Raw genomic sequence first — 72089 nt, forward strand, 5'->3', positions numbered from 1 at the left:
TACAATATACCTAGGCTGCTCAGCATCAGTGTTAAACCACATGGCTCACTTGTTGTCTCCCCAGCTGATCACATGATTGGCAATGTTACAACTCCAGGGTGCTGTCCAGCATCTTAAATCCAAATTTAAAAATCTAGAAATGATTTCTCCCGGATGTTTATGACTTAACAACATTGTAAAACTTGGAAGTCCTACATCAGAACATCCTAAGTCAGGGTCGGCTGCATCTTATGACTCGCTTTCCCTATTTTAAGGAGCGAGTGGCTCATAAAGTCTCATTTGAAGGAGCACAGGATGAAGGCAGGTCGCTGACGGTGAGCCCTGCCGGCCTGTGCCAGGTCTCAATCAGCCCAGCTGTAAAGTGGGGGGCGGGGAGTCCTTCTGAAACTTCTAGTCTCTATCTCAGGGGTTAAAGACTGTTTAAAGGAAGGAGAAATGGATCAAGAAGAGGAAGGAGGGGGAAGAGGAGCTGGAGGACCCCACCCCCCCTTCCTGGCTAATTGAAATTCACTGAATGTTCATACATATTAAGGCTCAGATCTGGCCGTGTTAGGGTCGCAGGTGCAGAGCCTGCTGAAGGGGAAAGTCCACACATTCCAAGCCTCCGCTTTGGAGCTAATAAGAATGCTAATGGAGATGATTAAAGGCCGATTGATTACCAGGGATGAACTCAGGGGTGTCATGGGTTAGTACACCTTAGAGCTGAGGACCATGTATCCTGGAGACAAGAGCCAAACTGTGCAATCCCCAGGTCCTCTTGATGGAGTGCTGAGCCTTGGAGCCCTGCAGGTGCAGTTAGCATCAAAGCAATTCCCAACATCTGGCAGCTGAGAAAGCACCAGCTACATTATCTGGAGACGAAGGACCAGCCCGTAAAACAGCAGGGAAGATTTTTCCTACATTCTCCTGATGTACAGTCTAAATTCTGATCCTGGCTTTCCTTGGATGCTTCATGCAGAAAATGCACAATGACCTTGGACTCTGTCGGGGAACCCTCTTGATCTACTTCAAGGGCAACAGTTTCCTTCTTTTTTTCTTCCCACTTACCTGCTTTATTCCCTTCTTCCCTTTGGACACAAACACAAAAAGCCAAGGAACTAGCATATTTAGAAACCAAGACAAGAAGTTGAATGGACAGGCCCTGCCCTTTGAGCCCTCTGATGGTCACCGTCATGACTAATGTTCAGCATCATTCAACAGGATCTAAAATCAGCTAGGGGACCATCTCTGGGCATGCGCAGGAGAGCGTTAACTGAAATGGGAAGACCCATGCTGGCTGTGGGTGGCACTATTCCATTAGATGGGATCCTGGCCTGAATAGAAAGGAGAAAGGGGGCTAAGCACCAGCCTTCACCTCTGGCTGCTTCCTGCCTGTGGGTGCCACGTGACCAGGCTCTCCGGGCTCCTCCTGACACGGTTTCTCCACCACGGTGGACTATGCCCTCCAAATGTGAGCCATAATAAGCCCTTCTTGAGTGGCTTTTGTCAGATGTGTTGTCACAGCGACTATAAGGTAACATGCAATTACTATCCTTAAGGGGAAAACAAGTTGGATGAGACAAGTATTTCAGACATAGCCCAGGAGGTGGGGACTAAGGAGCTATGGTAAGAGCCAAGGGAAGAGAGTTGTCTCAGCCGAAACAGGATCCCAGCATCCCACGGTGTGGTGGTCTGATTATGCTGGGATTTGATTTCTCAGTGCGCCAATGTTAGCAGGTAAGGCATACTGGGAGGAGTCTTGGGTCCTAGGACAATGTGTTACACCAAGAATGAGGTGGCTACCTGTGGGAGCTGAACCCTCCTTTCTGTTATCCACGTGCCCCCTCCTTCCTCTCTGCTTTCTTTTATGAGTCAAGGCTCCACACGGTTCTCTCCAGAAGCTAAGCAAATACCAGTGCCATGATTCCCAGCCTTTAGACTGCACCAGAATAAATCTCTATTCTTTGTTTATTAGCAAGACTTGGGTGTTCTGTTAGGGCAGCAAAGGAAAAAGAAAGAGAAAAACAAGACCAAGACACATGGCAGCACACACCTCAATTAATGCTGTTTCAGGAATAAATTCTCTAGGACTGCCCCACCCTCACCCACCTGTTTACATCATTTTTAAAATCCAAGCCTGAGTCTCACACACCTTGTGTGCTGGCTCTGTTGCCCACTATTGCACGCCTTCCCATCTCTAGCCAAGTACAGGACCAAAATTGTCACTTTGCTAGGAGGTCCCGAAGCTTGTGCTGCTCAGCAGCTCATTTCCTATAGGGCACTTCATGATTTCCTGCCAACCTATCCTAACCCTGGGCAATGGTCCTCTCTAGTGAGAGGCCTGGATCATCACTGCATAGACCAACTCAGGAGCAACGCCATTGGGAAAAACCTCACTCACGTGAGCAGGCACACACACACACACACACACACACACACACACACACACACACACACACACACAACACACCACACATACCACACACACGCTTATACCACATACACACACGTACCATACACTCTCTCTCTCTCTCTCTCTCTCTCTCTCTCTCACACACACACACACACACACACACACACACACGGCCCTCTACCTGAGACAGTTCACAACACTGTCATTGCCCAGTTAAAAAGGTGCAAAAGAATTGATCTGGAACTTCAGTCTGTTTTGTGCTCTGCTCTGCAGGGTCATCTGTCTCATCCTCTAAGCACCTGGCAGTGCTTTGCATCAGGGAGCTCAGTGCTTGTTTGAGGCAGCATGCAATTATTCTGGTGTCCCCAGACACCACTAATTGGATTTTGTGATGGGTACTTTTACCTAATATGAAAATAGCTTCAGTTTCCTGATAGCTTCACAGTGGCTCTTGGGATGCGATTGTGGGGGAAGACATTGTATGGGGAGGAAGGAAGGAAGGCATGCTGCAATGAGGAGAAACCAGAGGGAGCCAGTTCCCAGGGCACCTCTAAAGCCTGGTAGAGGCTGGTGGGCCTGCACCTCTGACACAAAGCCAGAGAAGGCTGTCACACAGGGAAGAGGGAGCCAGGGACACAGGAGCAGTCCAGGAGACTGAGGACTTCTGCAACATGGGATGTAACAAAGGTGGGACACGTGACCCGGAGGGCACCTGAGAAATGAGCGTCTCTGGCTACTTGCTATACAGGTGAGGGCACCAGCCTAGAAAGGTTAGGGTTCAACACAGCCCCTGGAGTCCATAGGAGCACAGCTTGACCTCTGAGTTCCACTGGTGCCCCTGCTGCCACATGCTGAGGTACCACTGTGATGTGGTCTAGCCCCAGTAAAATGCCAACTGGAGTTGAATCTGCAGATCTCCCAATGGAAGAGAAAACTCATGGGTTGCTGCCACCTCCCCCCTCTCTCTTCCTCTTCCTCTCTCCCTCTTTCTCTCTCTCTTTTACAGAAATAACTAATAAAAAAAAATTTTAAGTGGCTTAAATGGCAGAATGCAAGCCGTACTTCAAAAGAGAGCAAAGAGGATTAGAAGGACCCCAAATCTCCATCTCCCTAAGGATTGTTATGAGCCCTAATTTGTCACCACACCTCTTTTCCATGTTCCACACAAAGAACAGAAGGGAAGTCAGTGGGACTGAGTGAGCCTGAGGGTGGAACCAAACCAGGAGGCGTTTCAACCAGTGAGCAACTGGTATTCCATCCAACAGAGCCAATAGGTGCAGTTGGACTCACGATGCTCCCCCAGGGCCTCCCAGGCAAGAGAGCAGGTGGGAGTCGAAGGTGAGGGATGGAGACTGGGGAAGGCTGAGGAATTGTATGTTCCCACAGGCTGCTACCTGGATGTCTCTCTCCTTCAGGGCTGCATTATCGTGTGATGGCCACAGTAGTGTGTGTGTCTGCATCTTCTGCAGCCTTCTCTCTACTTCTCCTGCTCTCAGAGTTATAGGCAGCCCCCAGAAAGATCTAGTGTTAGTTCTAACCTGAACTCCACCCCTGCCAGCTGTGTGACCTTGAGCAATGTTCCAAACTCTTTAAATATCATATTTTTTATCTGGGAAAGTCATACCTTCTCTCTCTCTCTCTCTCTCTCTCTCTCTCTCTCTCTCTCTCTCTCTCTCTCTCTCTCTCTCTCTCTCTCTGTTTAGTTCTTTGGGAGGATAAAGTGAGATACTGAAACAGATGTGACCTTGGACCATGAGAGTCGCTATGTGAGGACTTTACTTCCTGAGTCTTTCTTGGATGGATCTGCAAGGATTAGAATTGCCATTGGGGGCCCCTTGCCCAACCTTTGACACAAGAAAAGATGAGCAGAAGGGAATACATTCTCCATGAGCTCACAAGACAGACAAGACACCACGCAGAAGTATTTTAACCATCACAAGACAGACACCATGTGGGGATAGTCTGAGGGTCACATAATTCTCTGGGCAATTTGTAATTGGAGGACATGGATTCTGTCTTTAATTGTTAGTACAAGGGGGGAGACAACAGGTAGTTACAGGGAGACACTTCACAAGAGGAAAGGGAGGTAGATCCAGTTCTGTGCGCAGACTCTGTGTAAGCTGGGGGTGGGGACACTCAGCAATTAAGCATAGTTCAGTCACTTCTGTACATGTGGGTACTGGGCTGAGATTTAGCAAATATGATGACATATTTGTTATGGAAATCACCTAATGAGCAACAAGATTATTATCTAACTCAAAACAGTACTATCATAAATATTACAAATCCGGTTCGGCCACCTTTGCTCAGTGAAACAAATAGTAAGGGTAATTGAACTTGTGTTGTATCCGCAGCTGCCGCCCGCCTATTCTTCAAGGTGTTCCTGTCGCTTCAGGCATTTGTTTCAGGTGACATGAGCTGGAGATGAAAGCTCTTTATCTGGTCATCTGTCTGTCAATCCAATTGCCCTGATGAAATTCTCCCCAGGAAGGAAATGAATCTGCATGTCCAATGTCGTACGTGGTCACGTAGGTGAGGGAGCTCCTGCCTTTCAAGGGGACTCCAGGCTTTCGTCCCTTGGCAAAATCACCTCATTCTCTACTTTTCACTCACAGACAGAAATAGATTTTTCACTTTGGGGACTTTTATCTATAGTTTGAGACAAGAGCATTTTCTATGGAGACTGGCCAGAGTGAATGAGATGGTTTTCTTTATCATCATTAAAACGTTGCGACTCTACTTCAAATAATTTATTACAGAAGAAACTGCTCTTCTCTCTTTCAATTACTGGCAGATCACACTCTCTCTTCTTAGTCTTTCAATCCAGCCACTATTTGAAATGATCAATATTTTATTTTCAAACAAAAGCACTTAGGCAGTTTCACTTTTCACCAGCATGGAATTGGATGGCATTGGGGGGAAAATAGCTTCTGAAACCTCAGCCTTTTGTTAAGATGGCTGAGTAGGGACTGGGCTCTGTGTATGCTTTTCTTTCCTCTTTCTAAGCACAGAGGAAAGCTTTTCTCCCAGGGTCCCTTGCAAAAAAAAAAAGCTGGGGCCATATGAATGAATTCAACCAGTGGGATTTTCATGGAGGTGAATAAGCCATGTGACAGCCTGATCCTCTAAGAAGGTGACTTGGGAGGCAACTGTTCTGATGTAGTGTGGCATAGAAAACCCTGTGGAATGGAGTGCTAATAACTCACAAACAGTTCTGCAGCAGCACCTCACTGCCAGCTAGCGTTTGTTGAGCTTCCTCCATGTTATAGATAATGCTGTGTCTGAGGACGCACTCTGCCTGCCCTCATCCCCAAGTACTCTGACCTTTTCAGCATATCAGAGAGACACTTGCACACCCATGTTTGCAATAGCATCATTCACAGGTTCAAAGTGATGGACCTAGACAGTCATCAACAGGCGAGTCGGTAAAAAAAATGTGGTGCATAAACCCAATGACATTTTATTTGGCCATAAAGAAAATTTTAAAATAGGTCATTTGTAGAGAAATGAATAAAACTGGAGATGATCAGCTAAGCAAAAATAAGCCGGACCCAGGAAGACTAACATCACGTTTTCATTATTATGTGGAATCTAGATTCATTCTCTCTCTCTCTCTCTCTCTCTCTCTCTCTCTCTCTCTCTCTCTCTCTCTCTCTCTCTCTCTCTCTCTCTTTCTCTCTCTCTGTCTCTCTCTCTCTCTCTGTGTGTGTGTGTGTGTGTGTGTGTGAGAGAGAGAGAGAGAGAGAGAGAGAGAGAGAGAGAGAGAGAGAGAGAGAGAGAGAGACAGAGTCTGTCATGAAAGTAGAGGAGATACTCCGTAGAGGATGAAAGGGATCACATTTAAATAAAGCAAGACTCACATCATGGTGTGATGAAGAGCCTTCTTCCTGTGTTTTCCAGCCACAGCCTCAAGCTGGGGATAGAGAAATGAACAAGGAACAATCCTTCCCTCAAAGGCAATCATGGATAGCTTGGCTTTTTGCTTTTAGGGGCTTTCAATTTTAATACACTTTACTTTTTAAGAGTATTTGTAGATTTACACAAAAGTCCATTGAAAAGTAGAAATGGTTCCCATTTCTTCCCTTTTGCTCACCCTGTCACTAACACTTGCTAAGTATTTTAGATTAGCATGGTACATTCTTTAAGATGATACTACTGTGGTTTTCTCCATTTATATAACTTATTTTTAGTCACTGCTCTAAATGTCTTTGTTTCTGGGTTTATTTGTTTGTTTGTTTTGGGGTTTTTTTTGTTGTTGTTGTTTTAAACTACTTTATGACAATTAGCTTCCTGATTTTTTACCTTTTCTCTGGAACTGGCCATGATTTCAAAAAACACAAAGAGAAATAAAATGTCATGGATAGAGGTCAGGTGGTAATGGGAAGAAAGGAAGAAATCCCATATTTTGGCAGAGGCCATACAAGCTACAAAGAGGAAATAAAGCAATGCTCTTATCCTGTAGTCATGCCAACAAGCCATAACAATGACTAGTAAGGCAAGGTATTCTGAAAGATACAATAGTGGCACTTACATCCCAGGAGCAACCACCACTCACTCACTCAGTCAGAGGGAGTTATGGCTGGAACTGTAAACTATCCAACTGCCTATGGCTGGTGAGGTTGGAATCTAGAGGAGAGCCTATGACTGACAGCTGTCTAATGCTTCTGAGTGGCTACTCTCATAGCCACAGATTAGCGCAGCTCTTCACCTCATCAAAGAAGTTCCTTTTTGCAGCAGACAGAAATCCCTACAGAAAGCCACAACTGGTCAAAATACAAAGGTCTACTGACTGCAGGTGTCTGCTTCCAATGAATGCATTTATAACAGAACCCCAATACGTAAGACTCCCAGAACATCGCAGAAGAGGGAGCATAAAGACTGTTGGAATCAGAGGACCAAAACATCTCCTTCAGAATACTCTCTTCTTTAAAAGAAAGGGTGGATATGAAGCTGAGGCGTGTGAGTCAGGAAGGAATTGGGGGCCATTTGGGGGCAAATATGATCAAAATCCATTTTATAAAATTCTCTAAGAATTAATAAAAATATGATACCTTTTTCTTAAAAATGAAAAAAAGGGGACATGAAGCTGGAAAGGGGGTTAGACAGATGGGCGTGGCATCTGAGAGGAGTTAAGGGAAAGAGTAGAGATTAGTATGATCAAAATACATTGTCTGCAGGTATGAAGTTCTCCAAGAGTGGATAAAAACATCAGATTAAAGAAAATATAGGTCAAGCCTCAGATGTCTACATTCTCAGAGAAAATGCACATATAAACACAAGAATGGCTAGAGTAAGGTTGGCCATGATGGGTGGGCAGGGACAAACACTCATATATGAGTAGGCAGCCTCATGCACGCTTAGATAACCCTCACTGTAGCTGACCACAGCACCGCATGATTCTTTCCCTGCAGTGGCCTTATTGAGGGGTTTCTGGTAGGGGGTGGGGCACAAGCTCTTGTGGGCTCCTTCGGGGGTGACTGAAAAGATTCTGAGACGTGAGACCTTGAAGGACAGAGAAGGAAAAAAGGCTCCAAGGAAAACCATAGCTCACACTTCAGCGTCAACCTTGGCCTCCCTTTGAATTCCTGGCCCCCCCTCCCCCCCGTCTCAGCCATTATCACTTAAGGAATAAAAGGTAGGATCATCACCATCTCCCACTTCAGCAGGAGGTATGAAGTGCAGAGAGAACAGATGCGGAAGAGAGGGTCTCCCTGGGTTCAGGCACAAAAGATGGCTTTAAGTTTGCTAGCAAGAATGGAACTGAAATAGGTTAGGACTCCCTTCCATCCAACATCTGGGAGTGCCAGCCTCTGGTCCATCAGCCCAACCCTTGAGCTTGGGGAGGTAAAGAAGGTAAGTGGTCCCACCAGACATGTTTCTGAAGCCATAGCTAACTCCTCCATAGAGTGTTAACCTCTATTGTAACAGCTGTTCTTGGGAAGGGGAGCTGCTGGTCACAGAGAGGCGTAGTCTTCCATGATCCTCAGGAGAATGCTTCCTCTTCTCAGTAGAAAACAAGACTATGCAGCCTATGAGGAAAAGCTGTATCTGAGCTGCACACAGCCGCAATGGGACGCTGGAACTTTCCTACAGCGGTGACTACAGAGCATAGACAGGGTCAGATGCGCCAGCAATCCTGTGGCTTATGCTCCAAGATGCACCGTCCCTTTTGATTGTCCCCTCAGCGGGGACTGAGGTCAGTAGTATTAGGAACTGGAGGCCACAGTTGGTATCAGGGTCCACTTTTGTATCATACTTTTTATAAATGAAGAGAAATGTAAAATGACCGTATTATCACTACAATAAATTAAGAGTTCTCTGGGAGTGGTAATCATGGAAAAAGCTTTGGAGAAGGAGTCAAATATGGGGAGTAGGGGTCAGATGGCTCTCAACTCAAACCCCAAACCCAAAATGAGGGAACAGACAAGACATATTTCAAATAGGAGTGCCATGTCTATTTAAAGAGTAGAGTTCAAACCATTGAGATGTAACAAGAATAAATTAATAAAAAAAAATTAAAAAAGAGTAGAATTCAAATTGGGAAATACAAGAGGAAATATTCGTCAGACACTACTATCCATTGCTAAACATTCTGTAAGTATTATAGAGTATTCTATAAGTATTATAGCCCACAAAATGGGCTATTAGTAAGCATTTGGACTCAACATTGGAAGGAGAGATATAAACTTCTCCACGGCTGGTGAGATGGCTCCGCTGGTAAAGGAATTGGTGTAGGAGCCTGGAGACCTGAGTTTGATCCCAGAACCCCACATAAAGCTTCAGGGAGACAACAGACTCCACAAAGCTGCTCTCCCACTTTTACATGAACTTTGTATCAATCATGCACATGTACACACACACACACACACACACACACACACACACACGCACACTTCTGGGATCACAAGTAGAATTACCTAAGGCTCCTTGGTCTCAGGTAATGCAGAGCAGATATGTGAAAATGGAAATTGAAGGCCTGTGAAACTAACTTGGATTTCACAGTAAAAATTGGTATCTTTCTGCTATATAGTTTTTAAGAAAAATAAATACTAGCCTTTACTTCTGGTAGTTGAGACCAAGTAAAAAGATGGGAGCAGATTATAGGCTCTTGTCTGCTTCACGACAGAAACGCACAGATCTCACTTGCTGAGCATGCGCGAGCTGTGAGCAGGATGAGGATAGTGTCTCGAGGTTAAGGGCCACTCTAGAATGGTGGGGCTAAAGGGCAGGGCCAAGGTTCTAGCTCAGCAGGCAAAGTGTTTGCTACAGTAGCATGGGGTCCTGACCGCAATCTCCAGACCCCCACAAAAATACAGATGTGGCTGGATATGCTTCTAACTCCAGCATGGAGGGAAGCAGAGAGAGGGACCTCTAGGGCTTGCTGGCCAGCCAGCCTAGCCTACTTCATAATTCCAGGCCCGTCCCAAAGAGCAAGGTTGACAGAGTCTAAGGAATGACTGCAGAAATGACTTCTGGCTTCCATAAGCATGCTCATGGACATTCATGTGCACTCATACATGCACATGTAATACATACACATGTAACACTACACACACACACACACACACACACACACACACACACACACACTATGCTAAAGGCTGGAGGAGAGGGTAGTATCAAAAGAAGAACACAGCCTGGACTGACCACCCTTGAATTTCAGCTCACTAAGGGCGTGATGTGGTGTACGCATCCAGGAGAAGTGGGAGTAAAGGCTCCAGTTTAAGGAAGGGATCAGGGCAGAGCTCCAGAGCTATGCTGTGGAAAAGATAAGCCCGAATGGCCAAGAGCAGAGAGCAGAAGAGAAATGAACTCTTTCTCCATGACTGGCCAAGCATGGAAGCAGGGAGGCAGTGACGCTCGGGGAAAGGAAGTAGCATCCTCAGGCAGAGCATCAGAGCTTAGGATGATTTAAGCATTTCAGAGAGAAGACTGAGACCAATTTGCCAGATGCTGCATTACTGTGAGACCAGAGGGGACAAGGAAGGAGAGGGGCCTTTGGAGCCCTTTCATACAACCTGGAGAAGAGCAATGAGGAAGTGGATGAAGGCGAGCAGTTGAGGAGGCTTGAAGCAATGAAGGATGTGCCTTTTCCTGGAGAACATGTGCCCAGAAAGATAGGGTTGCCAAAAGATGTTGTTCAGATGTGAAAGGAACAAGTGACAACATCAGTCCTTAAGGACAAAACAGAACAGCTGGCTCTAAAGGGGCTGCTGGGAGAACTGTGCTTCCCAACAATCTAGGAATTGCTAAAGTAGTCACCATGGACACCTGAAAAGAAAAGGAGGAGGGGAGGACTGAATTACTGAGTTTTCAACAAGTTATCTATTTTGAATTTCACAAGCAATGCAGTTATTAGCCATTTTGGGGAAAAGTAATAAAAAATAGTAGGAGGTGGTGAGAAATACTGATTAAGGCCAAAAACCAGGGATAAAGGGAGGCTGAGATCTCCCAGAAAAGGTTTGAAATATCACAGCATCTCTCATGTAGTGCTGGATCAAGGTGATCTCTGTTGTATACACATGCACACACATGTGAGCACACATGTGTGCATGTCTGTGCACACAAACAAATGTGCATAAGTTATAGAAATAGGCTCTCTTCCTTGTAGAAGGCTTAGGTCATGTGGTCTGACTTCACTCATCACTTCATGAGTTCAACCAAGAGGAAAACAACCAGAGGCAAAGAAAAAGGCTCCTCCTCTTCCTCTTGTGTTTGACCTCGTCCATTTTTCAGGATCTTTATGTCTTATGAAGTACAGTTATGAATGTATTAAGAGCTGGCTTCATTTTTCACTGAGATGGAATGCTGGTTTCAACATCAGTCTAAAGAGAACATGATTAGCAAGGCCAGTCAGCTCCCAGGAGCGACAAAGCTGTATATATTTAAAACAATGGTAATGACTTTGGAAGGATGCTTGGTTTGGGCTAGCCATGCCACTGCTCAGGCTCTTGGTTTTGCAAACCATATCAGCATCAGGAAAGCCATAAAGTCTTTGAGAACACTTTCAGGAATTCCCAGAGGATACCCAAGAGCAAGCTTTTTCCCGTGGGACTAGATTAGGCTGCTGTTAATTGCTTGTTAACTTAGAGAGGAAGGTTAGAGATAAGAGTTTTCATCAGATCATCAGCATCCTTAAGACTTACACTGTACTCTCTTGGTTTCTGTATGCCCACAGATGTATGCACATATCCTGTGGGCATGAAGATGGCAAAGTCACATTCCTGAGACACAGGGTAAATGATTCCATTGCCATCTTAAAGACAAAGCCACATCGCACAGCAGCCCTGGTCCCTGGTTCTGCATAACTGGAGAATGAGCTTGGCTGCTTCATGCATTTCTATTTTATGTATCAAGAGTGTTTTGAATTCTAGAGTCAAGTCTTCCAAAGAAAGCAACAAAAAGACAAGTGACTAAAAACACAACCTCTGTGTCCTACCAGGCAGGGAGCACAGAGCTGAGAAGAGGGACTTTATGAGAGATGGCATCTAACTCACTGGCTTCCTGTTCCATACCATCATGGAACTTGTGAGGTGAGCTGCCAACCTCAGGCAGACTGCACTCTATGAGGATAGGGTGGTGGGCTGAGGCCATGTTTCCTTCCACTCCACCATAAAGACCAAGATCCCACAGGAGATACAAGGCATGTGGTCAGGCACATATTTCACATATTCTGCCACCCATGAGAGGCAGGCTTGCAGATGTCACTTCTGGAACAGAATTTTTAGATCTCCAAAGACACTCTGCAGGCTTGTAGAAACAGCCTAGTCTGTTTAACAAGGTAAGCCTGTCCTGACCACTTCAACATGTTTGTTCATTCTTTGCAGAATTCCCTCTCACCCACCAGATCTGTTTTGACTTCATGGCTCCTGCAGAAGTTGCTGGCACCAGAGACCCATATCTGTCAATCACCATCAGCTGTGACATCTTTATCTTGAGGATGAAACCTTATTTAGGCACAATTAGGTTCCTATGCTTGGGCTTGTGGAGCTGGGTTAGGACAATCTGCTCTTTGGAAGACTCCACCAACTGGAAAGGAACCAAGATCCCTTCTTGACCCAGACAGTGGGATTAGGATATGGGATGGTTTGCACATTCCCAGAGTCTTCCTGGCATAAAACAATTGAAGACAGAGTTCACCCTTAAGACAGACTCTGACATCCAAACAGGATCTTAAGCTCAAAAGGCACTGGGCCACCATGAAAGTGGGTGGGGACAGAGAATGATTTATCTCCTTCCCAGTCAAGGCTATGAAATCTTCACAATACTTCTCTATCCTCGGTAGTCCTGAGACACCAAGGATTCTGGATTCTGGAATCCAAGAGGAGCTGAGCCAGGAGTCCTGGGCTTGGAGCTTCAGCTATCCTGATAAACCTTGTCAATTTTGCATTTCTCAGAAGATTCATGGCAAAACTACCTTGTTGCCAGACCAGATACTGTGGGATCAGCCAGACTAGGATATCTTAGATCTGGCTATAGAAAGTGTATACTGTATAAACCCAGTCCGGGTATGCTGGTACATACCAGCAATCCCAACACTAAGGAGACAGGAGCAAGAGGATTGGGAGGTCAAGACAACACTGTGATGCAGTGTAGATTCTGTTTAAGGAAAGGAAACAGGAAGAGACAGGTGTGGATGGGGTAAGCAGGAAGGAAAGAGGATATCTTAGAAACACAGAGAAACAATCTGGAAGGTTTATGTCTCCCTCAAGGGCTTTGAGATTGGAGCTTGTCCTATCTGGTGTCAGCCGACAAGGTTCTAGCCAAGGGCTGTGGAGGCCGAATAGAATAACATTGGTCAAGAGATGAAAGTCAGGACAGGATTGAGAGGATAAGGAGGGCTGGAGCAGCCCATGGCAGCAAGAGCAAAGTCCTGAGCTTGAGTAAACTAAGACCAGGAACCAGGAAACATCTCCAGGGCACACATTCAGAGCATCACCAAAAAGGACCTCTTGATTCTGATGGTGATGCTCTGTAGGCACAGGACCAAGATGATAACTTAGCAGTCAAGGTAACACACAATGGTAAAAAATAAGGGGTTCATTCAAACACTAAATGGCCTTGATGTACTCTGAGGTATCAGAAGTAAAATAGTCATGTAGCAACAAGCTTATGGCAAACTAAGGAAAAAACAAAACAGGTCTGCAATGCACAATTACTGTAGCATTTAACAGCCCTAGGGGGAGGGAAGACAATTGTGCCGTTCCCTTTTGACTATCGAACTTAACTCGGTGAATTCCAAGTCCAGAAGTTTTATGCCTGGAGAAGGAAAAGGCTGAGACCCTAGTAGGAGCCAAAGGAGATGGGGGCTGGAAGGTTGTCTCTGTGGAAGAGACTTCAGACAGTTTAGGCAACTAGTCCGGCCATCTTTCAGGGAAGACTGGGGTGAAGGGGAATGTTGGGTCAGCAGGGGGCAGAACTGCACCTCATCCATGACTCCTTAGCTCTGCATACCTCTTGCCCACTATTTAAACCTAAACTTCATGTCAGGACCCTGGAAAAGAACTTGGTGAAGGGGGATGGGGTTGGTCACTGGGCACAGATGCTGGTGAATCAGGACCAAGCTGAGAGATATCTACAAAGCGGCTCTGAATCCTGCTCCTGAATCCTGGGCAGCAGGGGCAAGGGGAGTGAGTCTGTTGACATTGCTTAGGGTTCTCTGGTCAGGAGTAACACAAACAAGCACTCGCTTAGACAAAAGAAACACCCAGAAGGTCAACCAGGTACAGGGTTCCCATACTCACAGTATAGCTAGGGGTCTAGAAAGGGGACTGACAGGTACATCTGCTCTGTCTGGAGATGGTGATGGCAGCAATTCTGTCCACTCCAACAGTAAGTCATAGGGGCAAGTCTGACAGTGGCTTGAGCCCACATATCCCTCTCTGGGTTGGTAGTCTCACCAACTCATTAAGGTGTGGACAGTATTTCCCCCAAAGCAAATCAGGAGTATAGAGCCAAAAGAAGGGGACGAATTCTTTGGCTGCCAAAAATCCTTACCCATGTCTCAAGTGTCTGAATTGGGGCTAACTCAGAGGAGGGACAGACTCACTTCTTTGGTCAAGGGTGGGTCAGATAATATGTACTTCAGTTTTGTGGTCCTGTCATCTGTGATGATGTTGATTTTATCATCACTGGGACCAAATGCCCCTGAAAGAAATAACTCAAGGAATATGATGTATCTGGTTTCACAGTTTTGGAGGTGTCAGTCCTTTATGCCATGAAGGGATGTGACAGAGAAAAGTTTACATCACAATGGCCAGAGAGCAGAGATGGAACATACAGGATGAGGCTAGGGTAAGAGATAGACTAAGGATGTGTTTCCAGTGGCCTGCTTTCTCCAATTAGGCCCATCTTCTACCTTTATCACCTTACACGAACACTACTGTGCTCCTGTAAGCCGTTCAAGGACTTAATCTATGTATCAAGTCAGAAACTTCATGATCTGACCATGTCCTGGGACACCTATCTTCTCTATCCTCATGATCTGACCATGTCCTGGGACACCTACCCTCTCTATTACTTTTCTTTTACTGTGGCCAAAGATCTGACAAGAACGACGTAAGAGAGGACACGCTCGTGGTGGCTTATGGTTTGAGAGAACAGAGTGTACAAGACATGGTGGCAAGAGTGTGAGGCCACTGGCCACATGCATCCTCGGTCACCAAGCAGGGAGAGAGTGCCCGCGCTCACCTTGATTCTTCCTTTGCTATTGCTCAGCCTGGGATAGTGATGCCCACATCCAGGATGGGCCTTCCCCTTTCAGTTAAATTTCTCTAGAAACACAGACATATCTGATGATGAGTTTCCATGGTGATTCTAAATCGAGTCAGGTTTACAATGAAGATTGGCCATTGAGCCTTCACAGACACACCCAAGGTGTCCTTTAGTGATATTCTAGGCATTTTACACGAACAAGTTAGTCATCTGTGGTAAGTCTATACTCAAACATGTCTCCTTAAACAATAAATCCAACCTCTGACCATCAAAAGGTTTGTGTGCATCCTATAATGAAAAAATCAGTCCCATTCAACACCTTGAGTCCTCATGGTCACAGTTCATGACTGTTCAAAAGTCCAGGTTTAAGGCCCCTCTGAGACTCAAAGTTCTTAGCTGAGAGAACCTACAAATCAAAAGCAAGTTACATATTTCAAATAAGCAATGCTACAAAATAAGTAGTATTTTCCAAAAGATGGGAATGGGGGGCCATTGCAATAGATAGTTTAAATTATCAGCTTGATATAATCTGAATTACCTGGAGCAACTCTCTGTATCTGGTTGGCCTGTGAGTATTGTCTTGGGGTTAGCTCTCTTGGTTACATTAATTGAGGTAAGAAGACTTGCCCACTATGGATGTCACTATTTTCTAGGTAGAAAATCCTGAGGTACCCAAAAGTGGTAAAATAAACAAACAAAACAAAACAAAAAATACCAGAGCACAAGCATGCATGAACTGATTTGTTCCTTTCTGATGGTTTCCTATGGATGCAATATGACAGGTTGTCTCTGGCTCCTGTCACTCTGACTTCCCTACAATTACAGACTGTATCCTGGAACTGTGAGCTAAACTAACCTTTTTTTCTGCCATAAAATTGTTTGTGTTGAGGGTATTTTGTAGCGACAACAGAAGTGAAACTAACACAAATAGAAAGGAGAGAGACAAGAAAAACAAGACTGTGGAGCAGGTCACCTCTATAGCATCAGACCAGTCCCTGGGATGCCCCTTAAGCCATCTTTGCTCCTGTCCAAGGGGAAAGTATTTGGCTTCTTTTTAACAGCATTAATTTCTTTGACAATAATGCTTTCCTCCATCACCTTAAAAACACTCCTTTTTGTTAAAATCGTGTATCCTTGAAGTGTTCCTGATCTGCTGTTCGCTCCTGATTCTCATTCTTAACCTTGCCAAAAACATTGACGACGCCTGTCTTAAAATTCCCACCACCAGATAAATTAACCCATTCATCCTGCCGTCAATCTCAGGACACAGATAAAATGTAGACAAATTATGTGCACGATGCAACATGCGTGGCCTCTAGCCCAACTCTCAGCGGAGCGTTTGTTCCCATGTGAACCTTCAGGAGCTTGGCGTTCACTGTCTACATTCCTGAGAGCAACCTTATCTCCCGAGCTCCCGCCAAAACTATCGATTGAGCTCCACTCACAGCATGCCATGTTTTCTCTACCAAGGTTCTCCAGCCTTTTCCAAACTCCTCCTGTGTACCAGCTCAAAAGAGTTAAGAGCCACGTGGTCAGGTAGCAATGGCTCCAACTCCCTAATACCAATTTTCTACATTAGTTGAGAGAAACAACTTAGTGAGGGTGGCTTAGTTGGGGGGGAGCTCGTTCTTTTCACAGTTTCAGAGATATTGGTTCATTGTGACAGAGAGGGGGTTAACAGAACAATTCACTCTGCAGTGGGTAGAAATCAGAGAAAGGGATTATAAGTGTCAGCCAGGCCAAAAGAGTGACCAGCTTTCTTCAACTGGCCCCTATCTCTATTTCACCATGTCAACAATGTTTCATACTAGGACTCCATCAGTGAACTCATGTATTCATGAGGTCAGAACAGGTATGACTAGTCATGCCCGGAAACACCCTCCCAGACACACCCAGAGGTGTGCTTTGCCAGTATCCTGAGGATTCCTTAGTGTAACCAAGTTGACAATCAACATTAATCCCCATATTGAGATAGCTGTTCCAGTCTGTGATCATGGTGCAAGAATAGACACAGGTAACACATAAGTGAATTGGTATGTCAGGGTCCCAACACAACTTTTTGAATTAAACAGGCAGGGGGCTGGATTGATCCTTACAGACCTTTTAGCATAGACATTATATAGAAAGGCAGACTGAAGTAGAGACACAGAGTGGGAGACAGCTCTGTCTATGAGACTGTAACTTATTTAAGGACAGCTTTGTACATGGGATAGGCTCTGCTTCCTTCTCTCTGGGAAGAGACAATTTTGTTCTGGTTTGAAGCTGAGGTGTCCTTTGTATTGTGGGGCTTGTATATGGGGGTTTATATTGCCAAATGATAGGCTTCATGGGGGGGGGGAGAGTTCATGGATGCTGGGGCTATGATCTAATCAATATCAATCTTTGATGGATCCATAATATGGTAACGTAAGAGAGATGGCCTAGTTGGAGGACGTGTGTCACTAGACAGATCACCTGGCTCCTTCCCGTTTTACTGTGTCCTGCCCACCAGAAGCTGAGTGGCCATGTTCTATGGCCACGGTCTTCTGCATCGCCCTAGCCAAGAAACAATGGAGCCATCTGACGATGGCCTGAAACTTCTGAAATCATGAGTCAAAATAAACCTTTCCTCCTCGTAAGGAATCTTTCAGTCGGGCGTTTTGTGACAGCAACGGGAAGTCTGAGTGACATACCTCCTCAAGGCACAGACTCTCACTTTTGGTTCAGGACCTTAAAGTTCTATTTTCTTCTTCACTTAACTTGTCCCTTAGTGTTCATTTCCACAGGGCCTTCATTTGTTTCATGTCTTTCATAAGCTTCGCATTGGCAAAGGTAGAAGGCATCCTCCTTAGCAGAATTCCAAGAGTACATTGGCTTTTTTTCTCTTAATTACACTATCACCATGGGTTTCCCCATGTGGTACACCTGTATTTATTGAGCAAGTTATTTTAAAAATTATATAACAACTCAACTGTAGCCACACTTGCCAAGCTGCCATTTGGCTCACTGCTCCCCACCCTCGGAGCAGAGCCTCCCTCTGAGCTGTTTTCGAGCCATTAGAATCAGGAAAGCAGGGGCTGGGGACTAGAGAGCAGTGGGGCTGCCGTGGCAAGGCAGGAGCCCAGGCCTCTTTTGTAACCACATCTTTGGAGTGAGGCAGTTTGCTGTGAGATGGTGTTCCAGGCCTGCAGTGGGAACATATGGTGTGTCTCTGCTCACTCTACATTAAATCTTGACATTTTGCAGCTGTCAAGATAAAGCTGTTTATATGAGTAACATTGTAGTTTGTTTATAGGGAAATAATGTGCAGCAAGTTATGATTAATCAAGGTGTCTAAAATCTGCTGGAAGCTTCGACATGGATTTGTTTTCACTGCCATGACTTTGTCTCCTAAACCTGGGATTTAGTTGCCCTGGCACACATCCTTTATACCTGGCTTGCTTCTTAGTCCTGCCCTCTCTGAGTGACAGACAGCGAAGCCAAACCCTGGCATGGCCGGGAAAGCCAGGGTGTGGAATGAGATAGGGAGATACAAAAGACTTCACTCTGCTGAGTCCCAGAAGCTCATCCACAGGCCACCATATCCTTCATCCTGCTTTTTTCCCTCTGTGTTTAGAACCCAAATCTCCAACAGACGATCATCATCTTGAAGAACTGTCCCTGCAGGGAGGACATGCAATGACTTTAGTTTTGTTTTCTGAGGAGGAGAGGGGTCATGTCAAGAGGTCACAGGGCCTCAAAACCATATAGGCTTGACAGGGTATCAGGTTCTAGCAGCCAGATAAGCACCTCTTATTTCTGTGGTGCTGAGTGGAGGAAAGTTGGTTAGAATGCAAAGCCTGCAAAGGGAAGGACCCTTACTGTGATCTTGCTCAGCCTTTCCCCCAGAGCAGGAATCTTTCAACACTGATGGTGTGGGTCAGAATGGCATGAGTGGGTTCCCTGGCTTCATGTTTGGGAGTTTGATCCCCAGCGTGGTACTATTGAGTGGTTAGAACATCTAGGAGCCAAGGTGCCTTAGGGCACTATAAGGCCAACCACTTCCCCTCACTCTGGATTTGTGTCCTTCCGAAGTGATCTCTCTCTCTCTCTCTCTCTCTCTCTCTCTCTCTCTCTCTCTCTCTCTCTCTCTCTCTCTCTCTCTCTCTCATGCATATTCTTGTCAGTGTGGTGCCGTCTGTCATAATGTGAAGCAGCAAAGCTGGGCCCTATGGGGGCTACTACTTTACTGTTTGGACTTTCAGCCCTCCAAACTTTGAACTCATTAAACCTGTTTTCTTCATAAATATGCTGCCTCAACCATTTCATTACAGTAGTGAAAAGTGGACTAATACAGTTGTTCACATTTGGCCCAAATCACTGTGCAGCCCTTTTGACATGGAGAAGCAAAGTAAGACTATGAGAAGGAACAAAATGTGAGAGAAAGATCTGCCTACATGGGGAGCTGGAGAGATTGTTCGGTGATTAGGAGAGTATATTGCTCTTGGAGAGGACCAGAGTTCAATACCCAACACCAAAATCAGGCTGCTTGCAACTGCCTAAAGCTCTAACCCCAGGCAGACCTGGTATTGTAGGCACCTGCACACATGTATACACACACACACACACACACACACACACACAATTTTAAAAAATGAATCTTAAAAAAATGTTCTGTGCATGTGGGTTGTAGGTGTGCCTCAATGTTAAAGCACTTGGCCGGCACACACAGGTCCTAGGCTTGAGTTCCAATACTGCAAAATGAAAGCAAGCAAGAAAATGTACTCTCTAATCCTAGGATATGACTGTCCTAACTTTGTCCTCTGGCACAACATGGAGCTAAGTGATTGTTTTCCCCCCATGAAAATCCTTCAGTTCTTGGTAGGCAGCCACCATATCCTGTGTAGGCCAAGCTACATAGCTTTCGTGGACACCTCTTTCAGTGCCTAGCTTCCCTCCGTGCTGGCCATGTCCTTCCTGGGTCCATGCTGGGTTGAAGTCCCCGTGGACCTTTCTTCTCCTCTTATTCCTTTCTGAGGCTCACCACATGAGTGGTAAAAGTCTTATGAGAATAATACTCATCATTCGGAGCACTGGCCTTCTGTTCAACTTCTTAACATTCTCAGAGGACCTTCCCTTTGTTCCAGCACAATTATCTATCCTCTCCAAACAGCAACCTGAAGTCAGAGCATCGCTTAAGTTTCAGGCACTGTTCTGGGCCTCTGTGCTAAACGCTGAAGCGCTGCTCCAAAATGAATATGTGCATGCATGTGTGCAATCCAGGGCACACACGTGGGTATGTATCTTTATAAGGCTTGCAGTGACCTACCTCATCTCTCTTTCTGTTGGCCAAGTAGTGAGATGCACAGTCAGTCCCACCAAGGAGGCCCCTGACAGTCCAGACCACTATGACCTAGAACACACACACACACACACACACACACACACACACACACACACACATACACACACACACACACACTTTCCTCCCCCCACCTCCAACTCCTCTAGCATCAGCACAGCATTAAAAGGAAGCTGCCTTTTTGGCCATAGAGACACTTAGTAGTGGCAGGCTGAAAAGGGAGGAAGCTACTGCAGTATGGTACTATGCTGCTCCTCCTAGGCTTGCAGGGGGCATCTAGGAGAAAGTGGGGTAGAGAAAGATGCAGAGAATCCGCTGCCTGAGCAGACAAGGTGCCTCCAGAACTATGGGAAGGGCTATCTAGTTATCACTCAATTCCTTCAGCAAGTCTCCCTCCCTCCCCACAGTGTCTGCTCCTTGAATTTGTTTCTAGACATTTCCACTTACAAAAAAGAGCAGATGGCCAGGACTGGAGGCCTGAGACCTCTAAGTCTGCATGAAGGGGGAAGAAATGAAGCTGCTGGAGGAGTCTGGGTGGGGCTAGTTTTTAGGGCAGAAGGGAAACATGGAGACAGTTCAGAGGGGTGAGTTTATGACCTGGCTGGGACCCTGAGCTGGCTTAGAGTGGAATTTGCTGAGGTTGGCGCCAGCAGGTCCTTCGTTCTGAGAGATGAGCAGATGTTGCTGGGTTGCTCAGAGATTTTTCCTCCAGTCCTGTAGCATAGCAAAGCCGGACAACTTTTGAGCCTTCTCTGCACTGATGGGAGAAGCCACGAAAGACCAAAGAGAGATCCAAGGGTACCTGCAAAAGATGCAGGGTGCAGGGGGTGGGGATGGAGAGAGACAGACAGACAGACAGACAGACAGACAGACACAGAGAGACAGAGAGAGAGCCATGATCTTCTAGAGTCCAAAAGACAAGTAAATAAAGAACAGAAGTCCACAGAGATGCCCGCATCCTCCCCCAATGAAGCCCTTCTGCACAGCCAGGCAAGACAGTCTCCTGTTAGAAATTAACATCACAGGACAGTTAATCAAAGCTGAGCTGCCCCCTCCACTCCCAGTGAGTGAGTGGTGTTTGGAACAGAGCTGACAGCCTCACAGATGAGGGAGTGGAGGGGACTCCTCCCCTCCCGCAACAGTCCACCTGCAAACAGGAAGGAGCACAGGGGAAGCGTAAAGCCAATTTCATCCTATAAAAAAATGATAGGAGGTAAAAAACCGTTTACTGCATATTAGGATCCATGGTTGAACCATTTGTATGTTTCGCTAGGATGCTCATGTCATTAAATGAAGACTGAAAAATCCATCATGGGCAGAAAGCCTGACAGTGGCTAGGTCAGAGAAGGGAGGTGGGGGCAAGAGGCTGGGGAAGGGGAGAAGCAGAAGAGTTGGTGCTTTGGGGACCCACCGCCCCACACTCTTCCCAGGTCACTCAGTTTCCTATCAAAGGATCGAGTCAACCCCTGTCACCTGTGTTGTCCTCTTAGGAAAAAGATAAAACTCTAGAGGTTTCCCTATCTTAGTTCTTCTTTTCTTTCCCTCCAACCCCCAGGATGAACAGATCTGCTACTCCCCAACTTAGCCACTGACTTTCAATAAAGGATTTCTGTCCTGGGACCAGCAGGTGACAATTGTCCACCAATAATCAGGTCCTTTCTTCTTTGCCTTTGGAGCCTCCACCCAGCCTGTCTTCTAGTTGAAGCATGGTTTCAAGACGCAAAGTGACGTCAGGGCAGGTAGTGGCAGGAGCGGCAGGTGGGAGGGAAACGGGCAAATGTCACTTGAGTGGACGCTGTTAATCAGAGCCTTGTTAATGAATGCCACCACCACCGAAATGCCAGTTTAACTTTAATTGTCCACTTGTCTCTTTCCCCTGCCTCTGAGGAGAGGGAAGGCCTCACTGGTATCTGGCCCTTTCTGTTTGACTGTACAGGGGTGGGAGACTTTCCTGGCCTCCATCTTGTACTGCTGACACCCCACCCGCCTGTTAGCCTTCAGCCGCAGAGGTCTGAGAACAAGTTCTAAAATATGGCCAGAGACTCTTGTTGCTGGTCAAGAAAACTGAGGCCCAGCCTGAAACTCTGTTTCCCTGAGTCCCAATCTCAGCTCCATACCTGCCATTGCTTTTGAAAGCACAAGGGAGCCACCAGATTGCTACCAGCTTTATGCCCCTTAGACATTTTCTTAGTAAAGAAGCTAACTCACATGCAGGTGGCAGGGGGACCCACAAGACTCTTCAGTCTGAAATCAGCCACTTAGATATTAGCCTCACATATTAGACTGAAGCAGCCAAAGATGGGCTCTGGGTAACTGCTGTAAAGCACTTTCTAATCATAGATTTCTGCCCTGTTGCTCCTTTTTTCTCTTTTCATATCGCATGGCCCCTTAATCCCACCAAATGCAGGAATAAGAAAGTGTAAACAAACCCTGAGCACAAATACAGTGTAAGCAACTTCCAGGGTCTAAAAGATGCAGAGCAGGAGCATCGTTAGATGTTAAAAGGGCTGGACGGAGTGACAAGATGGCTTTCTGGATCCAAAACCACAAGCAGCAATGAGGTCCATCAAGGACAAGATGAACAGAACTGTCGATGGAGGTCTTTGATCAGCCCGGAAATGCTGTGTGGCTGCCAAGTGGACTAGCACGATGGGGATTCTGTTACAAGTTCATCCGAGGACAAACACGACTCTGCACCACACAGGATCCAGCCTTTCAGGTGAAGAAAGCAGATGCCAGAGATGAATCATGCTCCCTGTTGGGAAGCAAAGATGCTATGTGTCAACTCCCCGTGCCATGTCCATGGAGGGTGAGTGAAGCAAGGGTGGTCCAGTCTTAATAATCAGGCAATCCCACTGGCCTGCTCTCAGGGACCTATCAGAAGCTTATGTCATCACCTGCCAACCCCAGGTGCCCCAGGTGCACGCTGTACATAAAAAGGGTACCCAGCAACCCCAGATCTCATTCTCACTGCCCTCTCTCTCTTGTCTCTTTCCTCATCCTCTCTCATGTCTTTCTTCATTCCTTCTTTGTCTCCATCTCTGTCTTCCTTGCCTCCCTGTCCGTCTTCCTGTCTGTCTGTCTGCCCCTGTCTCCCCCTCATGTCCCCACTCCAAGACTGCCTTTCGCCCTCCATTCCTCCAACAATCCTCTTACATTAGATCTGTTGTATAGTGTAATTTCTCAGCGGTACATCTTGGCAAGACCCAACAAAGGCACCCCACCCCTTGCTGCACTGTATCCTATCACACAGCTTCTCCCAACGGCAGCTGGCCTGGGAGGCAGTCCAGGGAAGGGGCATAGTTCCTAACACCAGCTGCTGGCTCTTCGCGTTGGTTTTGCTGCTTCCTACATGTGTGATGACCTTCAACAGGCTCCAGAGCCTTCTTGTTTTCCCTTCTGTAGAGTGGAGACAGTAACAGCATCCATCATATAAGGCTGCCTGGGGAGTAAATAGATTCATGCTTGTAAATTTACACCAGGGCCTGGTCAATGCTACAGCGAAAGAAATAGTTCTAATCTAAACCGTCAAAAGGAAGAAATGATCTCCAAGCAGGCATTTCTCAGTAGGTGAACCCAGGTGGGACTGAAGGATCATCAACCTCACATACCAGGGACATACTGTCTTCATGTCCCGTGGTTCCTTCACCTATCTGCAAGTATCTCCATGTATCTGCCACCTAGGAATGTCGCCTATGAAATAAATTCTTATGGAGTATATCTTATTTTCTAATTCAATTTTAAGATAAAATTAGGGTTGTGTTCCTTAGGGGATAAACGTTAGCCTTTCCTCCCCCAATACAGGAAACTCCCTAGAGAAAGCCTATTAAAATCCTTTATTTAAAGGGACATAAATGTTTTTTTTCTGACAAAGTATTAATAACAATAAATAAATTGCCAAATAAGATGGAAAATTAATAGGACTGCCTGGTATTTGAGTGACAGTTAAATAGCTCATGAGAAAAAGCAGTGACAGGTGACATGTCACCAATGACATGGCCTCGGTTGCACAGGATCCAAGGGGCTCCTGCTGGAAGCAAAGTAAGGCAGAAAGGATCAGAGTGGGACAATCTGTCCAGTGCAGAATATGAATCTGTCCAGTTCTGTGTCTAGGGCCCAGAGCTCAAGGTCAAAGCCTCTCCTGCCTGGTACCAGTGAGCCAGAGGCTGCTCCAGTAGGGAGAGCACTGCCACTAAGTGAACCTTCTCACTGATGCCACCACGAGGCTAGCATCTATGCCCTAAGGAGCACGACCCTAATTTCACCTTAAAATTGAATGAAAAAATAAAACAGATACCATAAGGATTTATTTCATTGGCAGCATTCCTAGGTAGCAGATACATGTGGGGATCTACACCGGCTACATGGCCAGGCTACTTCCTAGGATGATATGCAGGGATTCAAAAAATGGTATCTGATCCAAGAAACTGAAATAGACCAAGGGACTGGGGCTCAGGGTAAGGCCTAACTCCTCCCGTGAAAGGACGGGAGGTAGGAAAACATCTTGGCACAGGAAATGGAAGGAAAGATCACAGAATGGTCCATCTTACTTTCTACAGGGGGCTACATCTATCCCAGTGCGCAGCAGGATAGTGTCCCATCCCCTGACACTCCTGAGAACAGGTGAGAGCTAATCATCTATTCCTCAGGCTGAACTCCAGGCAGCTTTTGAGTAGGACTGGAACCAAATGGGAGAGATTTGTTGATTGAAAACGTGGTCATTACCCTATTGCCAGATTCCTATAGTGGGCGATATCCATCCTTCAGTGGCTGCATGCCTGACTCCACAATTTGAAATGTGCACAAAGCCAGCCAGAGGTGAGAGTTCTTGGTACTACCAGAAGGAAGCAAGAGGGCAATCTCAACTTCCAGGGCCTGCTTTGGACATGGAGGGCTTGACTTCCTGAGCACACAAGCCAGTGCATTGGAAAACAAAGTCTTCTATAGCACTGGAATATGAGACATCATAAGTTTATCCCTTGATCCATAGATCACACCTCTAGGAATTGTATTAAATGTCCTCTAGCACAAAAACTGACCGTGGACCTGGTAGGAAATGATGAGGTGCTAATTCTTGCAGCCCTTCACTGTTAACAATGCACCCTCAGCCCCATACCTAACAGGATGATTTTTTTCTTTCTCAAAGATCAGAGATGAATCCTAGGACCTCATGCATGCTGGCCAAGCCCCTCCATCTGAACGACATCCCCCAGTAGTGGCCTTCCCTATCACGTGTTGCTTTTGTGCTTCAATCTTATGGTAGTTGTGTATAATAAATGTGTACGTTAGAATGCTTTACGGGAAGACATTCTGGTGGCCTCACACCATTGGAGTAGTTGCCATCTCCCCAAGTAAACTTAGGAGGAAGTTGTAATGGGAGTCTTTGCTGTCTTTCTCCCTCACTCACTCCATCTTTGCTGAAGGACTGGGAGGAAATGTTCTGCCACTTCTTTGCCAGTCCCCCCCCCCCCCCCCCCGGCACCTCCCTCTCATTGAGAGAGTAGGATGCTCAAGGGTTGGGTGAGGTGGCTTCTGGTCCAGGGAGCTGCTGGTTTTGCTGTCATTGTTTTGTCATTGTTGATGTTGTTTTGGTTTGTTTTGTGTTTCGTTTTTGTTTTGTTTTTGTTTGGTTTGGCTTGGTTTTTGACTCAGAACTGTTAAGGTGCCACACTCCTGGCTTCTCTTTGAGTTTAATCTTCTTTTAGTTCAGCTTCGCCAGACACAAAGCTAATTTTAAAAATCTCTATTTGACTTCATGCCTTTTTTTGAAAATATTCAGAATTTATAGAGGCAGAGATATAATTAAATCATTTTTTCTAGTCCCTCATAAAAGGGAACATCGGTAGTATTAAGGGTAGGCTGGCAGAGAACACTTCTGATTAGAAGGAAGAGGTCATAACGGTTTACCATAAGTATCGTTAACATGACAGTATCTATCTATCATCCATTGAGCATTTACTGAAATCAGGCATGGTACTAAGGATTAAATGACATTTTCCTTCTTATTCCTACTATAACATTCTAGATGAAGGAACTGATGTTGAGGAATACGATGACTTCCCAGCCCATACTCTGAAACAGCACCTAAAGGTACGAAACTTTACTGATGGGCCTCCTGCTTCATAAGGGGCAGCCACATCCTATCTAGGGCTGGCTATAATGGACAGCCACTACAGGTAGGGCTCAGCTGGAGAGGATCAAGAGCAAGGCAAACACGGACCAGAACAGGTTATTCAGACACAAAAATAACCACCATTATTGTGACTTGTAGTAGTCTAGGAAGCAGGGAAGTTCTGGGCGCTGGTTTCCCAGGCACTTAAACAGAGGCAGAATTAGGGGTAAAAGTTTGTAGACATCACTGAGGGATCCCACAAGCTTGGAACACAGGCTCATCTTGATGGCTTCATCCATTCCTCACAGTAATAAGTTTACTAAAATAACCCTTTCCCCCATGCTTGGCTATGGACATTAGAACTACAACGAAGCTCTGAGTTCATTCCATGCCTCCATCTTAGAGAGGAGTGGGTGTGTCTAGAGAGGGCATGGTGTTGCCCAAAGACAAAATAGGGATGGACTTGACTCATCAGGAGCCGAATTGTTCAGAGTCCCATCTCAGGGCTCCATCCACAAATTCTCACGAGGCTTGGTTTTCTCCTCTATTTCTGGTTCTACCAGGACTTATGGACCCTATTCTCTGGATTAAATACCAGGAAAAATGGAGCTAATGTCCACTCTCAGTTGTGGAATGACAAGGTGGTTCGTGGAATTGGAGCCATGTTGGAAGATGACAGTGGAGCACACTTAGCTCAGCATGGTGGGGTGATAAACCTAGCTCTGAAACCTTGTAGGTTATAAACAGATGACAGCAACTGTGACAGAGGAATGGATGATTGATTTTCAATGTCAAGAGTGAGTCTTATTTTACACACTTCATAATAGCCAATATTCTGTATCTCGAGAGTCATCTATCCTAGCAGCTCAAGGTATGCCTGTACCCTATCTCCCTGTCTCTGCCCTGCCACACAGCTCTCAGACTGCCAAGTAGCCTTGAAGAATCCAGTAATCATTCCAAGGTCAAAGTGTAAGACACAGTAAAAACCCAGAACACTGTGTCCCAGCTCTCTAGGACTTCATAGCTAAGACCCTCTGATGTTACCTCATCATCTTGTGTAAATTTCTGCCACCAGAATAGAAAATACCCCTCAATCGGGAATGTCATGGCACCGGTATAAGGAAGGGTGTGAATCTCAGCCCTGTGCAGACCAGCTAATGAGGAAAGAGGTGCCAGGAGAAACAGAGGGGCAAGTGTTCCCGGGCAGGCGGCTCTGAGTTCACAGAGGCTCTCTACATTGACAAAGGGCTCCAACTCTTCTTTTTCCCAGCATCCAAACTTCCCTGCTGTTCTTTTAATAGAAGCATTATTCCTGCCTCACCCCCCCCCTCCAAAAAAAAAACCCTCACAAATATGTTGTGTGAAATATCAGAACTAATTAGACCAAATGGTGTTCATATCTGTCACTGGCTTTTCTGGGGGAGAGCAGCCTGTGTCATGGAGGGAATTTTATTAACTAATTAAGGGCGTGTTTAGGGGGAATGCCTAGGAGAAAGAGGGATGGGAGGACTAAACAGTATGGTCCAAGGGGCCAATGGAGGAAAATTAAGGAGAAAGATGAAACACGACGGGACTGGACAGACAAGGAGGTGATGTGGGAGGAGGAGACTATTGCTGAGCTAAGTCCCTGGGCACTGAGTTTCATGGTCCTGATGGTCAAAGTGTGACAATGTTTGCTCTTAATGTAAATGTACTTACCACACCAATTTAAGAAAAGAGGAAGAAGGAAGTAGTGTGTCCATCATTGGTACTTAGTGACTGTGGATGCTACTGTCAATTCATCGAAAGCAAAGAGCAAGTCACGTCTTGTTAATGTTCTCCAACTCTCAGCACAGTGTGTGGTACTGGTAATCACCCCTAAGCTTCTGCTGGAATGTGGTGTGGGAACAAGAAAAAACTATTGATTTAGGCTGGAGACATTTTGATTTTTTTTTTTCTTCTTTGAAGAACATCTAAACAGAAGTAACAGAAAACAACCCAAGGATCCTGCAGGCCCTGGAGACCATTAGCTACCTTACTAGATTCAAAGTACTATCATGTAAAAAGGGTGGTGGTGATGCTTTGAATGAGAAGGCTTTTACGTTTGAATGCTTGGCCCCTACTTGTTGGAACTGTTTGGGAAGGATTGGAAGGTGTGGCTTGCTGGGTGGAGTATGTCACTGGGGGATGGGCTTTGAGATTTCAAAAGCCCACACAATTCCTTGTTAACTCTCTCTGCCTTATATTTGTGGGTTAAAATGTTAGCTCTCAGCTGCTGCTCCAGTACCATGTCTGCCTATCTGCTGCCTGTCTGCCTGCTGCCTGCCTGCTTGCCAATCTGCCTGCTTGCCAATCTGCCTGCTGCCTGCCTGCCTGCCTACTTGCCTGCTACCATGCTTCCCATGATGATGGTCATGGACTCACCCTCTGAAACTGTAAGCTCCAAACAAAATATTTCTTCTGTAAGTTGTTTTGGTCATGGTGTCTTATCACAACAATAGAAAGGTAGCCAAGACAGAGTGGTAGGTTAATTCCCAGAATCCAAAATGGGATAATTAGGCAGAGTTTGATCCTTAATAATGAAGACTTTTTTCAATGATGATGACTAGGGGATAAAACAGGCTATCTGTTGCCATAAGAGGTAGTGAGGCAGTATTTTCCCTAAGTGTCAGAGCCAAGGGCAGCAATACTCTCCAGACCCCATGAACATTCAGATATCCCAAGTCTATAGATTTAGAACACAATGGGTTATATTTCCATTGTGTACACTGAAGACAGGATTTCAGAGCTTCCCTGCTCTGCAACTTGGCAAGGCACTGGAAAAGCCTATGAGATCACTCACTCCATGTAGAAGTGGTTACATATGGGGTAGAAGGAACAAGAGTCTTTCATGAACAACTGGGTACTGCCTGACTCAAATACAAAGTGAGGGAGGTAGAGGAGCATGGAATCACCAAGAGCTTCCATGGGCCTCACTTCCTTGACAATGTCCTTTATAAGGTAAAGGCCGTACTGGTAGAAAATGCAGAGCCTCACAGAGCCTAACAACTGGGGAGGGGGATACAATGTGGAATGAATGAATGAATGAATGAATGAATGAATGAATGAATGAGAAAAGAACACTAAATTTTTTTCAAAAAAAAAAAAAGAATGCTTAGCCACACCCTTGGCTGGTCACCAACCCTACATTTGACAGAAGGCTAATATCCAGTATATATATATTTTTTTAAAACTCAAGAAATTAAACACCAACAAACCAAACAATCCATTTTAAAAATGGGGTACAGAGCTAAACAGAATTCTCAACACAGGAATCTCTAATGACAGAGAAGCATTTTTAAAATGCTCAACGTCCTTAGTCATCAGGTAAATGCAAATCAAAATGACTCTGAGATTCCTTCTTACTCCAGTCAGAATGGCTAAGATCAAAATCTCAAGTGACAGTACATAATGGCAAGGATGTGGAGAAAGGGAAATACTCCTCCATTGCTGATGGGAGTTGTACAACCACATTAGAAACCAATCTGGCACTTTCTCAGAAAATTAGAAATAGTACAACCTCAAGACCCAGCTATACCACATCTGAGCATATACCCAAAAGATGTCCCACCCTACCACAAGGACATTTGCTCAACTATATTCATAGCAGCTTTATTCATAATACCCAGAAAGTGGAAACAACCTAGATGTCCCTCAACTGAAGAATAGATAAAGAAATATGGTACATTTTCACAATGGAATACTACTCAGTTATTAAAAGCAAGGAATTCATGAAATTTTAAAGTAAAGGGATGGAACTAGAAAAGATCATCCTGAGTGAGGTAACCCAGACCCAGAAAGACATACATGGTATGTACTCACATATACCTGGATATTAGCTATATATTACAGGATAACCATACTACAATACTACAATACACTGGCCAAAAGAAGCTAAGTAACAAGAAGTACCCAAGGGAGGCCTCCTTGAATCTCACTCAAATGGGGAAATGGAATAGACAGTGGAAGTGGAAGTAGAGAGGGAACACCAATTCACCTACAAAACCACCAGAAATTTACCCTGCCTACAAGATGTGCAGAGATAAAGATAGAGTAGAGACTGAGGAAATGTCTAACCAATGCCTGGCCCAACCTGAGACCCACCCCATGGGAGAGAGCCAACCCCTGACTCCATTATGTGTACAGACAGGAGGCTAACTTTTCTGTCCTCTGAGAGGTTTCTCCAAGCAGCTGATCAAATCAGATGCTGAGACCCACAACCAAGCATTAAGTGGAGCTCAAGGAGTCCTGTGGAAGAGTCAGAGGGGTAAGGATAGAAGGATCCAGAGGGGGTAAGAATGCTGCAAGAAGACCAACAGAGTCAACTAACCTAGACCTATGGGGGCTTACAGAGATGGAAGAACCAACAAAAGAACATGCGTGGACTGGACCTAGGCCCCCTATATGTATGTAACTAAGGGGCAGTTTGAACTTCATGTGGGTCCCCTAGTAAGTTGAGCAGGTGCTGTCTATGACATGGACTCTGTTGCCTGCTTTTGATCATTTCACCCTAACAGGGTTGCCTTGCCTGGCCTCAGTGGATGAGGATGAGCTCAGTCCTGATGCAACTTGATGTCCTTGGGTTAGCTGTTTGTTGGGGGTGGGGGGCGTTCCACTTTTCTGAGACAAGGGGAGCAAGCAGAAGAGAGGAGCAAGAGGATGAGAGGGAGGGATCGGGAGGAGAGAGGGAGGGGCTAAGTTTGGGATGTAAGGTAAATATATAAATTATAAATAAATTTTGAAAAAGAATTTTGTGAAATAGAAGTCTTGGGAATAAGTCAATAAATGTCTACTATAACTATGAGAGAGAGACAGAAAGAGAGAGAGAGACAGAGAGATCAGTGAGTAAAGATTGGAAGATTGTCAAAGCAAAATTGTCCCTGGAAATGGGGGGCATCTGCGTGCTACTCATGTAACTTCTGTCCTTGCTATAGAGGTCATAAGCATCCTTCTAGAGGCTGCTGGAAAGGAAGAGGCGGGCTCTTCCTGGGGTTCTACTCTGGCTCCTCCATAGGACCCAATGCTGCCCACTGCTGACATGTTCTGGGCTCCTTGCCAGCTTTAGGCTTTCTCCTCAGACCCTTACAGGACATGCTTTGCAACTTATCTAATAGATGGGAGAGCCGAGACAGGCAGCTTGGACTGGCTCAAAGTCATAGCATGAGTGTGCGTAGGCCTGGGGCCAAACCCTCCGCTCCCCCTGCTGTCCTGAGCATCTCCAGCCTGCCCGCTCCCCATCCCACCTCTTAGCATTCATTTCTTTGGTCTAACAAGGCTGCCCCTGCTCTTTGGCTCTGCTTACTTTAATATACACATAGATTACAGCTACATTAAAGGAGCCCGAAAATACCAAAGCAGAACTAAAGCAATTATTATAATGCAGCCTTAACAGCAGCTGTAATGAGACAGAATTAAAAATGTGCCAGCGTAATCACAATTCACTGTTCCCAACGACCTTCCAGAACTGCCTTCATTCCAGAAACATCCAGTCCTGAACTGTCAGATGGAAAGGAAAAATTCAATTGTGCCGCCCTGTGGGACTGAGTCCCTGGCTACCAGATCTGGCTCCTCCACTCAAGGCATCTGGCCCGAAGCTGCTGCCGTTATGGAGTGTTAGCCATTTGCTTGTGGGGGGCAGAGGGAAGGCACATGGATGGGGGCCAGTGTTCTTTCCAGGGCACCAGGGCTGGCTTACTTCTCTTCCATCCCTTTGTTTCTGAGGCTGCCTGTGCCACACTGGAGAGAGTTCAAGTCGGCTGAGCATCACACCAGGCTTGCTTGTGGCATGTGCTGCGACGTGTCACTCATTGTCTTAACTCACGCCTCATGCTCCTGCAGTCATCCCACAGTAACCCTGAGAGGCCTGCCCTTCTTCCCCTCTGCTTCATAACAAGGAAACAGAAACTTAGAGATACTGTGTGGCCATTCAGAGCCAGGGCCCAAAGCCTTGTCCAATGATGCCAGGATATTCATTCTCAAGACTTTATGGAGCCTGTTTCCCAGCAGAAGACAGAGAGAAAGGTATCTCAATTCATCTTACATTACTAGTTTTTATGCAAGAGCTCGAGTTCTGGAGGACAAGCAAAGTTGAGGTTGAAGAAACGAAAGAAAACAGGAAGCTCAGACTGAAAGCTTCCTGAAGGCTCATTGCCCACTTGCCGTGAGTCATTAAGCATATAAATGAACAACAGTGTCTGTTTCTATGACTCCTACAGAGAGCCCCCCCACCCCCACCCTCTGCAATGAGAAAGCAAAGTGCCAGGTGACAAAGGAGCCAGGTGGTGCAGGATGACAATGTGTGGGCTTCTCTCCTCAGTTTGCTCCTGAAACCACTCAAATTCAGTGACTCAGCCATTCCTGCACCAGCCTCAGATTGAGCTTATAGCAGTGCTTCAACGTCCCTCCAAGTGAGCAGGTTTCCGCCTGTACAGTGGGACGGAAGTGAGTACAGGCTAAAGGAGTGAGGGGGAGGAACCAGTGCCTTTGCCCCTACTCTAGCTGGGCAGGCTATAGCTCCAGGCATCCAGTTCTCCTTTTGTTACTCCCGCCCCCGCCCCGCCCCCGCCCCGCCCCCGCCCCGCCCCCCAGGCAGTGTTCTATAGTGCTAATGCTAGGGACTATACCCTGTGTATTCTAGTGCAAAAGCCTATTACTCTGGGTATGTTGCACAGGCGTTGGGAGTCCACGGTGTCTCTCGGCAGTCTCTCGGCAGCTGCCCTGGGCTTCGGAGTGATATTTGCCCAAGTCTGTTCCCAACCCCACTTACAAACAACTGGGAACCAGAGCTCCTCACCTGAGGCGACCGGCAAGAGTCCATTGTAGCTTGATAACTGCACAACAGTTCATTGCTCTTTCCAGAACCGAACGCCCAAAGCTTATCACAAGACTCGGCTAGTCTCTAAAGCAAAATGGCTGGGCCCGCAGTGCCTTTGGAATCTAGTCACGTATGTCAGCTTCTCTGGCTGCCTTTGTTTAGGAGGATGAGGATCTTAGTGAGAAATATTTTCCAGCTCCACCCAGTGGACTGTCACCCGCTCTTTGTGACAGTCATTATTTACTTTCCATCCCTGTTTTTATGGAGAAAAGACATTTTAAATGTAGTCATTTGACTTAAAAGAGACTAATATGGGATGCTCAGGTTCCTAAGGTAGAGGAGGATCCTAAGGGGGAGAATCTCGGAGAGTTCAGAATAGCAGAGTCCCTACACCTGGGCTTGGAGGCGACACCTGCTTCTCCTGGTTTCTCTTGTGTCACAGGACAGAGAATGACTACGTTTTAGTACATCTCTCCTCAGCTTCCAGGCCAAGGTGTGTTTCCTTAGAAGGCATAACATGAGATGGGGGTCTCCCTCTGTAGCTTACTTAGTTTATTCCAGAACTTTCTATGTACCGCAGGCTAGCTATAGTGTATAGCAATCTTCCTGCCTCAACTTCCAGAGTTCTGGGAGGGAATCTGATAGAACTGTCAATGCAGGGAGCAGACCAATAAGCATGGCAGCTGAGGGGCCTCTCCCGAGCTCTGAGCAGCCTCTACTTGTCCCCAAAGCAACCCTGGGTTTTGGCTTTCAGACCCCTGTGTACAGGCAGCTCCAGGCAGCCCCAGCCAGCAGCTCCCCTCCCACCTCCAGGCGCTAATGAGATACAGAGATGGGTCTGCGGTCCTCATGGAGTCGTTTGCAAGTTTTGTTGCTGTTGCTTTTGAAAATATCTTTGTCTAGTCCTCTGCCAACGGCTTGTTAGCACGTGGCCTGGGTGAGTGAGTGGTTTTCAGCTCTGAAGATGGTATGATGCCCCACCTCAGCCTCCAGCGGGGAAATCTCCAGACATTTGTCCACAGTGTCCCAAAGGCAGATGCTCTGGAGCCTCTCCAACAGTCCCTGACACTTAAGCATCAGACCCCTTCCAGGCCCCAAGTCCGGGGAGCCAGGTGTTAAATCCCATATCCCACAGAAGCAGTCTTTCCCCCATCTGTCTTGCAAAGGTGTGAATGGGTTGACAGAAGATGAAGAAGGAGGAAAAAGAGAGAAATTAGCATCATTGGCAGCCCCTCCCACTAATACAACACCACACACACACACACACACACACACACACACACAGCCAACATCAACCGTAGCCAACACACTAACACCTCCTACTATGGAGTTTCTAGAAAGAATCAGATTTGGGCTCTGTTCTCAGCCGTGTCCAAGACCAGCTGAGCCAAGGTGAGGACCTTCATTCTCTGAGCATGAACATCCTTTTGTTGTCACTGCCCATCACCCACAGTTTTCTAGAAGAGCAATGTAACCATTCTGAATACCTCTCTCTAACACCCAGCCCACAGCAGGGCTGTTTATTCATGGGAGGCTCAGTGGAATTATGTTTTAGCATAGACCCTTTTAGGCATAGCAGAGATGGTGACCCAGATGCTTCTGAGCTCTGGGCAGCATTTGGCGCCTCTCTCCCTTTGTTAATAAAGTCCCCAAATTCATATTTCTGTTTCTTAACAAGCTACAACATACTAGCTGCATGCTGTGAGCCAAAAGCAGGGCGCTCTCTAACCAGATTCTGCTTCTCCGTCACTTCAGCCAGACCCTCCCACTTGTGGGCACAGCCAATGCTCTCGGCCTCTCGCTGGGCATTCACCTTGGCTGCCCCATGTCAGTACTGACCACACATGCTCCTTTCTTTCTTCACTTATGCAATAAGTATGTGCTTCATTCTCAGTTAGGGGAGAGCTCAGGCTTTGGGGAGCTTCTGCCTGAAATCCATTTTTTCCGATATATATTTTGGCATTGGTTTTATTTGGGCGAGTGTTTGCACAGTACGCCTTCCTTCATTCTTTCTTACCTCAAATGCATCTATCTTGTAAAGGTGTGAATGGACTTGCCAAAGCAGGGGAGAGGAAGAAAAGAAATTAGCTGTACCTTCTTACAGACACATCATAGCCACGACATGAACACATGTATACATCCCGCACACATGCACACAACACATACGTACATACACACACACACACACACACACACACACACACACACACACACACGTATTCTTTAGCCAGCCAACATAGAACATGGCCGACAACTTAAGGCCAAAAGAGAAACTACACTTCAGATGACTCTTAAAAATTGCATATCACATCTTATAGTTCCGATCATTTTTTTTTAAAACACAAGTTTTGTAGATGTCTATCACTAATAATCCTAGTGTGTTTTGATTTTATTTGAACTTATTGTGTGGTTTACAACTATTTGGGTAGAAATCTTTTAGCAAGCCTCTCACGCTTCTGCAGATTTTTCTGCGCATGCCCAGAAAACAAGGTTCCGACTGCTCGTGACCTGGGTCATTTCTCAGAGTTGCGTTCGTACCAAGAAATCTTACAGAATTAGGCCATCTCTCCCTCTGGGACCCTCCTGCAAGCTTGCTGCTTGCTATTAAAAAAAACAAAAAGCAGATTCCCCAGTCTCAACTTTCCTCAGCAGCACAAGCCCAGCACACTTACCACATCAATATAGGCATCTCCTGGGACTTGGGGCCCAAAGGGAATCCAAAACTCACGCATGATGATCATGCTGGTGGCCCAGTGTGAGTGCCAGAATCCTTTGTCTCCAACCGATATAAAACTCTAAAGGCATCCGAACCCAGTAAGAAGCTAACTGAGCAGCTCCTGGTTAATCCCAGATCCGTCACAGGCCTGGCATAACCGCAGTGATTCTTTGCCCGTGTTTCCCCCTTGCCTGCTTCTCTCAGAGAAGGTCAGCTTTATTTCACTGGGGATGTCTGTCGTTTCCAAAGGAATGCATTCAACTTCTCTGTTCTTGGTGGTTACCTCCACAGTCACCACGTTCGACTTTACATAGTTTGACGTTAAACATAATTTCCATCCTTTCATTCCCCACCCCGTCTTCCACTGCACTTGTTGGGATCCAGCGTTTGGGTTCCTCTTCAATTTGGTGTCCTTGCGTTGCTAAAGTCGCTGCTTACTTAGACTTCTCAGAGGTTTACCTCTTCACTGCTATTTAGTCAGCATCGCTGCTGGCACTCAATTTCTTGAAAAAAAATGGTCTCCCTGGTCTTAGGGGCTAACAGTAGGTGGTTTTGTTCACTAGACTTTAGCACAACAATGCAGTAGACTACGTGCAGCCACTTCAAGGCCTACACTCTATGAGGCTTACTAATAAAATGGAAACACGCTGTCAATATCATTTTGGGGGTGTAAAGACGGGTTAGAAACATATCGTGCATAATTCTTTTGGACAGAAAACAGACAAATACCACTATATCTCTACAGTGTTTGGAAGCCAAGTTTCCTGTCTTGTGTCTTGTGTCTCAGGGTCTCACAGCTCTGCTGACACGCCAAGTAACTGAGGCCCTATTAAATGCAAGGGCCACATCAGAAAAGCCAGTAAACGCCCTTCTTTCCCTGAACCCCTCTGGGCTTGTAACATCTGAAGGAACAGAACAGCCCCTGAGCACAGACACACACTGACAGTCTGAGCATTCCAAGGCTACCCACTAATCCTGGCCACTCAGGGATGCTCTTGAGCATTGGCTTTCTGACAGTGAGTTTACAACTGTCCGTAGGTCCTCATCACAATGCCTGTTTGGCTTTTGTTGCCATGGTAGCTGTCAAGGAAAGATGTTCCAAGGGCAGTTCATACCTGAAGTCCCTTTTCAGTTACCACTTCTAAGGGTAAAAACTTCATGCTACCCAGTGCCCAAGTGCAGAGCCAGGCTGCTGTGTCTAGCAAGGCTGTGGCATCAGCCACATACCTGTAAAACCCCAAGCATTCCGAACTCTTCCTTGCTAACATATATAGGTTTCCCTCCCATCCTCACATTTAATTCTGGACCTTCAGCTTCCTCCCTTGACTCCAGAACTAATTGGAGTGTCTCTCCAACATTCTCCCCGGCATTGAGCTCAGCAAGCAGGGGATGGAATATTGGTTCCTTCCTACCTCGAAGGCTCTCTGCTTCTTTGGAAAATGAAATAAAGTTTTCAGAGATTAACTTTCCCAATTTCAGCAAAGGTCGTCTCGCATGGGTCACAGGAGACATTTTCAGACTAGTTCTTCAGAAACCTGGATGGCTCCCTCCCATCCACACAACCACCCAATTTAGAAAGTAACTCAGATAGACATACATAAAGAAGGACAACATTTCACAGACAAACCCAAGCAGTCATTAATATAATAAGCCACTGCAAATTGATTGAACTAGGTAAGTGCTTCTAGAGAGAGTGGGGCTGTGGACCCTAAGACTAGCTCAAGAGAGAAGCCAGGTTGGTGCTGAAGCCGCTCTTTGAGACCTCACTCCCAGTTCAGCCTTCAGCATCCCTGCCTGCTCAGCCAAGGCTAATGAGCTAGGTGGAGCCGACTCTCCCTGGGGCTATGTCCTGCCTTTTCCCCAGCTCCCTTCCTCCTGTTTTTTCTTCCCTAAAGCACCCTCCAAGCAGAGATCAATTAAAAGCAGCAGTGAGGACCACAGAAGGGCCCTGTAGGAGGGAAGTCTGTGGAAAACCCCGGAGTCCCTTTGTCTAAGGACTCAGCCCTCCCCTCCACTCCCAACCTTGCCTTTAGAAGTCAGAAGGGCCCAGGAAGACCCTGAGCAGGTGGTCCTGGCTGGTACATGAGCTGATGGCGGGTTGAGTGGGAAGAGGTTTGTCAGCATATGGGCTCAAGGAACACATGGCCCCCAGTTCCTGGGGACAGGAGGGAAACAGGCGGGAGCAGACGAACTGCTAAGCAACAGGGTTGGTAATTTCAGCCAGAGAACTTTCCAGCGATAAGAAATGAGGGAAAGCTGCCAGTGGGCCAAGCAGGGAAGGGGAAGCCAAGGGACTTGGTGGCCCATCTCTGGGCAAGGGTAGCTGTATTCATTTCCTTTTAAACGCGAAAAGCTGCCATGCCTCCTGGTCTCCCCCAATCGCAGAGGCAAAGACAATAAAGGATGGTCCCCACAACTCCCCTCCTGGGTGGATGCCCACACAACTCAACGCATGCACATTGGAACTATTCCTTAGCATGGGGCGCTCAGTGGCTGAACTTAAACATGGCATCTGCAGACCGCTTGGGAGCCCCAGAAGTTTTAAAAATAGCACAGAAGGAGTTATACCAGAGTGGGCACAAAGGTTGCCTTCAGGCTATGGAGTAACTATTCTCCTTTTAACTTTTCTGTAATGCACATGTGAAGTCTCATTATTTTAAAAGACTACTTTAAACAGAAGCAGTGCAGATTGATATAAGACAAAACTGTAGGGTCTGGTGGTTCTGGAACCTACCATATAATTGGTAAAAATCCCCAGGGAAGATCTCTATGCTGTTGTTTAATTTGACCTTCACAAACATCCTGAAATGTTGTGGTGTCCTTTGCACAGATGTGGAAATTGGGTTTCAGGGAAAAAACAATTAGCATCTCCAAGGTGACACCACCAAGGGTAGCTGGCAGAGTAAGATTTGAACCCAGCTACCTCTGGCACTGGGTTGTGTAAGTAATGGATAAAATGTTCATGGCTAATTTGGGGCATGCTCCTTCACATCAAACTAACTGCATATATTAACTTGGCTCCAACAGGTGCTCCAGGGGTGGCTTAGTGGGTAAAATGCTAGCTGTGCAAGAATGAAGACTTACTTTAGATCCCTAGCACCTATTTAAAAAGCTGGGACAGCAATATCTCTCTGAAATCCTGGTGCTGGAGTGCGGGGCGGAGGAGAGAATCAGATGCCCAGAATTCATGAGTCCAGCAACCAGTAAAGTCCAAGTTCAGTGTGAGGTATTGTCGCAAAAAAAAAAAAAGAAAGAAAGAAAGAAAAGAAAAAAGAAAAAAGAAAAAAGAAAAAGAAAGAAAGAAAGAAAAAAGAAAGAGTAAAGAGGGAATATGAAAGATGTCCAACATTGACCACTGGCTTCCAATACACATGCACAGATGGGCACAAGCACAGTACACACAAATGCACGCACGCACGCACACACACACATATACACACATACACACACACACACTTCATACATATACATGCAAAAATAAATGAGTTATAACAACTAAAAGTGAAAGCTAGGAATCAAAGTGACACAGGGACATGCTCACTCTGCCTGTCAGCAAGCCATGTGGCCTCTGTTTCTTTCTAGACTCTTCCTACTTTCCAGAAGCAGAGTAGCCTCTGCCACATTTTCCCGCCATTAGGATATTCTATGTCAGCCATGGGCCAATGATCAACAAAGAGGCCAAGAGAAGTTCTTGGGTCTGCCCCGACCCCGTGCAGTTGATTACGTTATACTTTGTCACAGTGATGTAAAATCCGACCCACACACCAACCCAGATGCTCCTCACTAGGCCGTGCACCATTTTGTACTTTATTCTTCAGTAGTTCTAACTTGGGTTCCCTGCTCTCTAGGCATGTTTTAGGAATTCCATAAAAACATGGAAATATATGCCAACATCATGCAAGTGTACGTGTGTGTGCGTGCGTGTGTGTGTGTGTGTGCGTGTGTGTGCGTGCGTGTGTGTGCGTGCGTGTGTATGTGTGTGTGTGTGCATGTGTGTGTGTGTGCGTGCGTGTGTGTGTGTGTGTATGTGTGTGTGTGTGTGTGTGCAGTCAACAGCTTTCATGAGATGCCCAGGAGCACAGCATTTTCCCCTTCTTTTCTTTACCTCTTCCCTTTCCCAGAGTGATGTCTTCCCTCCTTATCCTTGGTCTTTAACGATCTTTCATTTTCATGTCCCATCTACTACTTGAATCCTCCCTTTTTCTCCCAGGCCCTGGATTGTGTCTAGTTAGTCTGGCTTTAACCTCTATATCTAGCAAGAGTCCAGTTCATCTGAGCAATCTCTGACTAGGGCTGGGGACCATGAATGTCACCTGTCAACCAGCCTGGTGATGTCCTTATTGTTCATTTCCAAGGAAGCTATTTATTGACCGCTGCTAAGCTTTGCGGGGCCTGGGACCTGGTCATAGCTTCTTCTGACAGCAGAAGGAAGGAAGAAGTCACCAGGAACAGAAGCCACGAGGCTGCTGCACCGACTCTGTGCCCTCTCACTGCTCTGCTGCCATGCCCAGTTCTCTGCTCATGTTGGGGAACACTGATCTTCAAAAACAAAACCATACCCCTCTTCCACTCAGAGCAGAGATGGGCTCCAACTGCAACACCCCCCAGGAGCTGCTGTGGTGCCACCTAGACTTCCACTTTACAATGCCCAAATAGACAAAGTAGGATAGACCCCCATCTTTTCCCATAAGGACCAATAATTAGAAAGTGACTTCAAGTTGTAGCTTCTAGGCTTCAGACATGCCCAGGATTGACACATTCTGCCATGTCCGGGGAGGATCTCAGCCCAAATTAAAATAAACAGGAAGAAAGGGTAAGATTGGCTTATAAGTGTTCACATAATTTCAACCAACATTTATTAAGTGTCCACTGGGTACTGGGACAATTGATGATACATACATTTTTTTTTTTCATTAAAAACATTTGCTTTCTAGTGGGGGCAAGTAGCCAGCTATTCATATGTAAGGAGACAAGAGAAGAAGAAACAAGAGAAGGAGGCAATCTTTCAACCCTTACAGAGAAGCTTCTTTTTGCAGTAGATGAAAATTAACACAGAGACCCTTGAACAGGTAAGCATCCATAAGATAAAAGACCGCAGAGCGCTCAACCTTCAGTTGGACATTTATATGACATTCCTCCCTGCAAGGCTAGGGGATCTTCATGGGAGAAGGGACAGAAAGATTGCCAGATGTGAGATAGGGCTGAAAAGGTGGCTCGGTGTTTAATAACATTGAGCATTCTTTCAGAGGACCTGGGTTCAAAGTCCAGCACCCACACGGTGGCCATCCAGTTCCAGGGTATCCACTGCCCTCTTCTGGCCTGGGGAGGGAGTGCATGCTTCTGGTGCACACATGTACACACAGGCAAAAATACTCATACACGTAAAATTAAATAAATCTTGAAAGCAAACAAGAGAAAACAGATCTTTTTATAAAAGAGCCAGAGGTGGTCTATAACATCAAAGAAATGGTGCTTTTCAGATACAAGAGGAAAGCTGCTCAGTTTCTAGGATAGAAGAGGGAAAATGCACACAAAAAAATCCTGCCACTAGCTGAGGAGCTAATGCCATCTGACAGTTGCTGTAAGAGGGAAAATCAACTTCCTTTAATGAGATGTGTCCCCCTGGTAGGCTGACTGTACCAAAGGTAGGCTCTCCTAAGAATAGCTGAGCAACACAAACTGGACTTGGTGGGAAGGAAGAAAAAACAAAAACAAACAAACAAACAAACAAACAAAAAAAAAGAAAAGAAAAGAAAGAAGACACCTCAAAGTTGGGTAGGAAGGAGTATAAGGGTGAAAAGAATCATAATGGAAGAAATTTGAAGAGAGAGGTAAATATATTCAAAATGCATAGAACATTAAAGGCCAAATCTTAAGTGCTGAAAGAAGAGTTATCAATAGAGTCAAAGTTTATGTTGCTGCCAATGATAGACATCTGTCTCAACATTGTTGCTTCAACGCCTAGGTTTTCACGATCTTCCCACACAAATATCCATCAACTAGAAAATTCATGTGCTTCTCTTAGCTCAGGTCCTATAATAGGGAGTTCAGTGGGCTGAGAGCAGCCTGTGACCAGACTTCATTGCTTCAGGTTTGGCTGGTATAACCATGGCTCACAATAGGCTCGCTATGTTAGCTTCTTTTCTGTTACTGTGACACAATTCCCAGACAGAAACAACTTAAGGGAGACAGGGTTTGTTTGGGCAAATGGTTCCATCATGGTAGGGAAAACATGGCAGCGGGTGCAGGAAACTGGCTGATCAATTGTATTCACACACAGGAAACAGAAAAAGAAGCAAGAATGGTCAGGCTCTAAAACCTCAAAGCCTGCCCCCAGTGATGTACTTCCTCCAGCAAGGTGCCAGCCCATACATGTTCTGTGCCCTTCCCAAACAGTACCACCAGCTAAGGATCAAGTAACCAAACATGTGAGCTTATATGGGACATTTCATAGCCAAACCACAACACTGGCCGTCCTATGCATCTGGCTGGGTTGGCAGTGACAGGCATTCATGACAAGACACTTTGCATGGGATCTGGATTGGTAATGGAGCCCAGTCGGGCTGCTGAAGGACAAAGTGAGAAAATAAAGTCCATAGGAGGAAGAAGCCCCTTTTTGTCCTCCACTCTGCTACAGCTGTTTATGTTCCTTGTTAGGAAGGGTAGGAGAGAGGGGCAGGAAAGGCTTTTGTACATTGTTGTGAATAACTTGATCCTAATGAAGGATAATAATGAAGGGGAGAAGCCTACATGTGTTGGCTCACTTAACATACAAGCAAGATGAAAAGAGCCCCTGATGGATATGAAATATTCAGGGCCTAGGTTTGCTGAATCTCGGAAAACAAAACCAAAGGCAAACTTTTCTCCTTCTGATCACCTGATCTCTAGAAAGCCTCGCTCTGTGGCCCATTGGGATTTCCTGGAGCAGCAAGAAAAACTTTTGCAGCTACAAGCATTCAGTTTGCATTCTGATTTTCTCAGCTGGAAAAAAAAATATACCATGGCCTTATGCCACTAGCGACATATACCACATGACCCTGAGAAACCTCTACAGGCTAAAATCAAGATACACTTAGAGTACAGCAACAAGCATACAGAAGCTGTGCTTCAGGCTCAGTCTCACTCCTACCATGCTTGATCCACATGCTGCAGAGGTGGTCGCTATCATGAGGCCCCTCAGACATCACAGGGAGAAAGCCTGAGCAAGTCATCAGCCCAGCGGTGGCCTGGTCTGTCCTGCTCTCTCCCCACACCCACAGTCACACTGCCTTTGTTCTTTCTTCAACAGCTATGTCCCATGGCTAGTCTCAGACCAAAACAACCTGTTGCTTGTCACTCTGGATGGCACCAGATCTTAATTCCAAGTGTCAGAAGGGTTTATTTTTTTTAATATGAATAAGCTGTGTCTCTTTTCATGGAGGGAATTTGGCTCAGATCTTGGGAAGTCTCTTCTCCACCCCTCCTCCTCTTCATCGTTTTTTCTTCCTCACCTTCTTCATAGCACCCAGTGTCTGTACCTGTCCTTGCCCCTTCATGGCAGCAGAGATTGATGTCATGGATGTGAGGTGCAAGAGGCAGTAGCCCTGGCTAAATCCCACTCTGATTTAAATGCCAACAGATGCTTCTATACTCCCTCCTGTGTCTGAACCTAACACTGTTCTTTGCTTTGTCGTGTCTTAGTGTCCAGTAATCACATCTCCAGCTGCCGAATGAAGAACAGATCTGATGAACCAGGACATGGAGGAGATACCCATGGGACAAAAATTTCGTATGGGTCCCTTGGTTGAACATATTCTCAAGTCCTCAGCCTTCTTAGCTTGTATCCATCCTGGCCACTACCTCAGAACCAAGATAGCTTCAATAACCAGTTGTCACCCCCAACACATCCCCATCTAGCACCTACCACTCCAGGATGTTTAGATTTTGAATACATTGTTACTGGGCACGGAAAGTCTTGGTTTTGCCCTTCTTAAATGAATTACCGGAAAAGAGACCACTCACTACGTTTTCCAAGGCAAGGTACTAAGTGGTCCATGTGAGACCACACAGGACTGTGGTCTACTTATGCTGCTGTCACAAAACACTGAAGATTGGGTAAGCTACTGAGAGTAGATACTGATTTCCTCATAATTCTGAAATCTAAGAAAATCGAGATGAAGATGCTAACACTCAGTCAGTATCTTCTTACTGCCCCATCCAATGATGGAAGACAGGAAGATCAGAGACTAAGGGGGAAGTTCACTGTTTTATGTTGTCAGTAATCCAATCTTATCAATGGGAAAAGAACCCACATGGCTCAACCACTTCATAGGGCTCTACACCTTACCCTAGTACAGTGACAGCTAACTCTTAACATGAATTTTGAAAAGGACAGACAATCACACTATAGCAACTGCAGAGGAAGGCTGAAGCTATGAGGTGACGCTAAACTGGAATAAACGGAATTTACCTAAAGGGAGCAGTGGGGAGGAGGGGCTACCAGGGTGTAAAGGACTAGCAATCTGGTGTCTAGTTTTTAAACGGCCATTTGGGTTCTGTTCCTAAAAATAATGAGGAGGTGACTATCAATAATCAAGAATGGTATAGCATTCTATTTTATTACAGGGTAACAATCTAGACTGTCAGTTTCATGGGTGGTAGCAGAAGGCACAAGCCTCCTTAACACTAAGTCAGGAGTCCCCCGCTCACCACAGTAAGCATCAGTAACAATGTCTGCATTTGCACTTGGTTCCCAAGAGTCCGATTTCTATAATACAATGTCCAGGGGCTTTAATGATTACTATACACACTATGGGTTGAGCAGAAGAAGAAAATCACTGATATCTGGAGAACTCGACCTCTTATAATGGCTGTTCTAGGTCTAATTAAATAAAGCCAATACATAAAGTGTTTTATAATTTACTCTAATTTATAATTTAATACTATGTACTTTAAAATACAATACAGTATCTATCATATGGACAGTTTTGTTAAAGTAAGAATGTTGACATATCTGTAGTCTCCAGAGTTAGGAGTGCCTCCTTCAGGAATTGCATAGAATAATTTACTTCACTTGTAGTAAGAAGGGTATATTAGTTTGGCCTTTCACCTCAATATAATTCATCTTTTAATTTACCTATTGTATGTATTTTATCATGCCATATTGTCATGATGCTACAAGTAAAAGATATAAAAATGATATATAGATATAGTGAAGTGCATGCCCTGCTTTACTTAGTTAATTTGCAAATACAAATATATTTCTTAATGTTGAAATAATGCTTTCAAAATTATGTGCATATATGTATCCACATAACATGTGTATATATATCCACACAATTAATAACCATTATTTACTTAAAGAGAATTACTCAAAAATGGAATTGCTGCATCAAATAGCATGCAATGCTTTTTAAGCTCTTGAGTTATTGTTTTCAATATTACCCAATATTCCTCCAGAAAAGCCATACCAGTCTCCCTTCAACACAGAAGAATTCAGGCATCATGCTTATACACACAGCCTTCAACGGGGAGAGGATATTTGCATCTTTAAAATTTTATTGATGATTAACATTATTTTGTTTTAATGAGAATATCTTTCATTACTTAAGGAGCAGAATGTTTTTCATATACATCCGATATTAAATTTCTCTGGAATTGCCTGTTTGTTTTCTTTGCCTTTTCTATTAGAATGGTTCATCTTTTATTTAAAAATTAATTTTAAGAGCTCTTTGTATAGTTAATGTATTTATTCTCTGGTACAAATATTACAAAAATGCTTTTAATTCATCCTTTGCCAGTTTATTTGCTGATGATATTTTCATATATCCAATACATAAATATCATTGAATTCATCAGACATTTTCTTCATGGTTGCTGCTTTCTGAGATATATTAAAAAGTCAGTATTTCATATTCTGTGATCATAAATTCACATCAAATTTTAAGATACCTGCTTTACATTGAACTCTTTGATTTTATAGATTTATGATAAATTGTGCAATATAGACATGTTACCACGCACAATCATATGTCTTTTTTTTTTTAATCCACTGGTTTGTTGTCAACACTGTTAAAACCCCAATCCTCTAATTTTCATAACTGAATAACATATTTCAACATAGGACCTTAATCATCAACAACATTAGCGAAGCAACCAAAAGCTTTTTTTAAAAAATGCTTCCACAATCAATATTTTATACACTCGGATTGTGCAACTCTGAGAAGAAAAGATTCAATCCTAGTCAAAAATCTGGAATCCAAACAGTAAGCTGGGATGGTTAAGGACCCGCTCCGTGGGTGGCTTGGAACAGATCTGGGTGGCTCTAGGGAGAAGAACTGAGGAAAATGGGTGGAAATCACTAGAGGGAAAGTTTGCCAAAAGATTGTTCAGCAAGAGAACAGGCCACTTGAGAGGAAAGGGGGAGGGGCGTGTGTTAGTTACTTTTCTCGCGGCTGCTATCAAATACCTGAGGAGAAGCAGTCTAAAGCAGGAGGCTTTGTCTTGGCTCACAGTGTGAAAAGAGATGGTGGCGGGAATGTGAGGCAACTGATCTCATTGCACACACAGCGAAGAAGCAGACACTGGGCAGGAAATGGGATCTAGCTATCAAGCCGACCCAGTGACCCACTTCGTACAGCAAGGAACCACTTCCTAAGCGTTCCACAGTAAGGCGGAACCACCATCTAGGGACTGTTTGTGTACATGAGCCTGTGGGAGCCATTTCTCACCGCAACCACATTAGGATAAGCTTTCCTCTTGTAAATAACTGGTTTCTCAAGGGTGCAGCATAAAAGACTAGCAAAACAACAGAGAGCCGATGTTTATTTGAAGGGTGTTTGTCTCTAAAACCATGGCTTTCATTGCTTTGTGATCTTTAAGATCACAAAATATCGTAACTGCAATAGCATCCACCCACAGCCATAGTGCCATCAGCTCTGGGAGATTCTGAAGGCAACTGAGCCTAGACATTGGCTCCTGGAGCTGTGGAAGCTGCGGTCCCTTTTCCCCTTGACTCTGAGGCAGAGTTGGATACGACGCGAGACACAAAGCCAATGAAAATCGAATAGGTCCCCACTCAGCCTTTGCTTTTGTTTAAACTTTTAAGTATGAATCAAAGCACCCTGGGGCATCCCTGGGTCTCACTTTTCTGCAAACAGAAAAGGACACCCCACTCCCCTCCATAGGATATGGAGCCGAGAACTTCCTTTAATGCCTCAGTAAAAATATTCTGAGATCCCTTGAGTTGCGCTATTCAAATGCGATGGTTTTATCTATTATTTATCCCGTGGCTTTTGGAGAGGAACCCTTTCTCCCTTGCTAAGAAGAGAGGCCCAGCTTTGAAGCAGTCCCCTTCCAGCACTTTTCCTTTCGGAGTAAGCAGTCCCCAAGAAGAGGGGGCGAAGGTGGTGTCCTCAGGGGCTGGGTTCCCTGTTTTTTTCAGTTCCTTTTGTGCTTCTGTTACAGACTACCTGAGACGCGGTGATTTATAAAGAACAAGGATTTGTTTCCCATATTCTAGGGCCTGTTGTATCATTGCACCTGGGGAGTGTGGGATAGTGGAAGAAGTGCACATGCCTACAAGCACATGAAAAGTGGGGGTGGCTACATTCAGCCTTTCCCTCCTCCCCAGGAACCCACTTCCGTGATAAACATCTCCTGTGACAATGACAGAATCCATCCATGTAGTCATGGACCTCATGATATAACCACCTTTTAAAAGTCCCACTCTCAACCTGGTTATACTGGGGACAAGGTTGTTAAACTTTTGCATCTGGGTACAAGAATCTTGTAGCCAAGGGCATTGGTTCAGCAAGGGGATGGTCATTGAGCTTCTAGCCGTGGTCCTCTGAAGATTTGCAGTTCTCTTTGTTAAGAGCTTAGACAGATGGGGACAGTACCAGAGTCCATCCTATCACCACAGGCTCTCAACCTTCTTATATTATAGGGAAAATAAATAGTGTGGGCACAAAACATGAGACCGAGCGTGGACAGTACAAGAAGCTGCGGGTGTTATAAATATGAAGCTGAGTGGACAAAAAAAGTGAGACACAGTACAATTCTGGCTCCATTTATATAAAAATTTAAGGTAAGTTAACGTATGATATTTGAAGATAATGATTCTCTTTTGGGAGAAGTTGGTAGTAATGTCCAGAAGGGATCTCTGGGGCCTTTAGGATGCTAGGAAATATTGTCTTAAGCTAAGTTCTGGTTTCTCAGAGTACACTCACTTTGTGGAGTTATGGCTTATTTATGATTTATGCATATATATATGTTTAAATTCAAAACAAAAGGGAGGTGAAGACTTGGCACTTAGCACGGTAAGTGCTCCACGTGTTTTTGCTTTTTAGTTCTCCTAACACCTATGTGATGTCAGTGATTCTTCATTTTTACTCCAGTAGAGGATGTGGAAATTCGGAGAGATGCTACTGTGGGGTAGTCATGCAGCTACGGTCAGGTGAAGCCTGTGTCTTCCTGATTCTAAGCCTAAGCTCAAGTTTTCACTAAATATTTACGATGTATGGAGCAAAATTATGCTTTGACACTCAAAAGGAAAGGAGAGATAGTGTCTAGAGCAGTGGTTCTCAACCTGTGGGGAACAGCCTTTTCATAAGTGTCATTTAAGACCATCTAAAACTACAAATATTAGCATTTCAATTGATAAAAGTAGCAAACTTACAGTTATGAAGTAGCAACAAAAATAATCTTATGGTTGGGGTCAACACAGTATAAGGAACTGTACTAAAGAGTCACAGCATTAGGAAGGTTGAGAACCACTGGTCTAGACCGTTTCCCAGCCAGAGCTCCAATCCACAATGGTAGGGAAATCGTCTAAGTCGGGGGACAATCCAAGTATCCAGAAATCGCTTGGAGCTATCCTGGTGAATGCAATGATGCCATCTATTAATTATCCATAACCTTGAAGAAGGAGCTTTTAATCTTGCTCAGTAAAGAGGCAAAGGGTCCTGAGCTCCTCGGTGACCCCTCCTAGGCTCTGGACAACACTAGACACCCACTCTCCCACCTTGTCATTAGCTTACAAGGGCTTTTCCAGGGAGCACCATAATTGAGTCAGATTCCTCGCAAGGCCTGAGTAAAAGGGAATGGGGACTAAACTCAATCACACCAAAACTCATATCAATGTAGGCTCACAATTGAGAAGCTAGGCAGAAACATGAATTTTAGACAAAATTAAATTATCTCCTTGCTATAAAACTGATGAAAGGAACACTCGTTGTTAAGGTTGCTCCTTTATGCTAAACACAGAGGAATGAACCTTTGGCACAGCCACTGCTGTTGGAATGTTCTGGAAGATGCAGGGGGGTATTTTGCTGCCTTCTGGAAGCTTTAAGACCCTTAAAGTGCACAGTGGAACTGCATCCCCTCCACTTCACAAGAACCTCAGGACCCCGCTGCAGAGTAGGACAGTTCTTGCGTGCTGAATCCTAAGAGCACATTGCTTGTGTACCGTGGACCTAATTCAGTGGCAGCCCATATCCTATGTCTGCTGAGTCCCAGACAAAGTCCTGGGAACATGGAAAACTGTCCATCAACTTTCTACTAAGCTGGAGCATGTGACTTGTTCTGGTCATCAGTCCACAGATGAGAGAATGAGAGCAAGCCATGCACCAGATCAAAGGGCGGGGCCGTGAGTTCTCTATGCCCCTTTTTCCTCTCCATAGGGTGGTGAATGACATGTGTTCCAGAGTACCGTGAGATGAGCATGGTCCTCACTCTTAGGTCACCTTGTAGAGGGCAGAACCGTAGAAGGAAGCAGCCATAACCAAAGGAGAAATAAACCTGTAAGTATTTAACCACAGAGATTTCTTCCCTCACAGTACCACCTACCCAAACGTAATACAACAGTCCTTTAGATCTGTTTATGGTCTCTCCTCACTAGGACCTAATCAAAAATTTAGAAAACAGTCACACTAAGGGCCTCTTCTGCTCTCTCCCCATTTCCCTTCTTAACATGATTCTTCCCCATTATACATAAATACACCCACATATGGTCTCAGGGAAACCACATCTTATATTCACCTATTCAGAAGACCAATTAGATTTTACACCTCAGCTGGAGCTGCTTGTTGTCAACTCTGATGGAGGTGGTAGTGTGTGTGCACATGTGATAGTTTCCTGATCCCTAAGGCATTGTATTTATTATGTTGATTGTAAACTTGACAGGGTCTAATATCACCTAGGAGACAGATGTCTGGGCATGCCTGGGAGCAAGCTTCTAGATTGCGTTAACTGGTCATGTGGTCCTGGGTTGTATAAAAAGAAAGCAAGCCACTAAACATCATTCCTGATCTCTGCTTTGGTTCCTGCCTCCAGGTTCCTTGACTTCTGGCTCTGATTTCCTTTCACTATAGACTGTAAGATATAAAACGAAACAAACCCTTTCCTTCCCAAATTGCTTTTGCTCATGGTGTTGATCACAGCAAGAGAGACCATGCAGGACACATGGGCTGGGGCCCTGAGCTGAGTGAGCTGAGCAACCAGCATTCATCTTTCTTTGCTTCCTGTCTGTAGGTGCAATGTGGTGTCAGCTGTGCTTTCCTCAATGTAATAAACTGTGTTCCTTAAAACTGTGAGATGAAGTAAAACATTTCTCCGCTGAGTTGTTCTTGTCAGATACTTTGTCATATCAATGAGAGATATGCTTAATGTACTATGAAGGAGAGGGAAGGGGGTGTGCGGGGATGGAGAGGGAGAGAGAGAGGATGGTAATAGTTGACTACTCACTCATAAACCCTTCCCAGACATGTGTTGATGCCAGATAGCCCCATGGGTAGTCAGTCTTGAGTGGAATCTTGGGTCTTTGGTATTCATGGGGTATTATATGGCTACATAGGTTTTCCTGGGGGACAATCCTATTTTAGATGGGGAATGTAGGTGCCTCCCAACCCACAGTCATGAAGCAAAAGGCTTTGGGATTTCCCATATATCCAACATCTACTCACGAAATCGCTCTTACCAACTAGCAAAATGCAAGTCTGGATAGAGTGTGTCCTGGCTCTACCCGCAGTTCAACAGGTGGGGTTTTAGCTGTGATGAAACACCAAAGCAGCTTTGGGGGAAGGTGTTATTTGATTTACTCTTCCACATCATTGTTTATTACTAAAGGAAGTCAGGACAGGAACTCAAACAGGGCAAGAACGTGGAGTCAGGAGCTGATGCAGAAGCTGTGAAGAAGTGCTACTTACTGGCTTGCTCCCCGTGGCTTACTCATCCTGCTTTCTTAGAGAACTTAGGACCACCAGCGTAAGGTTGGCGGGACTCACAATGGACTGGGCCCTTCCACATCAACCACAAATTAAGAAAATGCCCTATTTTCTTGCCTTCAGCCTAATCTTATGGAGGCATTGTCTCAATTGAGACTCCCTCCTTTACAGTGACTCTAGGTGGTGTCAAGTTGACATAAAATTAGCCAGCAAATGTGGCATCTTCCTGAAGAAACCATAGTTAACCCCAGAGTTCTGGTACCACTAAAAGATATAGCTGACATAGAGGGAGTGGATAGAAGATAATGCTTGAGCCATAATATGGGCCAGTCAAATCAGCATTTCCAGAAGACAGAGGCACCATTATTGGGAAGTATATCTGATCAACTGTTCTTAAAGTCAAAGGCAACAGAGTCCACAGAATAGATAAATTCAAATGTATAACAAGTTTTCCTTTGGGATCAGGGACTCTTAATCATAATAGTGCTTTACATTAAAAAATAGTTCTCACACACAATTCCAGAACCCATTCCTGGAGGGTAAGACCCTACTGATGAAGATACCACATACTTGAATAATACAACATGGAGAAATCGATCTCACACTTACCTCAAGCTTCAGCCTTCCTGGCTAGCTTTCAGGGTGCTGGAAGGGGCTGTGCATGCTTCCAGAGGAGGGAAGTAATCATCACTCTTACCCAGCTTTGAACCGGCCAAGCTCTAATACTAAGTGGGCTTCAATATACACCAACTGATGCAATAGTGACATGAATGTTGTGGGAGTAAGGCGTAGTCCTCGAGATACCTGTGACAATTATTGGGGTGAAGAACCTGTTGCTAGCTAGGTGGTAGGCCCCAGCAGAGAACCAACTATTACTATCATTCTGCTAAATGACCATGCTGTTAAACTTCGCACAATGACTTACTATACACTCATAGGCATATTCCACCTTTATCAAGGAGCTTTTTCTTACATCAGATGGTGATTAACAGACACCCACAACTAGTCAATGTGCAGAGAAGAAGGAACTATGGGATGCTCAGCTCTAAATGGGACATCTGTATCATCACCCTTTCCCCAAGTCTCAGGTGTCATTGTGGAAGAGGGCACCAAAATATTATAAGAGCCAGAGTAACTACAAGGAAACAGTATTCCCCAGATGCAGCAGGGAAGATGCGTGTATAAACTTGTAGCAGTCGAGACAGCGCGCATAAGACTTCCGCAAGATCAATCCAGACAAAATCCAACCAGGGAAGGGGGAGAGGGCACAAGGTCCCACCCTGAGCTGAGAAGCTGCTGTCATTTGCTAGCTGCTGGAGAGAGAAATTCCATTTTCTTTAATGATACAATCCCTGGTAAGTCAAACATAACTCCAGAGGATGTCTGATATTCAAGATTATTTGGGCAACACAAGTTGGACCTCATGGGTTAAAAAAAAACTTTTTTTTTAATTGGGGGTGGGTAGGAAGGTGTGAGTGGATGTGGGAGTAGTTTGTTGAAGGTAGGTGAATATGACAGAAATGCATCACATGAAAATCTCCATCAATAAAGATATTATTTTAAAATACAGTTCTCTACTTCCCTCTCAAAGATTTCTTTCATGTCTTTGACTGAAAATCTTAAAAACATGCTGTGTGGTAGACATAGCAAAAATAAAGACAAAATACAAATTAGCATTCCCTTAGCTACAAATATCACCAGACACAATGTACAAGACTAATGAACTCACTGAATGCACGTTCTTGTGTGTGTGTGTGTGTGTGTGTGTGTGTGTGTGTGTGTGTGTGTATTTGTGTGACTGTGCACAGGTCTGATGTGCATGTATACAGAGTCCAGGAGGATGTGAGGTGCCCTGTTGTATTACCTCCCACCACATCCCCCTTGAGGTAACTATCTCAGCAAACAAGAAGCTCACCAGTTTGTCTAAGGTGGTTGGCCAGTGAGCTCTCAGGATCCACTTGTCTTTGTCCTCCATTGGTGGAGTTTCAGGCACTTGCAGCCATGCCAAGCTTGAATGTAGACGCTCTTAGGAGACGTGAGCTCTCTACTTGAAAGTGCAGAGGACAGGCTGAAAAGAATAATTTGCCCCTGTAACGGGAGCCAGGGGGTGGTACCAGCCACCCAGTGTTTAGCTGCTATGGGTTGTTTGTGTCTCCAAAAGCTTGTGTTGGCAATTTAATCTCAGTCTTAACCTAGTGATGAAATGTGAAGCCTGAGCAGATGCACGGCCTCCACAGTGAGGGTGCTGAGCTAAGAAATGGGTCAATGGCATTATCGTGTGAGTTGCTTTCTTATGGCTAGGCTGGGCTACTCCTTCTTCCTCTCACCGTTGTTTTGCTCTTCCTCCTTGGGATGACATAGCAAGAGAGCCCTGACTACCTGTCAGCCCCTTAGACTTTAAGATCAGTCTTAGACTTCTCAGCCTCCCAAAGTGTGAGAAATGAATGTCTGTTCACTATACACCACAACAGCCATTGGCACCTACCCAGGTACGTGAGCCCTCACAGCCCATCCTCATTCCACGGGCATTGCTTTGTTTACTGATGTAACAGATCATGAATGGAATTAGAACCAGGAGCAGGGTCCACTGAGACACTTAAGTGTGAGTTTGCACCTGTATTTGGTAAACCACAGACAGTGCACAGCAATTAGCCTCATTGCAAATGAGACCTGCCCATCCATGGCCACTCGGCCAACCTACATCAGTTCCCCATAGTGGAGAGCAAGTCCCTGAAGGCAGAGAACACAAGTTTCCCAAGACATCTACCAGTCTTCAGACATGAACAAGCTGCCCGGTGCCAACCAAAGATGTTTAAACACCAGTGCTCGCAAATGTTTGCCAAGACCCAAATGCTTAAGACAAAAGCAGTGTATCCTCCTATTCTACTGTCCACGTTTTAGAACTGTTAGAATGTAAGAAAAGGGTTGTAGAATTTAAAAGAAGGATTGCTTGGATGCTGTCCCCCTCTCCCCCTTCCCCCCCTCTCTCTCACACACACACTCGCACACACAAATAAGGATATGTACCTTGATTATATTCCCACATTAATTTGGAATAAGGCAGTGTATAAAATAAGGAAATGGAAAAACTAAAATAAAGAACAGGCCTCCAAAAGGATTAGATGGAGATTATCAGGCACTTGAGAGGAGCTAATTACCACTGCTGAGCCTGAAATTGAGGTACAGCTGATACATAAAAAAGAAACATACTTTTCATTATCTAATGATAGCAACTTTTAAAATAATTTATTAAACAGATCCTCAAGGCCATGTGAATGCATCTTTATATGTGGTAGAGCCTACTTCAAGGAGGGATGTATACTATGCTTATTCTTCTGTCAGACATAATTAGTCACAAATACATTCTGTCCTTTCTCAACTCTCTTTTTCTTTCCTTCCTCCTTTCCTTCTTCCTTTCTTTCCTTCCTTCTCCCTACTCTTCTCGTTGTCTTTTTACTGTTGTTTAAGAAGTGCAGAAAAGCACAAACAATAATGAATTGTATGCTCCTAAAACCCAGAACTAAACTGTACGTGGTTTTGTAAAGTAAGATATATAGAGCAATTAATATAAGGTGGAAACCCCTTCTCTGCCCTTCCCAGACATGATCACTATCATCAATTTAGGGCGCATTTTTCCAGTGATGTTTTATATTGCATATACAGCTATAAATAGGCTGCTACTAAGTCATATGTTTTGTATAAATAGTGTAATACTGAATCTAGCATTCTGCAAGCTACATTTTTCACTCAATATTATGCATCTTTTACCCCTCTACATTGGAGCATGCAAACCTAATTAATTCATTTGTTTGGTAGTGGCCCCATCACATGACTCTTCACAGTTTTGTATCTCTTCCTCCGTTAAACACGCTATTTGTTCCTAGCTTTCCAGTACAATGAAATGTACTGTGGATATTTCCAGGCATAGCTGTTTGGACACATATTGGAGAGCGTTCCTTGGTATAGACACCAGGCCATGGAATCCTATATCATTTCAAATATTTTGAAATTGCAGAATTCACAGTAGATCGAATAAAATGTAGTGTATTTAAATGATCTTAGACTAATGTTTTCTTGATTTGGCTTTGAGGACAATGAGCTGTCACAAGTTGGATTGTAAACTATTAGGAGGTCATAGCTTATCAGAAATGGGGGCAGCCAGCGTTCTTGATGGCTTGCGATAAACTGGGGGGCTAGGAGGGGCAGTACCCCAGGATCTTCTAGGGGTACTCCAGAGGCTTGGCAAACTGGCCTCCACTCACTAGAAGCCACAGGTACCTCCAAATCAGATCCACACTCCCCTACTTACAAGATCTCTTCTGGGGTGCTACCATGTACTTGTAGGGTCCATCCTATACCTAAGAGTAAATATGTTTCCTTTAAAACTCTTTTTCTTAAAGATGTGTTTACTCTGCCATGTGAAATCTCTACTGGAAAGCCTCCAACCTTTCGGAAATAGCCCTTGAAGGGTGGGGAGGCTGGATCGAAGATGGCTGAGAGCCTCTGCTGCTCTTCCAGAGGACTAGAGTTTGGTTGCCAGTACTTACTTGGTGGCTCACAACCACCTGTAACTCCAGCTGTAGGGGACCTGATGTCTTCTCCTGCACCCCACATGAACCTGTACTCCCGTGCACACACCAGAGCAAAGACGTATGCACATAATTAGGAATTGAGAGTTCTCAAATAGTTCAAAATTTTCTTTCTTTCTTTCTTTCTTTTTTGTTTTGTTTTTTGAGACAGGGTTTCTCTGTGTAGACTTGGCTGTCTATCTTCCATCATGGTGAGTAAACCAAAAACCCTCCTTCTCTCACCGGCTTTCTGTTCTGTGTAAAATCACACCTGGCAAATGCACACCAGTCTGATGCTTGTTCAGATCGAGCGATTCCCAGTCGCAGTTGAGGGCGTATAACCTGGCTGGGTGGAGATGTGGAGCCTGATGTTTCTCAGGAGTGTGAATTGCCTGGCCTGAGGTAGACCTGGAACCTCTTAAAAGATATGCCTTTGAATTCCAGAAGCAAGCAACTATAACATCCTAGGCATTAAATATTCCAATAATTACTTTCTATAAAATCCGCCATGACAACTTCCTAATGTTTAGCTATCTAGTCTCTTGATAAACAAGGCTTGTCAATGAAGAAAGAAGAAATGGAATTGATCAACTCCTTAATAATTTACTTTGATGGATAACAAGACACAGACAGTGCTGGTACCTGACCTCCCTGAGAGCCTCATCTGATTCCATGAGAGATTGAATGGACCATGCATGCATCTAGGATTCGGGCAGGGCATGCCTGGTGAAGACAGGCACATTGTTCCCTTGGCAGGTACTCAGTAATGGATTAAACATCATTGTTCCTCTAAGTTCAGGATCATGTGGTTAGCTCCAGCATCTTCCATTTCACAAAGAATTAGACCCATCTGAACAAAGGAGAATAGCCGAGGAGCTTCAGCTAACCAGTCTTGTCTGCCCCCCCCCAGAAGAAGAAGAAGAAGAAGAAGAAGAAGAAGAAGAAGAAGAAGAAGAAGAAGAAGAAGAAGAAGAAGAGAGAAGAAGAAGAAGAAGAAGAGGAAGAAGAGGAAATTATCATCTGTTTCCTTGTTAAAACCACCTATGGGATAATTTGGGGAATTAAGTCCATCCATTAGTTCATTTTTTCATTCATTCATTCATTCATCCATCCATACACAAATGTACCCATCTATCCATTCATTCAACCCCCTTTCTTCTTCCATCCAGGAAGGGAATGGAAACCAGAACACACCAACACTGAGAAAAATCTTGGATGCCAAAACCATGCCCCTGTCCAAAGGGCATGAATTCAAACACCAACAAAGAAAAAAAATATATAAGGCTTGCTAACAAATTAAAAATTTTTGTTTTTGCCTCATTAGCAATTTAAAATTTGCAACAAATAAAAAATATCCGTTTCTCACCCAAGAATAATTTAGTGATTTTTTTTATAAAAAAAAATAAGTGTTCTTGGTTTTGAAGACACAGCTCCTCTCTCAAGATTCAAATGTAATCTTGTGAGTGGATAAGGAAGGCTAGTGTGGGAAGGAGGGGTAGGTCTCCAATGCCTCTACCTTGCCTTACTATTGTACCCTTGAAAATAACATGGAAATGTGCTAAAACTATAGCGCTAAGGAGATTCTTTGTGGTTCTGTAATATTTAAAATTTGGAAAGACCCAGAGTGGTAGCAGCAGTCAACATGGTAATTTGGAAAGTCGGCAGCCTACAGGCAAGGTCCAACCCTTCGGCTTCTCCTCTCTGTGACCTTGAGCAAAATGTTGTTCTCAAAATTGTCTTCTTATCTATAAAAAGTGGATAATACATCTTTATCTTACAGAAATACAGTGAGGAATGTGTAGAATCAGTGGTTCTTGGTGTTTGAAGACCCAACCTGTGGGTCTCAACCCCTCTTGGGCTCAAACGTCCCATTCACAGGGATCCCCTAAGGCCACCAGAAAACAAAAATATTTACACCATGATTCATAATAGTAGCAAAATTACAGTTATGAAGTAGACATGAAAATAATTTTATCGTTTCACAACATGAAGAACTGCGTTAAAGGGCCGCAGCATTAGAACGGTTTAGAATCACTCAGTAGATATGTCTAAGGTAGACACATCACCATTGTTATTATCAGATAAGTTATGCTTTAACCATATGATAAAGTTCATTGGGAACATTTTTTAAAATGATGTTGTGGGAAATTAGCAACACTAGGAGATGTTTATAGAGACATTTTTAGGTCAGACCAGGGCTAGACAGAAGACAAGAAAGAAAAAAAAAAAAGATAAGAAGAGAGTGTGCAGGCACTTCCTTTTCACTGGGCAAGGGTAAGAGAAAGAAAAATAAAAGGAGAGAAGTTTCCACTTCTGAATGAAATCAAGCTCCTCCTCTTTCGAAGTCTACCCCCTCCCTGAGTCAGGCTTCAAGTAAACAGCATTTTCCAAGAGTGCAAGGGGTGGGGCCACACACATCTGGAGGGCAAAGCTCTGCAGAGGTTTTCCCCACAGACCCTCGCCTGAGGGAGGGAGCCGCTCATTTCCATGGATGCTGCCTCATAGTTAGCATTTATAGTGCGTGGCTGCAAGCACAGAGCACCTTCCAATTACGTTTAAAGGATATTTGTGGAGCCAACTACCTGAAATTACTCTCCTACTTTTCCCTGGGCATTTGTGCACCTCAGGGTGATTTTTCTGAGGTGATTTTTCTAGATGGTTAACTCTTGACTTTGCAGTATTCCTAAACAGCCATGATTTTGGGAATGGTGCTAGTGGGATGAGAGAAAGCTTTTCTTCATCGCTTATAGAGCCAAAGTGATGGTGAGATTGCCCGCTTGCTACCACACAGGGCTATTGGTAATGGGTAAAGGTAACTGTCTGAGAAAATTTGAAAGCTCCCAGGAAAAAGAATTTTAATGCCTCAAGAGGCCCTAGGCCCAGCTCTGCTTCCTGAGTGCTGAGCTCCACAGATGATCAGGCTATCTTGGGAATAAATGCAGATTGCAAATTGAGTTGGCTGTCTGGGGCTCGGAGCTCAGGAAACATTAAATGGAGAGACTATAAGACAGCCATCACCTTGACTATTTGGACTTTGAAGGTCTTGAAACAACCGCCTTCTTGATTCATGCCCTCTTGCGACCTCTGGCCCATACCTGCCTGTACTCTGATTCCTAGGATGTTACAAGAGTCATTGAGAAATAAGGGATGCCGGTGAAAGAGAGAAAAGATGCTCAGAGCAGAGCTGTGTGGAGCTGGTGGCAGTCTTCCTTTCCTAGAAGAAGGCTGGCTAGTTTCTCATTTTGTCTCTGCCACCCTTCAGCACTGGTCAGGCAGCCAGGCAGACACTCTCACTTCCTACCCTTGACTTATAAAGGACTTCTTTGCTGCAGCAGCGGATGCCATGTCTCTTGTTCCTCAGGTCTAAAGCACGTAGGAAGGCAAAAGGGGACTGATGGGCCTCTGAATGGCCCTGATTGGGACGCCTGGGAGTGGGTCACACCCACATTTGACTAATTGAGTCAGGGACTGCCCTGTCTTCTGATGCTACAGATACACTCAGACCAGGAAGGGAGTGAGCTAGGCAGGGAAAAGGACCAAAAGGGGCAGGAGGGGCTGCAGGTAACCTGCCTGGTCCCCAAGGAGGCAGGTATTCCTGCCATCTCCTCAAAGGAATCTCCCTCTACATACCAGCTCCTTCAGAGACCCGAAGTATCTTAAACACTGCAATTAAGGTAACAGAAGTGCATTGGCTGGTGTAGCTCAGAACACAGAATGGTAGATGGGTGGAGTCCCATTCTTCGGCAAGTTTGAGTCAAGGTGCTGGCAGATGCGACTCAAGAATAGATTTTACTCCCCCGGGGGACCCCATGACAGACTCCCTGTTGCCAGGAGAGGAGTTTCCCATCACCCTCCCTTCCTTTTGTCAAAAGCTGGTACTGTGTGAGCTGGCAGCAGGCTGACAAGGTTGCCGAGAGAGAGATCTGATATGTTATCACACTTCTGGGGCCCGCGACAGACAGGTTTGTGTGGAGTGGGCTCACAGCCTCTTCTGCCTCCCTCACCAAATATCCATCCCCACCCCCCACCAATGAGCCACACACATGCCTGCCAATCAGAGACAAAGATAAGAGGCTGACTTGAGTCCTCGTCCCAGAGCCCAAGCACTGAAGGCAATTATGTGTAGATGGCAGAGTCTTGGTGTCTGTCAACCTCAGGTCTGAGGCTTGAAGTAGAACTACACAGAAGCTGCTAGAGCCACATGTATGGCCTTCTGTGGGACACGGGGCTACTCTGCACATCACTGTCATGCTCATTATTGACAACGCACAGCCACGGAAAAGCCATGACAGTGGCGGTGGGGCAGGCCTGCCACCTGTGCACAGGAGCCTGTACAGAAAGCCACCAAGCCAGCTGCAGCACTCAGGAAAGTGGACCCAGCACCTCATCTAGGTAGCCCAATAGAGCTGGCCTTGGTGTGGGGGGGGTGTTGCTGAGCATGGGGGATGGGTAAGCCTGCCTAGCCCCATCTGCCAGGCAGTGGCATGGGTGCAGGAGAGATCCTCCCTTCCCAACTCCCACACCCCACACCCACAGCAGGAGAGTGAGCTGGCCCAGAAAACAGCAATGCTGCCCACCCCATCACTTCCTCCACCTGGGCAAAGCCAGAGAGTTAGCAGGCCGACCAACTCAGCTTCTACCCAGGCAGAGACCCAGGCCTCTGAGTTGGCTCAACGTCTACCCCATCTATGAACTGCTGGAGCATATGAAGGGGCTGGTCCTACAGATCCAAAACTGAGGGATCTTTCTGACATCGGGCAAGAACAGAGTCACTAAGAAGAGTCCCAGTGAGGATCCAGCATTGATAGTGTAGCAGAAGACAGAGGCCTCACACCATATCAGTGTCTATTGCAATGAACATTTGCAAGAAAAGCTGTTTGGGCAAAAGGGTGTACTGTGTGACACACTGAAGTTTCCACAGTAAGATAGGTTTATGTTTTGTTTTGTTTTTCACACACACACACACACACACACACACACACACACACACACACACATTGGTTTTGGTTGTGAGGGTGGAGGGCAAATACGAAGTGACAGGGAGACTAGAAGAAGAGGAAGAAGAAGGAGGAGGAAGAGGAGGAAAAGGAGAAGGAGGAAGAAGAAGAGAGAAGGAGGAGACAAGAAAGAAAGAAAGAAAGACCGACCACCAATCAAGCTGCTGCACACTTCACACTCTCTGTAGTTTTCTCCAGCTACACAGGATGCAGAGTATAGATCTGGACCATTTGCAGATAGCTTGGTAATGGCTCAGGAAGATGCCAGTACATATACCAAAAGTCCACATTTGGCACTGTAAGAATGATCACACAGACTAGCTCAGTGTGTTTTCCTTGATAACAAAGAAGAAATTTGTGGTTTCCTAGTTTTGGTTTTGTCTTCACAGACGTATGAAAATAAATACCACACCTCTTAATAAAATATACTTAGTGAAAATATTGTATGAAAATATCAACCGGCAGCAAGTTGTAAAAGACAACCTTGTTCTTTTACCCCAGAGAGTTCGAAAGGTACATTTCCTCTTGCAGTTGGCTGTTTCAAGAACATGGCATTCAAGGGACTAGGCTCTAGACAACAATTCAGCTGCAGAAAAAGAAAACAAGTTTACACTTAAAATATAAAAAAAATGAGAGCTGGGGGGGCAGTAAATAAATACAAATGAGCGTTTGGGGGGATAAATAAATAAATGTGAAAGGTAAAATACTTGGACAAATAAGCTAAACAGATATGTCCCAAAGGAGAATATACAAATATATACATAACGTAAATATGAAGAGAAAGTATCCCATGTCACTAACGGTGAGCATCATCTCATCCCTGTTGGAAAGGTGCCATCACAAAAGCAGAAGAATAACATGAGGAGTTCTCACACTGTTGGCAGAGATGCCCCCTAGAGAAGGCACCATAGGCAATAGCATGGAGGGCCCTGTGTAAACTGGAAACAGATCTACCATCTGATTTCACAGTTCTTGACCCAAAGCAATGAGAGTCAACATGTGACAAGACGTGTGTACTCACAGATTCATTTCAGCACTATTCACAATTGCCAAGCTATGGAATCAACGTACGTGACTTCGCTTGATTAATAAATAAAGGAAATGTGGGGTATAACCATAATGGACTACTTCTCAATCAACAAACAAATGAAATGTCATCAGTTGTGGCAACATGGAGACTGCAGAACACTATTTTCAGTAAAATAAGTCAGGCACAGAAAAGTGAACATTGCATGTTTTTGCTTAAAAATTGAAAAGTCAATCTCACTGAAGGAGAAAAGAATAGTGGTTATGGGGGCTGGAGAGATGGCTCAGTGGTTAAGAGCACTATCTGTTCTTCCAAAGTACCTGGATTAAATTCCCCAAAACCCACATGGCAGCTCACAACTGTCTGTAACTCCAGCCTTGGAATTCCAGTACTCACTTCCGGCTTCTAAGGGCAGTAAACATACATGAGGTACTCAGATATATGTGCAAACACCCATACACATAAAAATAAATAAGAACTTTAAAAAAGAGGTTACCAGAATCTAGTATGGTTGTGGGAGAAGGCAAATGGAGGAAGGGGTACCAGGTACAGAGTACAGTGGGGCTGGAAGAATAACTCCCAATGTCCTGCAGAAGAGAGAGAAGCTTAAGGTTGGGAGAAGTCAAGCACATATTACAGAAATAAGCCTGAATGTTTCCGACACAAAAAACTATGACCTAATGTATAGGGCTATGGACGTTCAACTTACACTGACTCAAAGATTACACAGCATATGTCTGCACTAGGGGCTGGCTCTGCAAGCCTGAGGACCTGAGTTTGAATCTCCAGCACCCAGATAAAAAGCTGGGCAGAGTTGTGTATATGTGTAGCCCCAACATTGTGGGTCCAAGGTAGGTGGATCCCAAGAGTTAGCTGCCCAGCTAGCCTAAAATGATGAATTTTCAGTTCAGTGAGAGATTCTATCTCAAGGCAAAAGGGCAAAAAAAGTCATAGAGGAAGATACTAGCTATCCTGATCTGGCCCCCACATGCATATGCAGAGATGCATTGCTACACATACACACACCACACCACACCACACACACACACACACACACACACACACAACACACATACACCACACACACCACACACAGCACACACACAACACACATACACACAACACACATACACACACAACACACATACACCACACACACCACACACACAACACACATACACACACAACACACATACACCACACACACCACACACACACCACACACACACACACACACACATTGTCATACTGCACTCTAAAAATATATGCAATCACTTTGTAACAATTAAAAATAAAAAAATATTTAGAAAAGGACAAAATATCTTACCAGGCTACAGAGAAGAACTTTCCTATAGTTTCTGAGAGTAAGAGAGCTGAGGAGGAGAAGATGGTAGTGGGTAAAGGAGGAGAGTGAGAGAAGGAAGGGTGCCAGGCTAACGGACAGAGGGACAGGTGGCTCCACCTGAAATGGGACAGACCAGGTGTCTGAGTAACACAGAAACTACATTCCTTCCTGTCACCCCACCCTGAGACCACAGCTGTGAAACAAGGCAAATTGAAAGCCACGCACAGACAACATGGCAGCTACCAGCCACAACTAACTACACAGAGACAAGACAACACCAAGCCTTGCAGTCCTGTGTCCACATGGCTGGCTGCCTACACTCTCTCTTCTACGTGTTTCTGGTGTACAGGGCCCTGCTTCCTAAAGAGCACAGGGTTCCCCCAAACTCCAGCCTCTATCAAAATAGTGACTTGAAACTCCCTGAGGAGGTTTGCCTCCTCAAGCAGGATGCCTGTGGCCAGAAGCAAGGGCATCATATTAGGACGCGCCTGAGCTTAGATCAGGCCCCAGGCTCCCCATCTGGTTCTCACTGTTAGCTACCCTGAGGTCTCACTTCTTTCCAAAGCAGACTAACAATACCTGGCATTTGTTTACTGGATGTCGCCTTGTGTGCCAGACAGCGGCCATAGGCCTGATCTAAGAACTCTCGAGAAAACAACTCCAAGAGGGAGATGCATTCGTTGCCATTTCATGTGGCCAGAAGCAGGATTTATGTCAGGACTCAGACTTCTGAAATCACCATAAGGCCCCAGTGGCCGAGCGCTCCTCAGCCAGGGCTTCTGAGATCTGATAACACCCTTAGCACGGTGCCTTTCTAAACATTAAGGCTATTACTTTTGACACTTTTCCCAGGGCTATCTTGGGGCCTCCAAGTGTCCCCTGGCTGCAAGGCTGCAACCCAGGGCAGTCAACGCTTGGCAAGCCGCGGGAGGAATGGAGCCAGGGATGCTTTGGCAAGAGGCCATCCTTTAATAGTTCAGGGTCTCCTATAAATATGCCAACTGCAAATCAGAGGCTCAAAAGCAAATCCCAACAGTGACTCAATTTCAGGGTCTGAAGCGTTCTCAGCCCAGCCTTTCACATCAGCTCAAGTTCCCCCAGGTTCTCTGGCTTCCTTCATCTAATCTTTTGAGACGCCCGAGGCCTTCTTCGCTGAACGCTGAGGCGACCAACTATGAAGAGAGGGAGCATGGCCAAGGGGGTCGGGTAGAAATTTGGTAAGGTTGCCTGGCTCTCAATAAATATTTATTCCCACTTGGGGTGCTGGGGTTGGGCCAGAGCTCTTCCTAGGCTTCACACAGAGAATTTTCTATGCTACAAGAGGGGAGCCCTGCATGCCAGCCTCTTTCCCCCACCATCCCCTTGAAACCTCAGATAAGACTAGAGATGCCTTATATTCTGGGTAGACTGTGTTGGGTCAAGTCTTGTTGTCCCTAATCTGTATAGTAAGTTGCAGTGGGCACCAATGTTGTCTTTTCCAGGAAGAAACCAGGGGGTAAAGGAGAGAGGGCGATGCAGCCACTGTAACTAGAAGAGCCGGTGTTTGGCTCGGGTCTGCTTGGCAGTGGTATCAATCTCTTTCCCTCCGAACGCCCTGTGTCTTCTCCCTCTAGGTTGAGACAGTAGATCTCTGCCAAGACTTGGTTCCTTTTCTTTCATCTCTCTTCTGGGCCCCACGAAGGCCTTTGCTTTGCTGCCAGTATCTTGAACAGAGCCTTTTTGACTCCGAGTCTCCTTCTACCACCCTGTCAAGGCCTCTTTTCCTGTCCCTCTTACAGTCTCACTTACTTTGTTTCCCAAGTGGTGATATGGGAGAAAAACACAACCTTGTGGACTGGGCTGATATAGGGTGATCAGTTTGTCAATTGTATGTGAGGGACACAGGTCCCCTCAACATGGCCTCCTTCCAGCTGTATCACTTTTAAGAGACATAGTAGGGACAGTCATTCTCTGCCCCCCTACCAAGGAGGTAGAGTTTATCTACATCTCTAGAAAACCATGTCCCACAGTATCCAACAGTCCCACCTAGCACAGAATTCCCTGGGGCCTGTTCATTCTCCCCCCAACCCCCGCCACAGCATCCTTACCTCCCAGCCTCCAAACCCAAGTGCCCATTGCAGTGAAGACCAGGCATATTTTCAGGATCCTGGATGACTGAAATTCACTGACACTGTGGAATCTCTCTTCACATGTGACTTTAGGAAGCAGAATGAACTTGATTTAAATTCCAATTTTGGTAAGTTGCTTACCTGCTTTACACTTTAGTTCTCCTTCAGCATAGAACAAGAGTGAATATCTTACCTGCTCCCTAGGACCAGGCAAGAGAGAGAAAACATTTAGAGGGGCATCTAAGGAGCTTTTCTAAACCTCCTGACTCCAGTGTCCCTTCTCCACCCAGAACTTGAATGTATCACCCAGACTTAGTAAGAAGTCAAGAAATGAATTGAATTTGCCCTTGTAAGCCACAGAACAGACAGAAAACTAACTAACAACAAAACCACATGTGAAAGAGAACAATTACAGGCCTGAACTCCAAGCTATCCATCAACACACACACTGAGCCCCATGATAGGCCTTTCATCACCCAACAACCAAAATTTTTTTATAGAAACTTCATTTACAATTGAAGAGGTGGGAAAAAAAGCAAGCTTAAATAAGATGAAAATTAAGTGAAAAATATACTGGTCATTGAAAGGTGCCTCTTGTTCCTTTATTCTTTCAACACACACACACACACACACACACACACACACACACACACATTGCAATTGTCTGATGTACACCATGGAGTGTATGGGAAATAAGGTTGACTAAATAGCGTCTTCCTTGAGATATTTAACGTCTAGAGAGGTAGACAAATGAACAAATCAATATTCATAATTAATTTACTCTCTTCTGACTGACTATTGAAAAAGGATAAGCTCTGTGCTGTTTGAAATACTTCATTCAGAGACTGAGAGGTTGGCTGCAAAACTTTAATCAGAAAGATGTTCAATTTCCAGGTCCTGGTCTCTCTTTGGCCTAGGCACAGTCTTTCCTGCTACTGCCACCATAGGGAGAACCCCTTAAAATGTCCCTTCCTTACACTGTTTCTGTTACACACTGTCACAGCCATGAGAAAAAAAAATAGCGAATACAGGTTCACTCATTTCTCAGCCCTGCATGTTTTTGCACCCATTTCTTCTGAGTTCAAGGTGACTGCAAGACATCTAAGAGAAGCTGAAGAACAGGCGGTTGGACACACATCTACAGCTCAGAGCAGTGTAGACTCCCCACAAAGCTACATGCTGCCTATCTACTGGTCTGTGGTTGGCTGCATACTGGGCACAAGGCCTTCTCACATCTAAACAATTGTGTTGTCAATGACTCATTAAGTCAATGAATATTTATCAGACACCAGTGACTATGTAGGTTGCTGTAGAGCGGGGAACAAGCAGATGTCATTCTTCCCTGTGAGGAGCCAAGGCAGTGAGTTCCCAGCAAATGTGGAGCTGATTTGGTTCTGTCTCTGCCTTCTCTGCTGTGTGAGGCTAGTAAAGATGGCTGCTGCCTTGTCTGCCTTTCCTCTTCACTGATACGACAGGTAACCATCTAGAACCTGTTTGCTTGTCTTTTTAGAACCTGCCTGCTTGTCTTTTCAGATGTTCTGACTACTCTGAGATGAGGATGTCAGAGCCACCTTTGTCATCACTTAGAGAGGAATCAGCTAGCTTGACTTAGAGAATGTGCTTGAATGTGCTTCCTTCCCTAAGAAGGCATACTTCAGTGAGTGTCACCACTCAGGCCAGTTCCCAATGACATTTAACCCCTCTCTCCTCTCTCCTTAGCCCCAATCAATCCAACAATGCTTTTTTAAAATCTGTCTCATTCCATTAGCATATTCTAATAGGCAACATCTCTCTTCTGGGTCTTCCCATCTATCCCACATCTCCCCACCTTTCTTTTCCCTCCTTCCTCAACACCCTTCCTATCTTCATATGTTAACACTTTCTTTTCCCCCAGGTGGCGGTGACTAAACCCTTCCTGACTAGGGCAAACCGACTCCCTGTGCCCCTTTGTGACAGGAGACAATATCAGCATGTGGCTTCCCAACCCAGAAAGCCAACTCTAGTCACCTATGGAAAGTGAGCATGATGGTGCTGAGACGGTTGCGTCTTCTGATCTCACCTTCTTGTCGTGCCCTTCTTTCAAGAATGGAGTCGGTATAGAGCAATGTATAAGCAAATGAGCAATTTTTATTTGCCGCAAGAGTAACAATTCCAACAGGAAAGTAGGGATAGTGAGACTTTTGGTGGCAGCAGGATGCACTGCTGAAATACAGTTCTGTGCCTTCTGCAGTCTTCAAGGTGCCAGCCAAGAGATTGTCAACAAGTCTTACAGACCTAAGTTCTTGGAGGGTCTTCAGATACCCACTGAGGGTAGTATATTACAAAACAAGTCTACAGAAAGCAGGTCACCGCCAAGAGTGGCAGGGGGGTGTGGGCCTCCCATCCCTAGCAGATTGCAAAGGCTGGTGGAGTCCCTGTGCTTGCAGTTGAAGCAATGGATCTCAAGGCCAACGTGATTCTTGAAGCAGGAACAGTGATGTTTTAGTTACTTCTCTGTTGCTGTGAAAACACATCATGGCCAGGACAAGTTATAGAAGATTTTATTTGGGCTTATAGTTCTAGAAGGTTAGAGTCCATGATGGCAAAGAGGAGGCAGTAGTCCTTAGACGTGCTATCTAGAACACCAGCAGAGACCTTACATCTTGACCCACAAGCACAAAGCAGAGTGTGGTGGTTTGAATAAAAATGGCCCCCACAGTACTATAAGGTGTTGGATGAAGTGTATCACTAGAGGTCTCAGAAGCTCAAACCAAGCCTAGTGGCTCAGTTGTTTTCTCGCTGCCTGTAGGTGCAGATATAGAACTCTGAGCTACCACTCCAGCACCATGTCTGCCTGCTTGCCATCATGATGATCAGGGGCTGAACTTCTGAACTGTAGGCCAGTCCTAATGAAATGTTTTCCTTTAAAGGAGTTGTTGTGGTGATGGTGGTGTCTCTTCGCAGCAATAAAACCTTACGACAGAGTAAACTAGGAATGACCTTAGTCTTTGAATCCTCAAAGTCCTACCCCAGTGACATACTTTCTCCAACAAAACCATACCTTCTAAGCCTCCCCCAAAGAACAAAACCAACTGGGAGACCAAGCACACAAGCACCTGAGACTATGGGTCACATTTTGCATTAAAAGCATCACAAATGGAAAGCAGTGCCCTACAGTCACTTCAACCACACAGGTCTCCTTTTGTCCCTTCTGTGCACCTTAAAAGTTCTCTTTTTCCCCCACTCCCCTCCTCCAAGGAGAGCATCAGTGAGTTACCATATCTGGCTTTTGTTTCATTATTTGATATAGCACATTGAAAATAGTCACATAAGTCACCAAGGTCTTCTTGTTTGGCCTCCCTCAAGTCTATCTTTGCTTCTCCAGTCTCCCAAGTCACAACACTTTATCAAGATGACAGCTAGTATTTTACAGTTGACCTCATGTTTTCTGGCCAAGTCCTAAACCCATTTCCCAAACTGAAATCTGATGAGACTGACTGGATCTCTTTTGTTGAGCATCTCCCACTGTAGATTGTGAATGACCCTATGACAGGGTTGTCTGATGGAGCTCCCAGAATGCAAGTGACTAGCATGGAGCAGGTGCATGCTGTGGGAGTGTTGCATGAACGATTGAAATGTCTAACCAATATACTGCACCTGCTGTTGACTGACAATTTCAAGCAGCCCTGTCTTCAGCACATGTGGCTTATTTTTAGCATTAGTGTTTTATTTCCCAGTGAAATTTGGTGCCAGCTGTGGTCACCTGTTTGATTGCTCTCTGAGCTCTGCCTTTAACTAGAAATTAATTTGGATTACTTAAGCTTTCCTTGCCCAGTGGAGAAAAACTCCGGCTGGGTAAATCCAAAGCCGCTGGCGATTTTTTCTTTCTCTGTTTAATCTCTTTCTCTCATGTGCCAACTCTAATTTTGTGGTTTCTGGCTTCCTGCCCCCTCAGTGCCCATCTTTAATCTGCCACATCTGACCCCCTCTTAGGGGATGCTGACTCACTGTGGATCTTCATCTTCCAACTTATACATTCATTTCAGGGAAACTGAGGCTGGTCTTAGCAAGAGGCTCTGCTCACATTGCTTGAAAAGTCCAAGACAGGCTCATATCCTGAGTTCCAGACCACTGCCCTGCTGACCCGTGCCTCACCAAGCCCATTCGGGGAGGCCAGCGGTTCAAAGGTCCAGACTAGTTAGGTGTTCTGATTTCAGCAGTGGGGACTAAGAAACTGGCAAGGAGAGGAAGAGCACAGAGCCTGGGCCCACTGAGGATTGAACAAAGCACGCTGTGCAGTTTCCCCAGCTCCTTTTGCCACTGCCACTTTTGTTGAGCCGAGCTCACACTGGGTGTTTCAGATTGACCTTAAACTCACTCTGCAGCCCACACTCCCCTTGAACTTGTGCTTCTCCTGCCTTGGCCTCACAAATAACTAGGATCATGTTCCCTTTTTGAGAAAACATTTCTACCTGGAGTCCTTCCTGGCTAGTGAAACTTAAGGAGTGTCTGTACCCTAGATGGCCTGAAAGCCCCCACCCCCGCTTCAAGTCCAGCAGGGAGGGCAAAGCCAAATCCACTTGACGTGTCTGCTTCTCTCCTGTGTCTTCATCTGTCAGCCACCTGCCCTTCGCTTTCTTTTTTGATTTCTGATTTATTATAGTTTTGTGTACAATGGTGTGCTCTTGCCATAGCGTGCCTGTGGAGGTCAGTGGACAGCCTGCGGGGAGCTGGTTCTCTCCTGGGAATCAGGTCATCAGGTGTAAGCGGAAAGCACTTCACCGAGTGAGCCATCTCACTGGCCCTGCCCTGAGCTTCGAACCAGAGTCAGTCTACACGGTATCCGGGCTCTACATCTGCACTGCCATGTCTCCATCAACAAATCTTGCCAAGACCTGCCAGAGAGAGGGAGGTGGGGGCACCTACTGATCTTACTGAGACTATAACCAACTACGAAGTTTAGAGAAGCCGAAGGCAGGATGTCAGGTGAGCTGTCAGGGTGTAGAAATGGTAACCGGAAAACCCAGTTTTTCTAAAGAAAACTGCTTTTTAAAAGAGAGGTTTGAATGCTGACAGTTTTATTTTCATCATCACTCAGGATCTGTCGTCCCTGATAAGTCTACTCAGTGAATCTGGTTATTAGAATTTTAAGCCACTTTAATCTGGACACTATAATCCATGGGTACATATAAAATGTGTTTTTAAACCATTTGCTTCACTTTTGACTCCTACTGATCATCTGTGAAGCTGCACCAGCACTTCTCAGGATGGAAACTGGATCCCTCTCAGTGCTATAGTTACCATAAGGTCTAAACTTTTGCAAATAATTTTAACAGTAATTGTTTTTTCTTTCTTTCTTTTAAAATGAAAGTAACATGTGGTCACGCTAGAACTTTAGGAAGGGAGAGCTAGAGAGATGACTAAAGGGCACACTGCTCTTGTAGAGGACCTGAGTTGAGTTTAAAGTACTCATGTCAGGAAGCTTACGATGTTCTGTTACCCCAGCTCCAGAGGATCTGGTGCTCTCTCCTGGCCTCCATGTGCTCACACACACACATACACACACACATGCGCACGCACACACACACAAACAACATTTTAAAACAAAATAAATCTGTTAAAAAGAAATTTAAGAGAAATCACATTGCCAAACCAAAAATCACTGATGCAGGGGACAGTGAGACGGTTCAGCAGCAAAAGTCATTAGCTGCCAAGCCTGACAATCTCAGTACAGTACCCCAGAATCTCACAGGGTAGAAGTAGAAAAGAGATTCTTGTGATGTTTCCTCTAACTCACGGGCATTGCACCATTATCACGTGTGTGTGCATGCATCAGTGCCATTACCATGTGTGTGTGAGTGCATGAACACCATTATCATGTATGTGTGTATGCGTGAGCACCATTATCATGTGTGTGTGCACGCATGAACACCGTTATCATGTATGTGTTCATGCATAAGTGCCATTATCGTGTGTGTGCATGCATGAGCACCATTATGATGTATGTGTGCATACCTGAATGCCATTATCATGTGTGTGTGCATGCATGAGTGCTTATGTGTATATATACATAAAATGAGTAGATAATGTAAAAACAACTTAAATGCACTATATACATTAACATAGGTCTATTTCTGTCCCATATCCAAACTTCTACATATTTTAGAGGAATAGAAAAATAATTAGAGGGATGGATGCAGGGATGGGTGTGTGAGTGCGTGGATGAGAGGATGAGTGGAGAGTTGGTTGTGTGTATGGACAAGCAGATGGATGGTCAATGGGTGAATTATTTATCTAATAGCTTTTCATCTACAATTTCTGGCTTTATTTCCTTCATTTACATTAAGAATAGTTTCTTAAGTAATTTTATTTGTCCTCTATTTATTTAAGGTTTCATTACAGTTCATTGATTATTTTATCAGAGCCTTTATTATTGCATTTTGTAGCTTCTCTGTTCTTGACGTTGACTTATGCCATTGGATCTGCTCATGTGGACAGAAACAGAGCTGAGGGAAATCCTCTGGGCGAGAGCCAGGGGCGCAATGTAGTCAGCTGAGGTGAGGGGATAATCTCAGGCCAGCCCCATCTGAGCCATGAACAATGTGCCTGGCTCTGAAGAGACCATGCTGCCCGTGCCAAAACGTGGCCCGGGAGAGGCAGGCTCCTCACAAGCAGGGCAAAGGGATTTAGAATGGCACAGAACGCCCTGCTCAATGCAAGATTTGGCTGAAAGAAAACTGGAAACAATTCCAAAACATTTGACAGGGGAAAATATG

Source organism: Acomys russatus, chromosome 10 (assembly GCF_903995435.1).
Source record: "Acomys russatus chromosome 10, mAcoRus1.1, whole genome shotgun sequence".
Classification (NCBI taxonomy): Eukaryota; Metazoa; Chordata; class Mammalia; order Rodentia; family Muridae; genus Acomys; species Acomys russatus.